The 72,089-nt window shown below is 38.0% G+C and overlaps 4 pseudogenes; 3 read left to right on the plus strand and 1 right to left on the minus strand.

Moving 5' to 3' along the window:
- Positions 1–5,162: 5,162 nt before the first annotated feature.
- LOC143400792 (olfactory receptor 7E24-like) lies at positions 5,163–6,074 on the plus strand (annotated as a pseudogene).
- A 5,140-nt stretch (positions 6,075–11,214) lies between these two features.
- On the minus strand, positions 11,215–11,950 carry LOC143400802 (tubulin alpha chain-like; annotated as a pseudogene).
- A 20,698-nt stretch (positions 11,951–32,648) lies between these two features.
- Positions 32,649–35,492, plus strand: LOC143642143 (olfactory receptor 7E24-like; annotated as a pseudogene).
- A 24,994-nt stretch (positions 35,493–60,486) lies between these two features.
- On the plus strand, positions 60,487–61,625 carry LOC143400820 (olfactory receptor 7E24-like; annotated as a pseudogene).
- Positions 61,626–72,089: the final 10,464 nt, after the last annotated feature.

Genomic DNA, 72,089 nt, shown 5'->3' on the forward strand with positions numbered 1-72,089 from the left:
TTGCAGTTATAAGGACTGTGAGTTTATATAATTGGTTGTAATGAGAACAGCAGAAATCTCATTCAGTTTTGCTTTCCTTCACACTGATTCTAATTCCCCTAGATTCTCTCCAGGAGGGGAGAAAATCCATCCTTTTAAACTGTTTTCTAAGGAATAAAGAAGGTTTATGAAGGTGTTGAGGGGGATGAGGATGAGTGTTAGGATGGTATCCCTACATAATGAGCCGTTACTGAGCAATTCCCAAGTTCAACAAGGTGCTTAGCTATGTGTTTTACATAGATACTTTCATCTGCCAAGTCTTCTACAAAGTTTAAATTCCACATTATTATAATTATAGACTAGAAAGGAGCACAGCTGTTTATGTAACTTGTATTAGGTGTTCCAGTTGAACACACTGAACCCATGTTTGATTGAACTGTCTGGTTACTGACTCAGGACATTGGGCAGGAGAAGCTGGACAGGTTGTCTCCTAAATAAACCAGTTATTTCCCTTCCCTGTCACCCCAGATGATACTTCTTTCTCACTAGCCACTACTCACTGAGGGTGTATGGCATATTATAGTATAGATTAGTATGTGGCACCTGGTGCCACAATTTAGGAAGAGTGGCTTAGACCATAGGAAAAGTCTACAGAAAGAGAAGACACACAACCATTCAGCACAGATCTCTTTCTGGTACTTCAGCCACCATCATCCTCCTGCATTCATGTAACCAGCCCACTCAGTCTCAAAAGGAGGTATTAGCCAGATGTAGTGGCACACACCTATAATCCCAGAGGCTTGGGAAGTTGAGGCAAGAAGATCACAGGTTCAAAACCAGTCTCAGCCTTAGCAAGACACTGTTTCAAAATAAAAAAATGAAGAAGTCTGGAGATGTGGCTTGGTGGTAGAATGCCCCTGGGTTCAATCCCAAATTCCAAGGGTGGGGTGGAGGGAAGGAGGCATGAAATCAGGTTGGGATTTCATTACTACTACTCAGGAAACTTATAAGTTAAAAATATACCTGAGATGTACTTGCAGTTAAGACCTCTGGACCTTTGCTTAAAATATTCAGGTGGTTGGGAAATAATAAAAAAAACATTAGCAGATCTTACTTAGAGCTTGGCAATTTAATTTACTGCTGTCAGTTCCTTTTATTATTTTTTGAACATAGAGCAGGTTGTGAGTATCTCTGAGATTCAGCATTGTCATCTGAATTGATTTCAACTTGAACCAGTTGTTGAGTATGGATTAAACAAAATATGGGTACTATGTGATTAATATGTAATCCTATATAAAATAAGGCAAGTACAATTAATACTTATTATTGGTTATGGTAAGTATTTTCTTTATATTATTCAACTAAAATATCTTATGGTTAAAAAACTGTTTCTAACTACATATTATATAACAGTTCCCACTTGGGTAAGTTGAGAGGTACAAGAATTTTGAAAGGATTGCCATTAACAATAAGCTTACAAGTTAAATGATGTCTCTCAGGTCTTTCTAGGTATCAGCTAAAGTGCCAGAAATGTGTTGACTACAGGGAGAGACTTAAAAGCACATATTGATGTCAAGTAGGCCATTTAGGGGCAATAGATGTTGCATTATTTACTACTTAGATGAATCTTAGGGATTTCTTTGGCAAGTATTTAAGAAAAATATATGGATTTTTAAATCAATATTGTCATGGAAACATTAACAATAACATCTACCTATCAAATGTCTGTAACTGCCTTTGGGGAAGAGTTGTGAAGGAGAATGAAATCATGCAAAGATGCAAAGACTCAGATTTCATCAGTGGTAATTCAAATCTCAATATGCTTTTAGTTATGAAGTAAAGATTGTTCAATGTTTATATTTTCAAATTGGTATTTTATTTATGATAATTATAGGTAATGTTATTGCACCATTTTTAAGTGCCTGGAAATATTCTTAGGCAGTGATTCTCTATCCTGGTTTAACCCATTTTTTTCTCATCATTCCCAGTTGTGGAACATGTAGAAAAGTTAAATATGGTATATGAAAAAAAGTGTAAGTATATAATATTAATAATATAATTTATTATAATATTATATTACATATATTACATTAATAATAATTTATACAATAATATATAATCCCTGAATTATTATTTTAACCTATTTTAATTCACCTATGTCAATTTCTTTGGAACATTAGCATAACTGAAACTTCGGTTTTCCAAAAACTGTATATACACATATTCTGATGAAGTTGATTTGGGCCTAATCCAAGGGTATCTAAATATTTTAAAATTTACATGGGTAAATACACAGATATATGAGATTCAAGAAACACTATTTAAGCAATTTCAAAATTTTAAAAATTTCTTATAACAACATTATAAGTTATGTATTTATTTTCCCCATTTTTTCATATGGGAAATCTGTCCCCGTGTGTTTATAAATCTGTCCCCAGACTTTTCTTGTTTGCCTTTTATCCCAATTAAATCCCAGTTATGCCTAACAAAGTAATGAGTCTGAGTTTCCCTCACACAGCTAAAGTAAATGTATTGATGTGAAAATGTATATATAAAAAGGTTGGCATTACTATAGTGACACAGCCACATCAATGTTTATAACAGCTCAATGCACAATAGCTAGTCTATGGAACCAACCTAGGTGTCCCTCAATAGATGAACTGAAAAAGAAAATTATATATATATATCTCACACATACACACACATATATACATACACACACACATACATACATACACTCAATGGAGTATTACTCAGCTTTAAATAAGAGTGAAATTATGGCATTTTACAGTAAATTGTTGGAGTTGGAAAATAACATGCTAAGTGAAATAAACCAATACCACAAAACCAAAGACCAAATGTTTTCTCTAATATGCAGATGCTAATTCTCAATAAGGTGGGGGCACTAGGGAAGAACAGTGTTACCTTAGATTAGGTAGAGGGAAGTGAAGGGAGGGGAGGTGATGTGAGGATAGGAAAGATAGTAGAATTAACATAAATTGTTACTGTATGTATATATGTGAGTGCATGACCAATGTGATTCTGCAACATGTAAACTCAGAAAAATGAAATTATGTCCCATCTATGTATATCAAAGTGCATAAATGCATTCTACTGTCATGTGTAACTAATTAAAATAAATTAAAAAAAATAAAAAAAGGTTGGGACTGAAACTTGGCTTTGGGGTATCCCCGGTGCTTAAGTTCTCAACTGTGAGAGGATTTATGATTAGAGAAACAGTGAACAGGTCACTGTAGATTATAATATGAACAGTGCAAAGAGCTGTTTTACTCACTAGATGTTTATGGGGTTGATTCCAGTGTTATGGTATAAAATTAAAAAGAAGCATCCAAAGTATTATAAATTCTTCATTATTTAATCAGTGTCAGGTGAAGGGTACACTAGTGCCACATAGCTGGTCTATGATGCCATTGACTGTGTGCAGTTGCCTAAAACATATTTTTTAAAAATTTGTTGTCTAAACCAATAATAATAGTAATATAATACGTTATTCTTTTGTCTTCCTTTTACTGAATAATTTAATTTTTTGAAAAAAATATATCTTTAACAATATTATTTTTATCTATGTCATTGTGTGTATTTCTTTTTTTAATCTTTATTTTTGGTTCTAATTAGTTATACATGTCAGTAGAATGCATTTTGACACATCACATATAAATGGAGTATAACTTCTCATTCTTCTGATTGCACATGATGTGGAATCACACTGGTTGTGTAGTCATATATGCACATAGGGTAATAAAGTCCAATTTATTCTCCTATCTTTCCTACCCCTGTATGCCCTCCCCTCCCTTCACTGCCCTCTGCCTTATTCAAAGTACTTCTATTCTTCCCTAGCACCCCACCCCCCCCCTTATTGTGACTTAGTGTTGCATATCAGAGAAAACATTTGGTCTTTGGTTCTTTGGGACTGGCTTATTTTGCTTAGCATTATATTGTTCACTTCCATCCATTTACCTGCAAATGCCATAATATCATTCTTCTTTAAGGCTCAGTAATATTCTATTGTGTATGTATACCACATTTTTTTATTCATTCATCTGTTGAAGGGCACCTAGGTTGGTTCCATAGTTTAGCTATTGTGAATTGAGCTGCTGTAAATATTGAAGGGGCTGCATTACCGTAATATGCTGATTTTAAGTTCTTTGGGTATAAACTGAGGAGTTGGATAGCTGGGTCAAATAATGTTTCCATTGCAAGTTTTCTGAGGAATCTCAATACTGCTTTCCAGATTGATTGCACCAATTTGCAGTCCCACCAGCAATGTATTAGTGTACCTTTTCCCCCATGTCCTTGCCAAAATTTATTATTGCTTGTACTCTTGATAATTGCTATTGAATGGTTCATAAAAGACAAACAGTATAAGACTGAGAACTTAGATCCACAAAGGAGGGAAATTAGAATACCTAGAAGGACAGAATCCTGGAAGAAAACTGGCCCATAAGTATGTGTTAAGATTATGAACTATCAATTTAGTGTTTCCATTATGCAGTTTTAACCCTTATGAAGTGGTTGATATATATTCTGCATTATAGGAATTTATAACATTGTTTTAGAATGTGAAAAGGTATATTAGACTGCTTTTTACTTTAATTAAAATGAACTTAATTTCTAAAAGTAGAAAACATATTTCTCACACTTTTTTCCCCCAGAGTTAATCTGTATGCTACTGTGACTGTGAACTTGTTTTATTCCTGGTGTTAGGGGTCTTCTAACATTGTTCACTTGAGTGTATTTAGGAGGGTAGGTTAGGTGTTGCCGACTCATGTAATCCTAGATCCTCAGGGGCCTGTGGCAAGTTAGAGACAAACCTGGGTAACTTAGCAAGACCCTGTATCAAAATGAAACAAAAAGGGGCTGGGGAGGTAGCTCAGAGGTAGATGGCTTGACTAGTGTGTGTGAGGCTGTGGGTGGAATAATAATAATAAAAAGTAGGTATATACAATAGGAAGTAAAGGATAGAAAAACAATAATGAGAGAATTCCAAGATATCACAATGTGAAATATTGTTTAATGTGTATTGACCTCAATGTGGATAACTACTTGTGAAGGCTTGAACTAAATGCATATATGGAGTGCTCAACACTTGCTAATTTGTTTCCTTTTCCCCATCTTCTTTTCTATGTTAAAGGTGTCCAAACATTATAGAAGCATGAAATGTAACAGACATCTTAGAATTCCATCTCCTGGGTCTCTCAGCTGATCCAGAATTGCAACCTGTCCTCTTTGGACTGTTCCTGACCATGTACCTGATCACAGTGTTTGGGAACCTACTCATAGTTCTGTCCATAGCTTTGACTCCAATCTCCACACCCCTATGTACTTCTTCCTCTCCAATCTGTCCTTGGCTGACATCTGTTTTACCTCTACCACTGTTCCGAAGATGATTGTAAACCTCCAAACTCACAGTAGAACCATCTCCTTTGAGGGCTGCCTGACACAGATGTCTCTTTTTCTCATTTTTGGATGCATGGATGATCTGCTTCTGACTGTGATGGCCTATGACTGTTTTGTGGCCATCTGTCACCCCCTGCATTATCCAACCATTATGAACCCTCGATTTTGTGGCTTTTTAGTTTTGGTGTCTTTTTTTGGTTAGCCTTTTGGAATCCCAGCTGCACAATTTGATTGTATTACAGTTTACTACCTTCAAGGATGTCAAAATTGCTAATTTTTTCTGTGACCCTTCTCAAGTCCTCAGTCTTTCCTGTTCTGGAACCTTCATCAATATCATAGTAATGTATTTTGTTGGTGCTCTATGTGGTGTTTTTCCCATCTCAGGAATCCTTTTCTCTTACTATAAAATAGTTTCCACTATTCTGAGAATCCCATCCCCAGGTGGGAAATATAAAGCCTTCTCTACCTGTGGGTCTCACCTATCAGTTGTTTGTTTATTTTATGGAACAGGCTTTGGAGTGTACCTTGGTTCAGCTGTGTCACATTCTTCTAGAAAATCTGCAGTGGCCTCAGTGATGTACACAGTTGTCACCCCCATGCTGAACCCCTTCATCTACAGCCTGCGGAACAGGGACATTAAAAGTACCCTAAAGAGGTTCCACAGTAAAATCATCTAACCTCAGGATCTTTGATGTCCATTTGATAGATAGTTTGGAAAAAGCAATAAAAGCTAGCACCTAGACCTGTAAATCCCAACCCTTTGGTTACATTATTTTCTAGATGATAACTTTAATTTCTCATGTTTCATTGTGGAATGGTAGTTGTTGGGGTTTTTGGATGAGATTAAACGGAATTTGAAAAATGTTTTTATTAGTGCATTATAGTTATACATTTGTGCCATTTCAATCTACGTACTTCTACCTTCCCTCCCTTTCCCTTCACCTGCTCCTTTTCCTCACTTTGGTACTCTTTTATTAATTTTTTTAAGTTGGTGGTTCACAAATATACATAAAGATATGTTTATGGCATGGTTTGGTCAGTTTTATTCCACTATTTCTCCCTTTTCTTATCTGTCCTCCCTTCCTCTCAATCCCCTATCTCACTCCACTGATCTGCTTTCTATTTTCAAGATCTTCTACCATCATTTGTTTTCCATATTTCCTTCTAGCTTCCACACATGAGAGAGAATATTTGGCCTTTGACTTTCTGAGTCTGGCTTATTTCACTTAGCATGATATCTCCAGTTCCATCCACTTAACTAGCAAATGCCACAATTTAATTCTTCTTTATTGCTGAGTAAAACTCCATTGTGAATATATACCACATTTTATTTATCAGTTTTTCTGTTACATACCTTTTCTGGTCCCATAACTTAAAAAGGGGAATAAAGTTTCAGTTTGGAAAGATGAAGAATTTCTGTGAATGGATCTTGGTGATAGTTTCCTATCAATATGAGTGCAATCAATACCATCAAACTGTGAATTAAACCATGGTTGAAATGATAAATTTTTATTATGTGCATTTTACCACAACAGAGAGTATAAATAAAAATAAGATGGCTCATAAATTTTAAAAAGTTATTTCTATGGATATTCTAAAGAAAAAGCAGAAGGAGAAGGGTATAGGTAAATATGATTCATCCTGAGACATATTTTTGAATTCACATCACTCCAGACTCCAGGGCATTTGAAAATTTTATTCATTATTAAGCTCATTTTTTCCCATTGTAATGAAATTCTTTATTTGAATAACACCATAATAACCTAGTGTTCATTAAATGCCAAGGTTCCATTAGGTGACAAACTTGGCCTGGAGATGAGTGTTATTCTCTCCACTTTGAGTAATGAGTATAAGCAGAGAGGTGGAGAGATTTATATACTTACTGCACATAGAAGCAGGTGATTGATATGGGACTAAAATGTTCATTTTCTCATTTCCATTGTAGTTCATTCTCTCTTTTAGTGGTACAAAATAGAAATATTATTCAAAACACCAGATAAAATTTCTTGGTCATTTTTTATGGTGTGACTATTAATGTATAGTAATAGTAGAACTTCAGAATAAGAGAATGTTTTTAATAATGACTGATTTTTCCTTTGGACAACAAATATACATGTCTAATAGTAAACATGAATATCCATCAATTGTTGGAAGTCAAACAAGTATAGTCCACCCTCATATCATATAAAAATTCTTTAGTGTGATATAGAGAAAGGCAGAACCTTTTAAGGATTGTTGTAATAATAAACTGACAGATTGAATGATGTTGCTCCCTCCAGTTAAAGTCTGTGTATGTGTTAAAGCGTCTGTTGTAAAGGATGTACTTCAAAGACAGACTCAAATCCATCTGCTGATGTAAACAAGACATTTCATGGCCATATGTATTGTGTTGTAAACTACTTAGGTGAGCTTACTCTTTTGTGTAAGGGACTATTTAGTGACCTTCCCATTAAAGCCCTAGGTTGGGTGAATATCCATGTATTGACACTTCCACTCAGTGTTTGTCCTCTGCGGTTCCCAGGATCACACCACTTTGAGAGATGACACTAAACCCTTAAGTACAATCACTTCAGAGAAAAGCCACATACTAGTCAACCTTTGGAAAAACAAAACCTTGTTGATGGTGTTCTCCACAGTTCCTCTAATCCAGGTATAAACTTGCAGTAGTACTCTGGAATAGATTGAAAAGTTAATTATTAAAGATAATAAAATTGCTATCACATTATATAAAGTGTTAAAGGGGAAGAGAGAAAAATTTGGCAAAAGAAGAGAAAAGACAGAAAAGAATAATATAAACCAAGGTAAGAAATGAGGAAAAAGATGAATGGGGGGCAAAATTTGAGGAAGTAGCTGGTAATGTAAGAGGAAAAGAGGGGCTAAGAGGAGTGGATGTATGGAATGATTCCACTCAATGCTTTAAAACATAGAAAAATACAATCAAATAGGTCAGGGACACAATATTGAATATGAGGGTAACAACTATCAAATCAAAATGAATAATATAGGTATGGTCCAAGTTGATGTTAGAGCTGTTTATAGTAAACTGTGCCAAGGAGAAGGTAATTCATATTGAGTTTTATTGTTCTGGATTTCATCAGGATTTGGTCCATTAGAAGATGTCCATTACTCTTTAGCTTTTTATCCCCCAAAGGTGCCAGGGCACAGAAGCCACTGCCGTGGTTGCTATGGACCCCTCATCAGCCAGTTCACAGTTTTTCTTGTCAGTCCAGGGGCCTGAGGGTGGATGCTCAGAGGGTGCTGAGCTGTCCCTGCTGGATCTTTCTACTGGCTGCAGGAGTATAGGATGCAGGAATCAAGGCTGTTGTTCTGAATGCAGTGGGACACCATGCACTGTTCCCCTCCTCAGGGCCCTCTTCAATTTAGCATAAAACCTGGTGGCTGTCTGCAACATCAGGACTTGTGGTTGTGGGCTCTCCATGGTAGTCTGTGGTGTAGAAATGTCCCTGCCCTGACCAATGCAGATCACCCAGGCTGTGGCCTGTGCCTGCAAATCTTGGTTGAAGTGCCTCTCTTCTGCCTGGGACTGAGTCAGCTGTCCTGTCAAGGACAACTACTAGGGGTTGTGCATCTCAGGCATCTACTCCCATCTCTTCCCAAGCTGCTTCAGAGGTTTTGTGAAACTCTGGGTTAGGTTAGCTGTTCCTGAAGTGACCAGCTCTCAGATCCCCACTCTGCTATGCACAGTGAGGGGGAGGGATTTGCAGCAACTTTTCATCTAGTAGCCATTCCTCTACAAATTCCTTCCAGACAGATGATTGAGATGTTCCACTGCAGAGGTTCTCCCTCTGGTTTTATTTGTTGCTATCTGAAGGTGAGGAGAAGCTATGTTGACTTAATTCTTTCTAGGAATGTTGATAAGCTATGAATTGCACAAAATGACTTCCATGCCCAGCATGGCTTTCAGCTCACAATTTGGGTTAAACTGCTGTCCTCCACTGCTTCTGCTGTGCTTTGATTTGGTCTTCTTTTCTTTCTACCTCTTATTAAGGAGGTGAGTTTATGTGCTGTTCCTCTTTCTTTCTCTCTCTGTTGCCCCTCTCCCTGGTATAGGTTTGTGATTAAGCAACTCTCTCCTTGTTTTCTTCTCCAATAACCAAACTTCAAGTCTCCCCAAACCTCAGACTGTCCAGTATTGACTCTTAGAGCACTGACTCTGTCATCCACTTTTCTGGTCAGCTGTTTTTCTCTGCCTCCTTTCTGGATTGTGGATGGGTCAGGGTTCATTATCTACCTCTGCTTTATAGTGAGATTTAATAGGTGGATAGAAATAAGCCTATATTAAATGAAAAATTTAAGATTTTTTTCTTATAATTTCATTATGTTTTACTCATTGACAGGTAAGTGTAGTGTGTACCGATATCACATTTGTAGATAGTAATGTTGTATGTTATTTTAGTCAGGTTTTTTGCTGCTGTGACTGAAAGACCTGACAGGTACAACTGTACAGGAGGAAAGTTATTCAAGGGCTCATGGTTTCAGAGGTCTCAGTTCACAGAAGCCTGGCACCATTCCTTGGGGTTCAAGGTGAGGCTGAACATCATGATAGAAGAGGGAGGGAAGTAGCTCACATGATGATCAGAAAGCAGAGAGAGAGAGAGATATCTCCATTTGCCAGATACAAATATACACCCCAAAGCCACAACCCCAATGCCCCACCTCCTCCAGCCACACTGCCTTACCACTTAATTAATCACATCAGGTGATTAACTCACTGATTGGGTTAAGGCTCTGGTAACCCAATCATTTTTTCTCTAAACCTTCTTGCATTGTCTCATACATGAGCTTTTGAGGGACATATTACATTCAAACCAGAACATAGGTTTTTTGGAATCTAAGTGTATTTATCAAAATTTAAAACCTATCAAGATTAATAATAGGAATCATATATTAAATGACTTTTAAAAGATAAATCATATTTGAACACTTTTATCCACAAAGAAGGAAAAATGGAAAACCCAAGAATGATGAAAAACCTGGGACAAATGGCACATGACAAACTACCAACTTTAACTTAGGGTTCAGATAGGGCAGTCCTAGCTCTTACAAAGAGTTCACAAGCATTCTAAATGCAGTTTTGAACCATTGTTGTGTAATAATGTGAGATATTTTTGACTCTTCTAATTTTATCTTAATGAGAATGGCTTTCCTTAAAGGGTATGGACATTTTTTATTCTGTATTTTCTTCTTCAAAGAATAGAATATATTACAGAGCCATCATGAACTTTGATCTCTCCTGCTTTTAGTCTACTAATGTTGCTCAGTTGATTGTCTCTAAAAGGGGTGTGTATAGGAGATAAATGTCACAGAAACCAGTAATGCAAGAGTTCTAAGAAGATTGGGCCTGTCACAACTGAGAAGTAATGCTGAAGTTGTATGGACTTCAGGTGTGAATACTTTTGAATGTGTGAATTAAAATATAAACAGAGTTGTAAGTGCTTGCTTGTTTATGTCTTTCACCCAACCCTGTTTACATATCCCAAAAGGTGTCCAAACAATATAGAAGAACAAAATCTTATGGATGTGACAGAATCTTTCCTCTGGGTTCACAGGTGATCTGGAAATGCAGCCTTTTCCCTTTGAATGATTCCTGTCCCTGTGTGTGGTTATGGTGCTCATCATTTGTCTGTTTCCTACCTCCACACAGCCACACACTTTTCCTCTCCAACCTGTCCTTGGTTGACATCTATTTCTCATCCTCCACAGTTCCAAAGATGACTGTAGACTTCAGCATTCACAGTGGGTTTGGCTCCATAGCGGGCTGCCTGAAACTAATCTTTCTCTTTTTGAATGAAAACACTATTTTTGATGATCCCGGGCTACAAAAAAAAAAAAAAAGAAATAAGACAAATATAAGACAACAGAGTGTAAAATTGCAACAGAAAGATGAATACTCTTACCCTCATCCTCTTTCTCAGCACTGTCTATTTCAACCTCCTCATGGTCCTTCTTTTGGACAGCCTTGTCCTCTTTACTCTAACCCCTTGCCCATGTACTAGTGAACTGAGGCCCACTTGGCCTACATCAGGTTAAAAGTGTGACCTGGGTGAGCCCAGGCCTCAGCAATGTCTGTGGTTGCTATACCTTTGCCAGATGTTCACCAGATACCACAGAGGGAGGCTGATGATTAATGCTAACCTTGAAGTCATTAGGGTACCAATTCACAAACTGGATGGTATGCTTGGTCTTGATATCAACAATGACAGCATTAACATCTTTGGGGACCACATCATCATGTTAAAAAAGGCAGCAATCTATGTATTTATCATGGCAAGGGTCACAGATAACCATCAGGTTGGCTGGTTCAAAGAAAGCAGTGGTGATCTCTGCTACAGTAAGCTCTTCATGGTAGGCTTTCTCAGCAGAAATGACAGGGGCATATGAGGTTAGAGGAAAGTGAGTGTGGGAATAGGTTTGACTGGCATTCTGTCATCTCAACATTCAGGACTCCATAAAATTTGAGGGAAGCAGTGATGGAAGACACAATCTGTGTAATAAGGCAGTTTCTGGATTTGGATGATGGCAATGATTGCATAATTATGTGAACACAATTAATTAAATCTATGACTTCATATTAAATATCCACCATGGTGGGTGGGTACTCAATATGGTTAAAATGGTGATTTTTTTTGTTATTTATACTTTAACTCAATAAAAATAGATAAAAAAGCAAATGTACCTTTACAAAATGTAGAGATGAAAGAAGTGAATAGTATATGAACTTCCTCCAAGGTGGAGGGAAAGTTCAAGTCCTTTTGTGGACATTTATTTCCTCTTGTTATTCTTCCTCCATTAATGTTAGAAAGTCCTCAGAGACTGGGACAACATGGATTAATTTGGCTAATTATGTGCTCTGTGCATTTAACATCCAAGGTCCTTTAATAATCAATAAAAAGCCAGTGGCTTTAGTGTTTTTCTTTGATGGTCCATCCAGAAAGCTGTGGGATGGAGCTGTGTTTCCTGCTGTGGTTGAATGCATCAAGAAGCTCCTAGTTGATACCCTATCCATATGATTGCTGTGAACAGGGCCTGAGTCTAATTGAGCCCCAGTCATGGTTAGATCTTGGGATCTGTACTTCTTGGTCATGACCCAGCAGAGAAGCAGCCTAACCCAGTAAGTGCAGAGGGGGCCAGTGGATGTGGGAAGGATTATTGGAATATTGTTTTTTCACCATGAGGATGAACATCAGATTTTGGAGAGCCAGATGGGAGGATACCATCTGAAAATTTCAGTTTAGGGGATTGTAAAGTTTACATTTTGGTTTAAGGTGGGAATATCAGAAATCTTATTCAAAATTTGCTCTCTACCCACATTGGTTCTATTTCCCATAGCAATCTCACCCACAACAGCACAAAATGGATTCTTCTAAAGTGTTTCCTAAGCACTGAAAAGGGACTATGATAGTGATGATAAAGATAATTAAATATAAGAGTTTGTGAGGGGAAAGGGGGAAAAAAAAACAAGGGAGATAATTGAATAACAGAAGATGGGGTAGAGAGGAAAGATGAGAGGTAAGGGGAGGGGGGATACAGGGAATAGGAAAGGTAGCAGAATACAACAGTGACTAATATGGCATTATGTAAAAATGTGGATGTGTAACAGATGTGATTCTGCAACTTGTATTTGGAGTAAAAATGGGAGTTCATAACCCATTTGAATCCAATGTATAAAAGATTATCATGTCATGAGCTTTGTAATGTTTTGAACAATCAATTAAAAAAAGGATGATGAGGAGGACAATAGAAGCCAGAGCATCATGAACTGATACTGAAGGCTTCCCCAGTTCCAGGTGCTGAACAATGTGTTCTGTCATTTGTTTCATTTCATGTGTACCATCTCACTTTAGTTATGTAGGCCACTTTATTACTGTTTTATACAAAATGAAAAGTGTCTGGCTTATTCCCACTTAACATGATGTTTTCCAGTTCTATCCATTTACCAGCAAATGCCATAATTTAATTTTTCTTTATGACTAAGTAAAACACCATTGTGTATATATACCAAATTTTCTTTATCCATTCATCTGTTGATGTGTACCTGGGCTGGTTCCATAATTTGGATATTGTGAATTGAGCTGCTATAAACATTGATGTTCTTGTATCACTATGAAATGCTGATTTTAGTTCATTAGGATAAATACCAAGGAGTAGGATAGCTGGGCCACATGGTGATTCCATTCTTAGATTTTGGCCAATCTCCACACTACTTTCCTGGGTAGTTGTACAAATTTGCAGTCCAACAACAATGTATGAGTGTACATTTTCTTTCACAAACAGAAGCTAGAGCAAAATAGAGAAAAAAGGAGGGATCCTGTGAAAGTAGAAGGGAGTTCACTGGAGTAGAGGAAGAGGATAGAGGAAGAGGGTGAAGGGACGGGAAAAGGAAGAACCATGGAATGAAACTGACCAAATTATGGTGTGCACATGTATGAGTACACCACAGTGAATTTCATCTTAATGTTTATCTATAAATCACCACTTAAAAACAATAACTAAATAGAAGGAAGACCCATAGAGTAGAGGAAGGGGAATGGGAGATGGGGAGGAAATGAGAAAGTAATGGAGTCTAAAATGAAGCAAATTATATTTCATGCATATATAGGTTTATCAAAATAAATCCTACTACTATGTATAACTACTGCATGAATAAAAATATTTAAAAAAGCAAATGGAAAATGTGCATTATATTTATGTTACTTGTACTTATTTATAGGTAGAAAATAAAGCCATGCTTACATTGGGCTGTCTGACCATGGACACAGGGCATCATGCAGGAGAATCCTGGCAGGCTGTCCCATCAACAAGCCAATCAATCAGCTTTCTCTTATCAGCAGAAAGAGAGCCTTGCCCACTGTGTTATTTCTTTTGGGATTCCTGGGGATCACAGGCCAGAGCAGTGGGGGGCCTGCACCATGCACTATGGAAGAACAGCCACAGGTCACAGTAGGGGAGACTCATGATCATTCAGCACAGATCTCTGTCTTGTACCCACTCTGGAACATCCTTACAGCTGACTACATGGTCGTCCATGCTTGTAAATAGCCATTCAATCTCAAAAGGTCACCTTATGTCAGGTCTTGATTTTATTCTTATTCACAGAATTGGGAAGACTTTAAAAATATAACTTGAATTGTACCTGTGGTTAAGACCTCTGCTAAAAACGTTCTGTCAGCTGGGAAATAATGAAACATTTAGTGGACCCAATTCAGAGTCTAAGCATTTATTTTTTAATCTTTCTACTGTACTTATCATTTCTGAGCTATAGGGGAAGTTGTTGGTATCTGAGACTCAGCCTTGTTATCTGAGTTGATTTCTAGTTGAGATAAATCCAATGAGGAAGGATTAAATAGATATAGGGCCTCTGTATGTGATAAATGTGTGATGCATATATAAATTTAGGGAAAAATAAATGTGTTATTACTAATGATAAGTTTATTCTTCATGGTATTCAACTAAAACATCAGTCACCTGACGTTGCTGTTTTCCTGTTTCTTTATGGGATATTTTATTTTCAGTCCTACAGATGTATATGCTCTGTATTTGGGAAGAAAAAATCTCTCTTTCTCATTTTCAATTATCCAGAGCCTATGCTTTGCTTGGCATGAGGAGACACAGCATCTAAATATTGCAAATCAAAGAAATTAGTCCCAAGGTCTTAGAACAAAACAAGATATATTGGACTGCCTCTTAATTTCTTTTTACTAAAATTGTTTTTTTTTATTAAAAATGTGTTTTTTTTGTAATAAAAAGGAAGCTTATTACCTTCACCCATTTTTCCTTAAAGAGTAGGCTGCATTTTACTTGTTCCCTCCACTGCTGCTGGACTTCTGATGGTGTGGAAGGAAGCGATGAATATTGCAGAAAGCAATAACCAAAGAGTACAGGAAGAATGGATTATTTGCTACTGAGAAGTATTGTTGAAGGTGAATATATATTAAGCATGAATACTGTTCTTGTGAAAACTTGAATTCAAATGTATACAGAGTGCTTGGTGCCCATTTATATATTTCTTTTTTAATCCTCTTTTCTTTTTCAAAAGGTGTCCAATCAATATAGATCCACAAAATCTTACACATGTTTCTGAATTTCAACTTGTGAACCTCTCAGAGGATCTGGACCTGCAGTCCATACTCTTTGGCCTGTTCCTGTCCATGTACCTGGTCGCAGTGCTTGGCAATCTGCTCATCATCCTGGCCATCATCTCTGACTCCCACCCCCACAGCCCCATGTACTTCTTCCTCTCCAACCTGTCCTGGACTGATATTGGTTTAACCTCCACCACAATCTCAAAAATAATTGTGAATATCCAAACTCACAGCAGAGCCATCTCCTATGTGGGCTGCCTGACACAGATGTCTTTTTTTCTCATTTTTGCATGTATGGATGACATGTTTCTGACTGTGATGGCCTATGACTGGTTTGTGGCCATCTGTCACCCCCTGCATTATCCAATCATTATGAACCCTCGACTCTGTGGCTTCTTGGTTCTGGGGTCTTTTTTGATTAGCCTTTTTGAATCACAGCTGCACAATTTCATTGCATTGCAGTCTACCACCTTCAAAGATGTTGAAATTTCTAATTTCTTCTGTGATCCCTCTCAAGTCCTCAGTCTTTCCTGTTGGGACTCCTTCACCAATAACCTAGTCATGTATCTTGTTGGAGCCATATACGGCTTTTTCCCCCTCTTAGGGATCCTTTTCTCATACTATAAAATTGTTTCCTCCATTCTGAAGATCCCATCCTCAGGTGGGAAGTACAAAGCCTTCTCCACCTGTGGGTCTCACACCTGGCAGTTGTTTTTTTTGTTTTATGGAATGGCAATTGGAGTGTACCTTGGTTCAGTTCTGTCTCATACTTCTAGAAAGGGTGCAGTGGCCTCAGTGATGTACACAGCTGTCACTCCTATGCTGAACCCCTTCATCTACAGCTTGAGAAACAGGGACATTAAAAGTGCCCTAAAGAAGCTCCTTAGTAGGATAGTCTAATCTCATTATCAGTGACATAAAATTCATTTTTAATTTGGAAAACCAGTGAAGTTTATCAGTGGTACCTGTAAATCTTATCTCTTTGGTTACATTATTTTGTAATTTAATAACTTTAATTTCCCATGTTTCCCAGTGGAATTGTAGTTATAAGGGTTGGGAGAAGAGATTAATGGGGAGTTTAGAGTTGAGTATAAAGGTTCAGTTAGGAAATGAGAAAAATTTTAGCCCTTTATGATGGTGATAGTTTTCTAACAACTTTAATTTTATTAATGATATTGAACTACAAAGTTAATAATGACTAAACTATACATTTTAATATATTTCAGCACAATAGAAAATGTAAATTAATATTGGACAGAACTTGAATTTATAAAAGGTGGTTAACATGAATATAAAAAGAAAAGAAAACAGCACAAAGAGAAGGGTATAGGCAAAAATTATGATTTAGTCTGAGGCACATTGTAGAAATCACATTACTCCAGACTGCAGTGACATTTGGAAAATTTATTCATCTTTCAACTCACCTTTTCCATAGTGATAGGATTTTTTATTTGAATAATACCATGAGACCCAATATTCATTAAGTTCCACACCACCTGTGGTGCTGTGTTGTGGAGATGCGTGCTATTCTCCCAATTTCCATTAAGCAGTATGGGCACAGAGAGGTGGAGAGACTTGCACACATTCTGCACATAATATTAGGCCAGTGATACAGGGCTAACATGTTCACTTCCTTCCTCTCATCGCCGGTTGCTGTCTGTTCTACTGAAGCCAATAGAAATAATGTTCATAACACCAGAGGAAAATTCTTGGTGATTTATGGTGGATTTTTATTAATCAATAGACTGCAGTGATTCTGCCATAATAGGTCATCAGAATAAGTGGATGTGATGGAAAATGACTGATTTTAAAAAGTTTGGACAGCAAATATACTGTTTTATAGTAAAATTTAATATACAAAATGTCAAAAGTCAAAGAAATATCCTCCTACATATTATATGGAAATTCCCTTGTGCGATATGAAGAGAGGGACAAGAAGTTTTAAATGATAGTTGTAATAATAAACCGATAAACTAAATGATATCCTTTCCTCCAATTAAATACTTTGCTCAGTTATAGCATTTATTGTACAAGTATGTACTTCAAAAACAGAATTAAATACACATGTTGATGTAAACCAGTACATATTAGGGGCAATAGATATGTTGTATAATACCTAGACAGATATTTCTTGGTAAGATTCTATAAAAACTGTTTATGGATACATAAATTAATTGACATGGAAACATTGTGAGGAAAATACACTTACAAAATTCCTTATACTATTTTCCTTTGGAGAAGAGGTGTGTAGGAAAATGAAATCATGCAGAGATACCAAGAACTGAAATTTCATTGGTAATTATCTAAATATCTACAAAATATTAGTTTTGATGCAAATACGAATTAACTTCCACATTTAATATAGGTATTTGGACTAAGCATGGTGGTGCTTGCCTATATATATATTACATACATGCACACCCTCACACACATAAAATGTACATATAAGGATATTTATATATATATATATATATATATATATATATATATATGAATATGGTCTTCTTGATATCAGTAATAAGTAATATTAATTGGCTGTTTCTCAATAACAGAAATATTTTAAGGTCATTATTTTTAACACAGGTATAAGCATGGACCAAAAGAACTTCACAGGCATCCCAGGGGCTCCAGAGGCTGAGACAGGAGGATCGAAAGTTCAAAGTCAACCTCAGCAAGTTAGGGAGGACCTAGGTTTCCATAAGTGCATTATCCTTATGTAACTTGTACTCATTTGTTAGGTAGCAAAGAGTGAAGCCTTGTTTGCATTGGGCTGTGTGAGTATGGACACAGGGCATCATGGAGGAGAATTCTGGCTTGGCTGTACCATCAACAAGCCAATCAAACGTTTCACTTCTCAATTATTCCAATAGGGAAACCATTTTCCCTGCACTCTTCCTTGTGGGATTCTTGGTGATCACTGGGCAGAATACTGGGTGGTATCTGCTGCATCCACTATGGAAGAACAACCACAGGTCACAGGAGAGATCACATTCAGTACAGGTCATGCTCTTACACCCACTCAGGGGTATTAATGCCCCTGATCACATGGTCCTCCATGCTTGTAAATCTCTCAATCTCAAAAGGAAACCTAAGGTCAGCTCTTGATCTCATTCTTACTCATGGGACTGAAAAGAGTTTAAAAATATTCCTGAGATGTACCCATGGTTAGGACCTCTGCTGAAAACTTTGTCATCTGTGAAATACTACAAATGTTGAGCGGGTCAGACTTCAATTATCCTTACTGTGACATGGGCAGGCTGTTTATGTCTGAGATTCAGCATTGTGATCTAAGTTGATTTCTAGCTGAGACAACTGCAGTGAGTCAGGTTGAAACAGAAAATAGGTGCTCTGTGTATGATTAATATGTGATGCATGTTTAAAATTAGGGCAAAATATAATTTAGATATTATTATTATTATTACTGATGATAAGAGGTATTCTTTATGCCCCTCAACTAAAATATCCATTGACCTGAAGGTATGTTTTTCTGTTTCTGATTGGCCATTTTATTTTTGACTCCTCAGATTATATGCTATGTATTTGGGAAAAAATATCTCTTTCATTTCTGATTTGCCACAGCTGGTGTTTTTTTGATATAGGAGGTACAGTTTCTTAGGTTTTATAAGTCTAAGGGATTTGTCCCAAGTTCTTAGTACAAAACAAGGTGTAGTGGACTGTTTCTAATTTCCTCTTATTACAATTACTTTTCTTTATAAGGAAGGCTGTTTTTTCCCCATTTTTTCCTTAAAGCATAGGCTGCATTGTACAATGATCATGAATGTATTCTCTCCACAGTTCTAGACTTCAACATTGTTCAGTTCAATCTCTCTAAAGTGAGTGGAAAGTGAGTGTAGAAAAGAGTGAATAACACAGAGAACAATAATGAAAGAATGTATGAAGATTGGGCTTTGGCTACTGAGAAATGTTGTTGAAAATGTCTGGGAATCAAGTGTAAACACTTTCCTTAGGAATACTTGAATTCAAATGTGGACAGAGTGCTTGGGGCCTTCTGTATTTCTTTCTCTCATCCTATTTTCTTTTGCAAAAGCTGTCCAATCAATTCAGAACCACAGATCTCACAAGTGTCTCCGAATTCCATCTCCTGGGACTCTCAGAGGACCCTGACTGGCAGCCCCTCTTCTTTGAACTGTTCCTGCACAGGTTGAGCAAGTTATACTATGTGGTGATAGTTTTCTAACAGTCATGTCACAGTGCTTGGGAACCTGCTCATCATCCTGGCCATCAGCTCTGACCCCCACCTCTACACCCCCATGTACTTCTTCCTCTCCAACCTGTCCTTGGCTGACATTGGTTTCATCTCTACCATGGTCCCAAAGATGCTCAAGAATATTCAAACTCACAGCAGAGCCATCTCCTATGTGGGCTGCCTGACACAGATGTCTCTTTTTATCATATTTGTATGTATGGATGATCTGCTTCTGACCATGATGTCCATCTGTTACCCCCTGCATTATCCAGTCATTATGAACACTTGCCTCTGTGACGTATTAGTTTTGGTCTCTTTTTTTTTTTTTTTTAGCTTTTTGGAATCCCAACTGCACAATTTGATTGCATTACAGGTTACCACCTTCAAGGATGTGGAAATTTACAATTTCTTTTGTGTTCCTTCTGAAGTACTCAGACTTTTCTGTTCTGACCCCTTCACCAATAACCTAGTTGTGTACTTTGGCAGTGCCATCTTTGGCCTTTTCCCATCTTAGGAATCTTTTACTCTTACTATAAAATAATTTCCTCCATTCTGAGAATACCATCCTCAGGTGGGACATACAAAGCCTTCTCCACCTGTGGGTCTCACCCGTCAGTTGTTTGCTTATTTTATGGAACAAGCATTGGAATGTACCTTGGTCCAGCTGTGTCACATTCATCTAGAAAGGTTTCAGAGGCCTCAGTGTTGTACACAGTTGTCACACCCATGCTGAACGCCTTCACTACAGCCTGAGGAACAGAGAAATTTAAAACACTGTGAGGAGGCTTCTTTGTAGAATTGTCTGTTCTTAATATCTGGGGCATCAACTTAATGTTTAGTTTGGAATAACAATAAAATTTGACATCAATACCTATAAATCTTGTCTCTTTGGTCACCTTATTTTTTGTAGTTTATTAACTTTAATTTCTAACATTCATGGTGAGATTGCTGTTGTCAGCACTGGAGAGAGGCAGTAATGGGGTATGAAGATTCAATTAGGAAAGATCAAAATTTATTAGAAATTTTTGTTGGTGATAGTTTTCTAACAACATGAATAATTAATGCCAATGAACTGTGAAGTTAACAAGGCTTAAAATGGTACATTTAAATTGCATATGATAGAAAATATAAATAAATATGTGGTTCTCAAATGTACAAAAAGGTGATTTCTAGAAAATAAAACTAGAAAAGGTAACACAAATAGATGAGGCTAGGCAAAAATTGTGATTTTATTTGAGGTACATTTTAGAAATCACATCACTCCAGGATGAAGTGTCATTTGAAAACTGTTCATCATTTTACATAGTGATGGGATTCTTTATTTGAATAATTCACTGGAGAACAAAATTATGTGATTTCTATGAATGAGTATACTCCAATGAAACCCATTTTTAAGTGTTTATAATTTTGTAATTAGAAAAAAATAGAAAGGAGACCAGTATAGTAGAGGAAGTGGATAAGGTGGAACAGAAGGGAAAGGAAAGAGAATGTACTGGGGAATGAGGTTGAGCAAGTTATACTATGTGGTGATAGTTTTCTAACAGTCATGTCACAATGAATCTGATTATTATTTACATTGTAATGTATCATTAAGACCATAAAATTAACAAAATTTATTTTTTTCTTTTTCCTTTTGGTACCAGGGATTGAACCCAGGGGTACTTGACCACTGAGCCACATCCCCAGGCCTATTTTGTATTTAATTTAGAGACAGGGTCTCACTTTTTGTTGAGGCTGGCTTTGAATTTGTGATCCTTTTGCCTTGGCTCCTTGAGCCTCTGGGATTACAGGCATATGCCACTGTGCCCCACAATAAATTTTCTTAAAACAATCATATAATGTAAATAATTGTTATACCCATTTTACACATGAGGAAATTCTCCAGGTGTGTTCATAATATTTCCTGTAATTTTCTCTTTTTTATCTGTTTTCTATCTAATCAGAGTGGCCAGATAAAATAATAAACTGGGTTTGTCTTCAGGGAGCTGAGGCAAGAGAGTTCTAGTCCATGTATCAGGAAGAATTGACAAAAAAATCTATTAAGTAGGTATACAGTTAGCACCGAAACTTGGGGTTTGGCATGTTCCCTGTTGCCAAAATCTTCAACAATAAAAAAAGAGGCTTTATGACCAGAAAAAAGGGAGAATCAAAATGGAGAAAAATACTAGAAGACATCTTATAAACAAATATTTTACTGATATTTAATAGGTTGATCAAAATGAAGGCTGTATTAAATAAAAATCTTCAAAAAATATTCTTCAAATCTCATGATGACTTAATTATTGACAGGCAAAGTGTACAATAATTCCACATTTATGGTCAATGATGTCTGATTATGTGGGTTGACCAAATTATATTATCAACATTTTACGTCTACTGTGACCAACAATTCTAATCATATATTAAGTGATTTTTAAGATAAATCTTATTTGTCTGAGCACTTGCATCCAGAAAGGAGGGAAATTAAAGAACCCAAGATTAATAAAAATATCTCTTGGTTTAACACAATGCTTTCCTGTCATAACTATGAGTCTTAACTTAAAATTTAGATATGACAGTCCTAAATAAAGAGGGTTTGTATCACTAGCACAGAATGAAATGAATTATATTGGGCAGCTTCTTAATTTCCCTTTATAAAAGTGATTTTTCTTGAAAGGTAAAGCATATTTATTATTTTCTATGTTTTTCTTCAAAGAGAACATGACCATTATCTCTAATGTTCTTGGCCTTCTCTGCATGCTCAGCTGAGTGTCTCTAAAGTAGGAGTTTATGGAAGATAACACAAATTATAATAATGCAAGGTTTTAAAAAGATTTGTTTAGTCACAACTGAGAAGTATTGTGAGGTGTATGTACCACAAGGTATGTGAATACCTTCCTTTGAATACCTGAATTCAAAATGTATACTGAGTGGTGGGTGTTTGTTTATTTGTTCTTTTATCCAACACTCTCTATTTTCCCAGAATATGGTCAAAGAATGCATTAACAGAGTATCTTACACATGTCACAAAATTCTTACTCCTGGGCACCTGTGGTGGTTGAGATGTTTAGTCATCCCTCCTTGGATTGTCCATGTTCCTGCTCCTTATGCTGCCAACACCTCTGCAACCTGTCCTGGGTCTGCCAAGATCTTAAAGATGACAGTGAATATCCAAATCCACAATAGAATAATCTCTTTTGTGGGTTGTATTATACAGATGGCTTTTTTTCTTGTTTTTGAAAGCATATATGATATGCTTCTGAGTAACATGGCCTATGAACTGTAGCCATCTGTCTCCCCTGCATTTCCCAGTCATCATGAACCCTCACTTCTGTGATTTCTTAGTTTGGTGTCTTACATGGTTAACCTTTTGGTTTCCCAGATGCACAGTTTGATTATAACTTTCCTAGTTTACGGATGTGGAAATTTCCAGGTTTTTCAGTGTTCCTTCTTAACTCCTTAATCACACCTGACCTGATACCCTCTCTAATAACATGGTCAGGTATTCTTTTTTGTACCATGTTTTTTTTTTTTGCATCTTAGGAAGTCTTTTATCTTTCTAAAAATTGTTTCCTTGATTCTGAGACTCTCATATCAGCTGATAAACAGAAATGCTTCTGTCCTGTAAGACTCTTTCATCAGTTTTTGGCTTATAATGTGGAACCATCATTGGAGTGTTCCTTGGTTCAGTTTTGTCAAAATCTCTGCGATATTGACTTAGTCATTTACATTTTGCTCATCCATATCCTGAATCCCTTCATCTTCAGATTGAGGAGCAAGTACATAAAATGTATCTCAAGGAGGCTTCACAGCAGAACTGTCTGAAGCTAAGCAATCAGATTAAATGTAGGGTGGAAAAGTCAACAAAACTAAAAAAATAAACCTGGAAATCTAGCCTGCCTTTCAGTCCCATTATTGCATAATGACTTCAATTTGTCATCCTTTTTGATGGGAGAATGTTGGGAGCCAATTTGTGGCTGGGAAGAATGGCAAGATTTTTATGTTGTGTAGAAATTTTCAGTTTGGCTATGGATGCTGGTGATGGATGCACCACAGTGTGAGTGTAATTAATGCTCCTGATCTGTGCCTTTGGCAATGGGGAAAATTGCCATTTTTAGTGGGAATGAAATTTCACCATCCTAAAAATGGAACAAGTCAAAGGAAAAAATTAATGAAAGAAATGATAATACCCAGGAGCTTCCTCTGGTGTGGGGGAAGAGCCCAAGAGCTTTTGTGGATACTGATTTTTCTCTTCCTCAACTGGCATTGATATGAGGAGACTTTTAGAGTTTGTGGTAACCTGGACCAATTTAGCTAATTAGGAGCTCTGTGCATTGGGCTTCCAAGGTCATATAACAGTCAACAATCTGTCTGTGCCTGCAGCCCTTCAGTTTGATGGCTCCAAGTCCAGTGGGCTCCATCCCTGTGCCTCCTCCTTCCATGGTTGGTCTGCTTCAGGAAGCTCCTATCTGAGATTGCATGGATAGAAATCCTGGGGCAGAGCCTGAGACTTCATTGAGTACCAGGCATCAGATGGGCTCTGGATCTTCACTCCTTGGCCATGACCCACCAGAGTCCCAGTGCAAATCAGTAAGTGCTGAGGGAGGTGAATGATGGAGTATGAACTGTATGAAGCATTGTTTCCTCATCACCAGGACAGACATGCATTTTGGGAGAAAAAGAATGGGTCAAATTTCAGTTACGAGGATTGTGAAGTTTATGATCTTGGTTGTGGAGGGGTCCTAGAAATCTCATTCAGAATCTTTCTTTCCTCCCACCCTGGTTCTACTTCCCATGGACAGCTCTCAGACCATAACAGAAAGTAGGTCCCACTGAACTCTTTCCTAAGCTCTCCACGACATTTATGAAGGTGATGATGAGGATGAGGATAGTGTCCATCACATCATGAGCCAATATTGATTGACTTTTACAAATTTTTAGCTTTATTAAATTTACTACTGAATTTCACTTTTTGGTTAATAATAATTAAGCACTGTTGTGTGCCAGTCATGGGTGTGGGCATTTTATACATGCTGGGTGTTTTTAAATGATAAAATCTTCTTAACTAATTAACCCCTCTGGCAGAATTGGAAAAAAAATAATATGCAGGATTTAAATACGTGTCTATCTGATCAAAATTTATTTTTTAAAATATTTTTATTGGCATATATTAATGACAGAGTAGTGGGTTTCATTGTGGTATATTCACACATGTATATAGCATAATTTGATCAATGTCAATCCTCCCTTCCTCCATTCAGTCCTCCCTCCTCCCTTCTCCTGACTTCTGCCTGTACTCTGTCTCTCTTATTATTGGTATATTTCTGAGCTCCAGACTCTGTCTTTGCATTCTATATAGATTGTATCAATTTATGATGGTGTATGAACTGTATGAAGCATTGTTTCCTATAGTTTTCCCAATGTCAAAAGTGTCACATCACTTTTATTTGTCAGGAAAGAAAGAAGCACAATATTTTTTATGTAATTTGTGGTAGGATTTTAGGTTGATAATCTGAAGTCCTGTTTGAATTGAGGTTTGATTAGAGACAGAGCATTTGAGCAGGTTAGGCAGGATGGCCTTGTCAGGCCTTGTCCTGCCAGGTGGCCTTGTCCCCTGTGAACATTCCCCTTCCCTGTCACTCCAGGATGAGACCCTCCTTCACTGTGCACTTCAGTTTGGAGGTTTTAGGTGGAGCACAGGACAGATCAGTGGGTGGCATCTGTTGCTACAATTATAGGAAGAATGTCTGAAATCACAGTGTGAATTCAGAGAAAGAGAAGACAGACACTCAATCAGTATAGATCCTCTCTCCCCACCCCAGGATATCTCTGCAACTGTACACACGTTCCTCATTTTTGACATCAACCTGATCTCAAAAGCAGTCTGAAGTTCAGGTCTTGATTTCATTACTACTCAGTAGTCTAGAAAGAATTTTAAAGTGCACCTGGGGTGGACCTGTACCTAAGACCTCTGTACCTCTGCTCTCTTTTGGATTGTTGGGAACAATGAGCAGAAGGAGTGCATGTCACCCAGAGGTGGAGAATTCAGTTTTGAGCCCTGAGGGCTAAGTTTCCATTGCTGTGATAAAGAACAGCGTACGGACTCACTTAGCCTAGGCCTTGTCTTCTGAGTTGAGTTTTAATTGAGGCAACTGCATCAAGAAAGGATTAAACAGATAAAGGATGCCCTGTATGTTGTTAATATTTGGTGAATATAATAAAAAATTCAGAGATTAAAAGCCATGGCTTACATGGCAGACAAGTTATCTACAATTGAGTGACACTCCTAGACCCAGGGACTTAAAATGGTTTGTTAAAAAGATTATAAAGTATACAAAATGGGAAAATATTGTCACCATGTTATAAATGAGAAAATTGTCAGATGTGCTTACATTATTTTGGGCATTTTCTCCTTTGCCTTGTTTCCAAACTATATCCTAGTGAAAGGTGATGAAATAAAGAACCTGAGTTTCCTTCAGGTTGTTGAAGTAAATGAACTGCAATCCATGTTTCAGGAAGAGTTGTCATGAATATGTATATCTGATCAAAACCCAGGGAATTAAGTTTGATAATGAAATCTAGAGTTTGGAGCTTTGCCTGGGGTCAAAGTCCTCCCTGAAAAGGATTCACTTTGTGATCAGAGAAACAGTGAAAGAGCATTGCCAGCTCACTAAAGAACAGAGAATCTAGAAAGAAAAGACCCACATATCTGTCCTTACCACAGATGTGGTGCTGCATTGATAGAGGGTGCAGGTGAATCAGTGTTGAGGAAAATGTTCAAAAAGATTCTCAACATTTCATTATACTTTGACCAGTGACCAGTGCAGTGTGCACTAATTCTGTGTTTGCTGTCAGGGATGTTATACATTTGTGTATTTTCTGAAAATGTTTATAAAAATTTGAAGTTCATCAAATCCAAGAATAGAAATTATAAATAAGTATTCATAAAATGCAAACTACATTTGAGTGGATATTTACTTCCAAAAAAGGAGGGAAATCAGAAATCCAAGACTAATGAGAAGTCGCTGAAAGGAAATTGGCCCATAACACAGTTTTGATTATGAGCTATTAACTTTAATTTAGTATCAGTATCTACAGTCTTAAGACTTGTAAATGTTTTCTAAATATTCTATGTATAGGAGTATCATGCCATGGGTTTAGATAAAAATAGATACATTTGAGTGCTTCTTAAATTACTTTTTAATGATTATTTCTTCTGAAAGTGAAAAGGCTATTGCTTATTGTTTATTTCTTTCTTAAAAGAAACAGAGAATAAATGATATTATTCTTTATCCAGGCTGTCTTTTACTGTGATTGGGAGCTTGTGTGTAATGTTATGGGTCTTTGTGTGTGTGTGTGTGTGTGTGTGTGGTACTGGAGATTGAAACCAGGACACTTGCCCACTGTGTCACATCAATAGCCATTTTTATTTTTTTAAAACAAGGTCTCACAAAGTTGCTTAAAGCCCTGCCAAAGTGCTGAGGCTTCCCTTGAATTTATCTTGGCCTCCTGAGGCACTGGAATTACAGGTCTGCACCAACACATCTGGCTTATGTTATTGGTCTTATAATATTGTTGAGTGTCTGTAAAGCAGATGTATGTAGAAGGAGCAGGAAAACAGAGAAACCAATAGTACAAGAGTTCCAATATGGTTGGGTTTATCACAATGAGAAATACTGCTGAAGGGTATAATCCAGAAGTGTGAATACTTAATATGTGAATATATGAGTTCAAAATACATACAAACTGTGGGTGCCTGTTTATATGTTTCTTTTTTCCCATTTATTTCAAAAGGTGTACAAATAATATAGAAGAAAAAAATCTAACAATCATATCAGAATTTCATCTTTGTGGTTTCTCAGAAGATCTGGACCTGAAGCCCATCCTCTTTGGACTGTTCCTGTCCATGTACCTGGTCACAGTGCTTGGGAACCTGCTTGTCATCCTGGCTGTCATCTCTGACTCCCACCTCCACACCCCCATGTACTTCTTCCTCTCCAACCTGTCCTTGGCTGACATTGGTGTCATCTCCACCACAGTCCCAAAGATGCTCACGAACATTCAGACTCACAGCAGAGTCATCTCCTATGTGGGCTGCCTGACACAGATGTCTCTTTTTGTCATATTTGCATGCATGGATAATCTGCTTCTGACTGTAATGGCCTATGACCGCTTCATGGCCATCTGTCACCCCCTGCATTATCCAGTCATTATGAACCTTCATCTGTGTGGATTCTTAGTTTTGGTGTCTTTGTTGTTTGCTCTTTTTGAATCCCAGCTTCATATTCTGATTGCATTAGAGTTTACCCGCTTCACAGAGGTGAAAATTTCTAATTTCTTCTGTGACCCTATTCAAGTCCTTAGTCTTTCCTGTTACGACAACTTCTCTGGTAACATGATCAAGTATTTTATTGGTGCCATCTATGGTTTTCTCCCAGTCTTAGGGATCCTTTTATCTTACTATGAAATTGTTTCCTCCATTTTGAAGATCCAATCTTTGAGTGGGAAGTACAAAGCCTTCTCTGCTTGTGGGTCTCACCTGTCAGTTGTTTGCTTATTTTATGGAACAGGCATTGGAGCATACCTTGGATCAGCAGTGTCATCCTCACCCAAGAAAGATGTGGTATCTTCAGTGATATACAGTGTGGTCACCCCCATGCTGAATCCCTTTATCTACAGCCTGAGGAACAAGGACCTTAAAAATGCCCTGAGGAGGCTCCTCAGTAGAATAGTCTAACCTCAGGAATTTTGACCTCCACTTGATAAGTAGTTAGGAAAATGCAATAAAATGAAGCAAATAAATCTGTAAATACTGCATTATTAGTAATATTTTTTGTAATTTATTGGATTTTGTATATCAAGATATTTAATAGCATATTGATGGCTGTCATTCTCTGGGAGAGATAAATGGGGACTTTTAATTGGAATTTTCAACATTGTAGTTGTGTGAACACTGAATGTGAATATCTGTTTGGAAACTGGAACCGTTTGAATCTGTTCTGTCTCCCAAAGACTCGTGTGTTGAAGGCTTGGTCAAAGCATGGCTGTGTTCAGATGCTGGGTGAGAAATGGTTGGTCCATGAGAGCTCGGACCTCATCTGTGGAATAATCCACAGATGAATTCAGAGCTCAGTGGACTTCAGAGAGGTGTGAGAAACTGTAGGAGGGGCCACGTATCTGGAGGGAGGGGGTTCTTGTGGGAGGGCCTTTAGGGCATGCAAATTTTCTTACCCAATTTCTGTTCCTTCCTTCCTTCCTTCCTTCCTTCCTTCCTTCCTCCCTCCCTCCCTCCCTCCCTTCCTCCCTTCCTTCCTTCCTTCCCTATGTCCCTCCTTTCCTTTCCTTTCTTCTCTCTCTCTCTCTCTCTCTCTCTCTCTCTCTCTCTCTCCCTCTCTCCCTCTCTCTCTCTTCCTCCCTCCCTCCCTTCCTCTGTCTCTTCTTCCTGGCTGATATGAGGTGAGCAGTTTTCCCCTGACATGCCCTTCTATAATGCTGTGCCTCACCTCCAGCTCCAAGCAATGGAGCCAGCTGACAATGGACTGAAATCTCTGAAGTTATGAGACAAAATAAGCTTTTCCTCCTTTATGTGATTTTTTCTTTGGCATTTTGTCACAGTAACAGAAACGTGATTAACACAGAGGTCATACAATTCTTGTGTATCCACATATTATATGAAATCTCACTTATATGCTATGAATCAGTGCACAAGGATTTTGCAATGTTTATTGTAATAATGAACTAAAAAAACTAGTAATGTTTGTCTCTCATGTAATGTTGCATAGCAGTTTAAAGCCTTCAAAGTAGATGTATGTACTCTTTTAGGGAAACTTTAAAATACATGTTGAAACAAATCAGCACATTGCAGGGCAATATGTATTTTGTTGTATATTCCCTAGGTGAGATTTAGGTACTCTTTAGGCATGTGCTTAAGAAAACTATTTATGTATACATAAATAAATACAGACATGGAGACAACGACAGGAAAATCCACCCTTAAAATTTCTGAGAGTAGTTGCTTTTAGGGCAGAGATGTGCAGGAGAATAGTATCAGGCAGAGATGCCAAGAACTGATATTTTATATGAAGTCATTAAAACTCCTACAAGATTTAGTTGTCGAGAACAGTGATTATAATTTTTTGATTATGAAGTGGATTTCTGTAGTTTTTTCTTTTACATTTTTATTGGTGCATTTTAATTGTTTGCAGTGTTGGCATCTATTGTTACATTTTTGTACATGCACACAATATAACAACAGAATTTGGTGATGTAACTCCCCAGCACTCCCCCAATCTTTTCCTCTCTTCCACCCCTTGGTTCATTTTCTCTGCTCTACTGACCTCTCTTTGCTTTTTCATGCAATAATGCCCCACTTTTGTTTCCTCTCTATCTTCCACAAATGAAAGAAAGTATGTGACCCTTGACCTTTTAAATTTGACTTACTTTGCTTAATATAATATTCTCACATTCCATCTACTTTCTGCAAATGATTATTTGCATCAAGAACCTGCTATCCAAAACTGCATCGATGTTCATCCTGAGTGGGGCCATGGTACTCCTGCTAGGGAGGTGTGTTGGGGCTGCTCTCCTGGGTAATGACCTTCCAGATACACAGGGCAAACCAGTAAGTTCTGTGGGAGATGACGATTGGAAGAGGGAATGTCCTAAGCATTACCTCCTCCTCACAGTGATGAACATGATGTTTGAGTAGCCACATGGGAGACTGGTTGTGGTGATGGTAACCAAAATCTCATGCAAAGCGTTTCTTTTCCTGCCTTGATGATTCTATTTCCCATAGAGTTTCCTCCACAAAGGGAGTAAATACACTCCATTTATACTTCTCCTAAGCATTATACGGGTGTATGAAGGTGATGAGGATGAAGAGATCAACCATAAAAAACATCACGAATTCCTAATAAGAGATTACTGAGTGCAAGGTGTTGAAGAGTGTTCCATGCAGATTATCTGAATTCATCTGCAATGTTTTCCTGGCACTTTATTTTATTTTACAAAAATGGGACACAGTTTTTTTGTGTAACTCATGCTAGGTTTTTAGGTTGAATTACTGCAGCCACATTCGAATTGTACTGTGGAGTTGAGACACAGGGCACATGAGCAAATGACTCAAAGAGGAAAAAATCAGTGAAAAAGTAGGTAAGAATAGCTGGGCACAGACCTCTCCCACAGGGTATCCCTGAAGCTGCCAACATCCTCTGCATTCTTACAATGAGCCCACTCAACATGAAAAGAAGACCCAGAGTCACACTTGGATTTTATTATGATTCAAGAAACTGATGAGTGGTCAGAGTGTACCTGAGATGTGTCTGCAGTTGAAGTCTCTGGAGCTCTGCTTATAATGTTACTAATATTAGGAAGACATTTAAAAATTCATGCATCAGACCCAGAGATTCACAATTTAGCATCAGTGCTGCTAGATCTACATATCATTTCTTGAACACAGGGCAGGTTGTTAGTGTCACTGAGAACCAGCAACTGAGATGGATTCTACTCATACAGTTGAATTGAATACAAATTAAACAGAAAATGTTTGCTCACCATTACCATGACTTGGAAGTATAAAATAGGGGCAAATACAAGCACCTTTGGAGTGTAGAAAAGATGTGCTGGTCTCCATGGTTGTGCAGTAGGCACCTGTATGCAGAATACTTCAGTTAAGCCAGAGGAACATAGTCATTACTCCAACATTGAGGAGGCTGCTAGCATTCTCAGGATCTGAGGCACCCAATGGTAACACAGGCTGGAAAATATAACATAATTAAATCCAGTCATGTAAATGCCCCTTCCCTGAGCATTTGCTTTTTGTTTGAATGACTTTCTTCTCATCATGCTTCAGAGAAGAGTGATGGTCACTGCGTTGGGGTGGGATGAATGGTGAATTTTTTCACCTGGGTACACAGCTAAATTCTAGAAGATGAAAAATTTCTGGATTTGAATGATAATGATCATGGTACAGCAATGCGAATGCAATTAATGTCACCAAAAATGTACTTAATGTGGTTCAAATGGTCATTTTTGTATTTATATTGTACCCCAATAAAATGGACATTAATCACAGATGTATCTTAAAAAGCAAAGAAATAAAAGAAAATAGAATATATAAACTTCTTCCTAATTAGAGTTAGGGCCAGAAACTTATATGAGCATTCATTTTCCTTTGCTTCCCCATTAATGATTGGAAATCCCTGGAGATAGGGATTTCATAGACTAATTAATCTAATTATAATTTCTGTGTATTGATCTTCCAAGGTCATATAATAGTCCTCACAGGAATTATGTTCCCTAAGTTCATTAATTAGTACATGCTTTTGGGAGGTGGAAAGTTTACACATGTTCTGCATGTGAGGCAGGTCAATATACAGCATGAAAACCTGGATTTGATAACTTCCATTGCAGGGCAATGTTTCTCTTTTTTGAATCACATGGAAATAGTATTTTCAATACAATATAAATTGCCTTGATTAGTTATCTTGGAAAGATTATTACTAGAAGGACCTCAGTGATATTTTTGTTGGTAAATCTTAAGAAAAAGTGAATTTCACATATGACAATGACTGTTTTTTTTTTTTAATTGGGATAGTGTATGCAGGTGATCAGTTATTACACTGAATATGCATTGATTGTGGAAAATTCAAAATATAACCTCTCTCCACTATTATATAGTAATTTTCACTTTTGTGAAATTGTGAAAGGCAGAAGAATTTTGAGAGCATTTGCATAATAATAAACTTACAAGGTAATTGATGTTCTCCTTTGGGTAATAGTGCACATCACATAAAGCCTTTGCGTAGATGTGTGTATTTCATGAGTGACTTTAATCCACATGTGGATGCAAACTAGCACATTTCAAGGGTTATAGGTGTTCTTGTAAGCCACTTAGATGAGCATTAGGTACTTTTCAGGTAAGTTTTAAGGAAAACTGTTTATGGACACATACATCGATACTGATGTGGAAACATCAACAGCGAATTTCACCCACCCGATTCATGACTGGAGCTGTGTTTGGGGACAGGTCTGCAGGAGAATGGTCTCTTACAGAGATACAAATAACTCAATTTTCATAGGTAATTATTCAGACTTCTATCAAATGTGGGTTTTGATGCAAATATTATCAGATGTTTTTATTTTAATATGGATAGTGTGTATTAATGGAGAGTAGCAAAGTTAATATCCATGCAGAATTTTCTAAATGCCAGAAAATATTCTAAAGTTGGAGTTCTTAACCCTGTTACTCACTCAAGAACTTCAAATGCACATTCTGATTAAAGTGATTTTTGTTAGAGACCAAGGTATCTGGATATATTAAATCTCCACAGGAGAGGTAAGAGAAAATGGAAAGAGGAAGTATTGAGGACTGAAGTAGAGGTGAGTATATCCATTGGCTGTGTCAAAATGATCCCAATTGTATGTATAACTTTGGTGCACTAATAGTAAAAATCTCCACAGGTGAACATATTAACTAATGAGCCCCCAAACGATTAACATTTAAATGATTTAAAAAATACTCTCTTACAACAGAAACAGGAGGTAATTATCACTGCCATTTTATAGATGATGCAAATATCCTGGCTGCTTACATTTTTTCTTTTATTTTTCTCTTTGGCATATTTTCCTAATTAAATCCTAAAAAATAACCTAGTTTCCTTCAAGTAGGTGAAGTAAGTAATTGCAATCCTTGTATCAGGGAATATTCATGTGAAAATCAAGTGGAAATAATGTTGGGACATAAACCTATGCTTGGGCCTTTCTTTGGTACTAAGGTCTTAATCTGTAAATTTGATAGGTTATGTTCTGAAATTCCATGAAGTATTCAAGGCCCGAATCAAGTCCAGTGTAGAAATATCAAAAAAGAATAAACAAGAACATTTTCATATATCATATATTTCATGAATTATCCCAAAATGAGCCTGTATAAAAATAAACTATTCAGAGAAGGTTCTTGTCTTTTATTATCTATAAATTATTGATAGTTTCAGTGTACAATAATGTCACATTTTATATCAATAAAAGAAATAATGTAAGCAGCCAGGATATTTGCATCATCAGTGGTACCATTGATTATGTGAACTTAAGCATGTTTATCAAAATGGGGTGCAGGGGGAGAGAATAAGGAAGTAATTGGAAATTAAACTGTCCAAATTTTATCATGCACAAATATGTCACAGTGAATCACACTATTAGTTTCAATTATTACAAAACCATAAAAAATTTGAAGTCCACAAAAGCTAAGAATACTTGTTTATTACTGCATAATTTTTAAAGTACACATTTAAAGAGGAGGGGAATCAGAAAAATAAAATCTCTAGAAGAAAAACTGCACATAAAATGTTTTCTGACTGAAAACAATGAATGTTGATTCAATTATAAGAGAACGCAGAACTTAATGTTTTTAATATTGTGACTCAAAAAATTTGTCCCCAAGGACTTAGAATGAAGCAAGATATATTGGGCAACTTCTTAATTTCCTTTCATTGGAATTATTTTTTAGAATGATTTTTTTTCTAAATATGAGGAGGCTTATTACCCTTTATATATTTTCTTTTCTGAAAGAGTAGGCTGCATTTTCTTGTGATTATGGACTTATTTTCTCTGATATTCCTGGTGTTCTAATATGGTTCATTTGAGTATTCATATATAGGTGCAAATGGAAGGACAGGTCTAACACAGAAATCAATAATGAAAGTGTTTAAAAAAATTGGATTTTCCATAAATGTTTTTTTCAAAGAGTATTGACTTCAAGTTTGAATACTTGTGAATACATGAATTCAAATGAATTCAAATGAATACAGAGTGCTGGGTTCCTGTTTATGCACTTCCTTTCCCCAACATCTCTCCCCACCCTTCCCAAGGTGTCCAACAAATACAGAACTACAAAATCTGAGGGGTGTCTCAGAATTCCATCTCCTGGGACTCTCAGAGGATCCAGACCTACAGCCCCTCCTCTCTGGACTGTTCCTGTCCATGTACCTGGTCACAGTGCTTGGGAAGCTGCTCATCATCCTGGCTGTCACCTTAGACTCCCACCTCCACACCCCCTGTACTTCTTCCTCTCCAACCTGTCCTTGGCTGACATTTGTTTCTCCTCCACCATAGTGCCAAAGATGACTGTGAACATCCTAACTCAGAGCTGAGTCATCTCCTATGTGAGCTGCCTGACACAGATGTCTCTTTTTATCATTTTTGCATGTATGGATGATTTTCTATTGACTGTGATGGCCTATGACCGCTTTGTGGCCATCTGTCACCCCCTGTGTTACTCAGTCATGATAAACCCTCGCCTCTGTGGCTTCTTAGTTTTGGTGTCATTTTTGGTTAGCCTTTTTGACTCCCAGCTACATAATTTGATTGTCTTACAATTCACATATTTCAGGGATTCAAAAACTTCTAATTTCTTTGGTGACCCTTCCCGACTCCTTAATCTTAGCTGTTCTGGTATTTTTTCTAATAACATTGTCAAGTATGTTATTGGTGCCTTTTATGGTTTACTCCCCAACTCAGGAATTCTTTTTTCTTAGTATAAAATTGTTTCCTCCATTCTGAGAATCCAGTCATCAGGGGGGAAGTACAAAGCCTTCTCTACTGGTGGGTCTCACCCGGCAGTTGTTTGTCTATTTTATGGAAAAGGCTTTGGAGTGTACCTTGGATCAGCTGTGTCACATTCTCCCAGAAATGGTGTGATGGCCTCTGTGATGTACACTGTGGTCACTCCCATGCTGAACCCCTTCATCTACAGCCTGAGGAACAGGGACATTAAGAGTGCCCTGAAGAGATTGCACAGGAGAACAGTCTAATCTCAGCACCTGTGGTGTCCAGTTGCAATATTTGTTGGAAAATACAGCAAAATTGTCAATTTATCCTTCGTAGTAATACTGTTTTTTGCAGCTTCATGTTTTTTTATTGGTTGTTCAAAACATTACAAAGCTCATGACATATCATCTTCCATACATTTGATTCAAGTGGGTTATGAACTCCCATTTTTTACCCCAAATACAAGTTGCAGAATCACCTCGGTTACACATCCACATTTTTACATAATACCATATTAATGACTGTTGTATTCTGCTACCTTTCCTATCCCCTACTATCCCCCCTCCCTTCCCTCTCATCCTCCCCCTCTACCCCATCTGCTGTTGTTTAATTCTCGCCCTTGTTTTTTTCCCTTTCCCCTCACAAACTCTTATATGTAATTTTGTGTAACAATGAGGGTCTCCTTCCATTTCCATACAGTTTCCCTTCTCTCTCCCTCTCTCCCACCCCACTTGTCTCTGTTTAATGTTAATCTTTTCTTCATGCACTTCTTCCCTGTTGTGATCTTAGTTTCTCTATTTATATCAAAGAAGACATTTGGCATTTGTTTTTTAAGGATTGGCTAGCTTCACTTAGCATTATCTGCTCTAATGCCATCCATTTCCATGCAAAATCCATGATTTTGTCATTTTTTAGTGCTATGTAATACTCCATTGTGCATAGATGCCACAGTTTTTTAATCCATTCATCTATTGAAGGGCATATAGGTTGATATCAAAGTCTAGCTATTGTGAATTGTGCTGCTATGATCATTGATGTGGCAGTATCCCTATAATATGCTCTTTTAAGGTCCTCAGGGAATAGACCGAGAAGGGCGATAGCTGGGTCAAATGATGGTTCCATTCCCAGCTTTCCTAGGAATCTCCATACTGCTTTCCATATTGGCCGCACCACTTTGCAGTCCCACCAGCAATGTACAAGTGTACCCTTTTCCCCACATCCTCGCCAGCACTTATTGTTACTTGACTTCATAATGGCTGCCAATCTTACTGGAGTGAGATGGTATCTTAGGGTGGTTTTTATTTGCATTTCTCTGACTGCTAGTGATGGTGAGCATTTTTTTCATATACATATTGATTGATTGTATGTCCTCCTCTGAGAAGTGTCTGTTCAGGTCCTTGGTCCATTTGTTGATAGGGTTGTTTGTTATCTTATTGTTTAATTTTTTGAGTTCTTTGTATATTCTGGATATTAGGGCTCTATCTGAAGTGTGAGGAGTAAAAATTTGTTCCCAGGATGTAGGTTCCCTGTTTACCTCTCTTATTGTTTCTCTTGCTGAGAAAAAATATTTTAGTTAAAGTAAGTCCCATTTGTTTATTCTTTATTTAACTCTTGGGCTATGAGCATCCTATTAAGAAATTTGGAGCCCGACTCCACAATATGTAGATTGGAGCCAACTTTTTCATCTATCAGGTGCAGAGTCTCTGATTTGATATCTAGCTCCTTGATCCATTTTGAATTAATTTTGTGCATGGCGAGAGAAAGGGGTTCAGCTTCATTTTGTTGCATATGGATTTCCAGTTTTCCCAGCACCATTTGTTGAAGATGCTATCCTTTCTCCATTACATGCTTTTAGCGCCTTTATCAAATATAAGAAAGTTGTAATTTTGTGGATTGGTCTCTGTGTCCTCTATTCTGTACCATTGGTCCACCTGCCTGTTTTGGTACAAGTACCATGCTGTTTTTGTTACTATTGCTGTTGAGAGCCACAGCCGAAGGGGCTCCAGCAAACTTTCAGACTGCCAGCTGATGATTGGCTCACAGCGGCCCCAGCAACACCTAGCTGATTGGTTCCTCTGTGGAGATGCTCATTGAGCTGTTTCCCTGCCCTTTCAGACTACCAGCTGATGATTGGCTCACAGCGGCCCCAGCAACATCTAGCAACATCTAGCTGATTGGCTCCTCTGCAGTGATGTTCATTGGGCTGTTTCCCTGCCCTTTCAGACCATGGAGCTGCTCATTGGGGGACTTTTTTTGGCTCCACCCATGCGACCCAGCCAATTGGCCTCAAGAGCAGGAGGATTGTGGGAGGAAGAGGCTGGGTTGGGATGTGTGGCTTGTGGGAAGCTGGTGGTGGCAGTTGGGCTCTGAGGGTTTTTTCCTGAGGAGCTGTTTTGTTTGGAGTGTGTGGTTCTAAAAATAAAGTTAGTTTCTTTTGACAAGTGGCTCCTGAATTGTGCCCAGCCAGACTGCGGCAATTGCTCTGTAATATAGTTTGAAATCTGGTATCGCTATACCACCTGATTCACACTTCCTGCTTAGAATTGCTTTTGCTATTCTGGGTCTTTTGTTTTTCCATATGAATTTCATGATAGCTTTATCTATTTCTACAAGAAATGCTGTTGGGATTTTGATTGGCATTGCATTAAACCTGTAGAGAACTTTGGGTAACATTGCCATTTTGATGATGTTGGTTCTGCCTATCCATGAACAGGGTACATTTTTCCATTTTCTAAGATCTTCTTCTATCTCTCTCTTTAGGGTTCTGTAGTTTTCATTGTATAAATCTTTCACCTCTTTTGTTAGGTTGATTCCCAAGTATTTTATTTTTTTTTTTGAGGATATTGTGAATGGGGTGGTTTTCCTCATTTCCATTTCAGAAGTTTTGTTGCTGATATACAGGAATGCCTTTGATTTATGCATGTTGATTTTATATCCTGCCACTTTGCTGAATTCATTTATTAGTTCTAGTAGTTTCTTTGTAGACCCTTTTGGGTCTTCTAGGTATAGGATCATATCGTCCACAAATAGTGATATTTTAAGTTCTTCTTTTCCTATTTTTATGCCTTTAATTTCTTTTGTCTGTCTAATTGCTCTGGCTAGTATTTCAAGGACTAAATTAAATAGAAGTGGTGAGAGAGGGCATCCCTGTCTTGTTCCAGATTTTAACGGGAATGCCTTCAGTTTTTCTCCATTTAGAATAATGCTAGCCTGAGGCTTAGTATAGATAGCTTTTACAATGCTGAGGTAAGTTCCTGTTATCCCCAGTTTTTCTAGTGTTTTGAACATAAAAGGATGCTGTACTTTGTCGAATACTTTTTCTGCATCTATTGAGATGATCATATGGTTCTTATCTTTAAGTCTATTGATGTGGTGAATAATATTTATTGATTTCTGTATATTGAACCAACCTTGCATCCCAGGGATGAATCCTACTTGATCATGGTGCACAATTTTTTTGATATGCTTTTGTATTCGATTCGCCAGGATTTTATTGAGGATTTTTGCATCTAGGTTCATTAGAGATATTGGTCTGTAGTTTTCTTTCTTTGAAGTGTCTTTGTCTGGTTTTGGGATCAGGGTGATGTTGACCTCATAGAATGAATTTGGAAGAGCTCCTTCTTTTTCTATTTCTTGAAATAGCTTGAAAAGTATTGGTATTAATTCTTCTTTGAAGGTTTTGTAAAATTCCACTGTATACCCATCTGGTTCAGGGCTTTTCTTGGTTGGTAGTCTTTTGATGGCTTCTTCTATTTCTTTCTTTGTTATTGGTCTGTTTAAATTGTGTGTATCTTCCTGACTCAATCTGGGCAGCTCATATGACTTAAGAAATTTATCGATGTCTTCACTGTCTTCTATTTTATTAGAATATAGGGTTTCAAAATACTTTCTAATTATCTTCTCTATTTCTGTAGTGTCTGTTGTGATATTGCCTTTTTCATCCCGTATGTTAGTAATTTGAGTTTTCTTTCTTCTTCTCTTTGTTAGCATGGCTAAGGGTCTGTCGATCTTATTTATTCTTTCAAAGAACCAACTTTTAGTTTTATCAATTTTTTCAATGGTTTTTTTTTGTTTCAATTTCATTGATTTCCACTCTGATTTTAATTATTTCTTGTCTTCTGCTATATTTGCTGTTGTTTTGCTCTTCGTTTTCTAGGGTTTTAAGATGTAGTGTGAGTTCGTTTATTTGTTGTTTTTTTCTTTTTTTGAGGAATGAACTCCAGGAAATGAATTTCCCTCTTAAAATTGCTTTCATTGTGTCCCATAGATTCCGGTATGTTGTGTCTAAATTGTCGTTTATCTCTAAGAATATTTTGATTTCCTTCTTTATGTCTTCTGTAACCCATTGATCATTCAGTAACATATTGTTTATTTTCCATGTGATGCAGGATTTTTCCTTCCATCTTTTATCATTGATTTCCAGTTTCATTCCATTACGATCAGATATGGTGCATGGTATTATCTCCACACCTTTATATTTACTAAGAGTTGCCCTATGGCATAATATATGATCTATCTTTGAGTAAGATCCATGTGCTGCTGAGAAGAACGTGTATCCACTTGATGATGGTTGATATATTCTATATATGTCAGTTAAGTCTAGGTTATTGATTGTATCATTGAGTTCTATAGTTTCTTTATTCAGCTTTTGTCTGGAGGATCTGTCTAATGGTGAGAGTGGTGTGTTGAAGTCACCCATAATTATTGTGTTGTGGTCAATTTGACTCTTGAACTTGAGGAGAGTTTGTTTTATGAACATTGCTGCACCATTATTTGGTGCATATAAATTGATAATTGTTATGTCTTGTTGGTGGATAGTTCCTTTTAACAGGATATAGTGTCCTTCTTTATCCCTTTTGATTAACTTAGGTTTGAAGTTGATTTTATTCGATATAAGTATGGCCACTCCTGCTTGCTTCCGAGGGCCATGTGAGTGGTATTATTTTTCCCAACCTTTCACCTTCAGCCTGTGTATGTCTTCCTATCATATGAGTCTCCTGAAGGCAGCATATTGTTGGGTTTGTTTTTTTGATCCAGTTTACTAGCCTGTGTCTCTTGATTGGTGAGTTTAGTCCATTAAAATTTAAGGTGACAATTGAAATATGATTTGTATTTCCAGTCATGTTTATTTATTTATTTATTTTAGTTTGGCTAGTTTTTACTTTTTGGTTGTTTTCCTCCGCCTTTACTGAGATACCTCCCGCTGTTGGTTTTGGGCACTATTTTTCCATTCCTCTTCTTGTAGAATTTTTCCCCAAATGCTTTGCAGTGCTGGTTTTCTGGCTGCGAATTCTTTTAGCTTTTGTTTATCGCGAAAGATTTTAATTTCATTGTCAAATCTGAAGCTTAATTTTGCTGGATACAGTATTCTTGGTTGGTGACCATTATTTTTCAGCGTTTGAAATACATTGTTCCAGGATCTTCTCGCTTTCAAAGTCTGTGATGAAAAATCAGCCGTTAACCTAATTGGTTAACCCCTGAATGTAATCTGCCTCCTTTCCCTCGTAGCTTTTAATATTCTCTCCTTGTTCTGTATGTTGACTATCTTCATAATTATATGTCTTGGAGTTGGTCTATTACAGTTTTGGATGTTTGGGGTCCTGTAGGCTTCCAGGATTTGGCAATCCATTCCATCTTTCATCTCTGGGAAGTTTTCTAGGATTATTTCATTTAATAGGTTGTCCATTCCTTTGGTTGGAATCTCTGTGCCTTCTTCTATCCCAATGACTCTCAAATTTGTTTTTTTGATGAGATCCCATATCTCTTGGATAGATTGCTCATGAGATTTAAGCATCTTTTCAGTGTTGACTATACTCTTTTCAAGTTGATAAACTTTGTCTTCATTATCTGATGTTCTGACTTCTATTTGATCTAGTCTATTTATAATATTCTTGTTAGCGTTTTTAATCTGGTTTATGGTTTCTTGCATTTCTAAAATTACTGTTTGTTTTTTTTTTAAGATCTCTATCACCTGGTAAAGCTCGTTCTTTGCAGTTTGAATTTGTTTGTTTAGTTCGTTTTTGAAATATACTTTCAATTCTTGGACTTGCTGTCTCATGTCTTCTCTAAAATTCCGTTCCATCTGAGTTAGGTATGCCTTGATTTCTTTCCCTGTCCATGTTTCTGATGCTTCTAGGTCCTCCTGTAGATTTAAGTTGTCCTGCATTATCTGTAATCCTTTTTTCCCTTGTTTTTTCATGTTGTTCACATTACTTTCCAGCTCTGTTTGACTGCTTTGTAACTGCTTTCTCCTATACATTTGTTTTGGCTTTGTTTATCTCTGTTGTCTCTCCTTTGTGGTGGGAGATTATGCCTATAGATGTTGGGCTTTATTGTACTTTAGAGCTGATTCATTCATTTTATAAAGGGCTTCCGGATTTTGTATGCATATAGTGGTTTGTTTTTTGTTCTTAGGACTTTAGGTTAGGTGCTATGCAGGTATAAGGGTTAGTATGTTTAGGCTACTTTAGAAGATTGCTCTACTGAAGGGGTGTACTAACCGTCAATTGGATCAGGGTGTTGGTAGTAGCTAGGTATTTAGGAGCACTATAGATGGCCTTGAAACATTCACCTATTTGCATTTAGACAGTTACACGAAATGGAGGACATAATGCTTGGGATGAAAGTTGGGGGGAAGGGGAAGGAAGGTGCTCTTGAAAAGAAAGGACAGGGAGATAGATAGCATAGAGGAGAATGGAAAGAACAATAAAACTTGGAAGGGGAGAGAAAGAGGGAAAAAGGGAGAGAAAAAATAAAATGAAATAAGAAATAAAATTAGGTCTTAGAGATCCATGTTTTTCTCTTCCTGTAGGCATACTGTGCCCTCTGGGCTGAGATTTGCCCTCAATGTGTCAAGAGCAATCCCTGTAAGGCGGCTCCTGGGAGTCTCTCAATCCTGTTGGTCCAGACCCGTTTCACTTCTACGACCCCTCCTCCCCTTCCTCCTGCCAGCCAGCCATGTCCTGCTCACTGGAGGCAGTTCCCCAAGGATTTGGTTACACTTTCAGACCCCCGAGTGCTCTATTTCCCTAATGACTGAGCACTCTCTCTGTCATTCATCTAAGCCCCAGTGCTGTGGAGCTGTGGTCTGGAAATCAATAGTTTAATTTTTCCGGACCCCTTTGGTGGGCACACCTTCGGAATCTGGTGGCTAAGACCATTGGTGTCGCTGCTGGTGGTAATGGGAGTTGGGGGTCAAGGATCCCCTCTGCTTCCCTCAGCCCCTACAATCATGACCACTCTGCTGGCGGTAGGAGGAGTTAGGGGTCTGGAGTGTCCTCTGTTTCCCTCCGCCCCTACCGTCATGCCCTCTCAGTTGGCGGTTGGGGGAGTTGGGGGTGGGGAGTCTTCTCTGCTTCCCTCTGCCCCTACAGTCACACCCACGTCACTGGCAGTAGGGGGAGTTGGGGGTCGAGAGTCCTTTGGCCCTTACGGTCATGCCCACGGAGAGATTTTGAAGTTTCCCTGGTTGTTTGTATCTGATGTGGGTGGGAGTCACACACCTGCTAAAGTAGATTCTGCTGGGAAGGAATCTCTTTGGCTGAACTTTGGTGACTTCCCCTCACTGCTATGGCAGGCCCCTGGCTCCTTGCCAGAGTGTCCGAAGGGAGGGGTGGAACTGGCTTGTCTCTGGTCTGACACAATCTCTGGTTTTAGTTCCCAGTTTGCTATTTCATAAAGGCTTGGTTAGATTCCCTTCATGTCCTCTGGGGGGGGGGCATTTGCCGTGTGGGCGGGGCCGTTAGCAGAACTGGGAGGGCGCGGGCCGTCTGCCAGGCCAGGCGGGGACCCTTCTCGCTGCCCCAGGCCGCCGGGGGCCGCCTGCAGAGCTGGGCAGGCGGCGCCCCCGGTGGACAAGAGCCGGGCGGGTGGGGTGGCCGTTTGCAGAGCAGGCGGGGCTGACAGGAGAGCTGGGATGGCGGTGGCTGTCTGCCGGCTGGGCAGGGACCCTTCTCCCAGAGCCGGGCCGCTGCGGCCACGTGGCTAAGAGCCAGGTGGGCGGGGTGGCCGTTCGCAGAGTGAGAGCGGGGCGCCAGGAGAGCCGGGATGGAGGGGACCATCTGCCGGGTCGGGCGGGGACCCTTCTCGCCACACCGCTCCAGGCCACCAGCCACTTGCAGAAGCGGCCGCAGGCCGCGGGATTGAACCTCTGCGCCCGTGTGGCTGGCCAAGATTCACTTGTCTGGGGAAAACTGTCACCTCTAATAAGCTTACTAATTCCCGGCAGGTCTCCTTTCAACAGAATTTTGTAGAAGTTCCTCAGTAGGTAGAATGTAGCTGTTTTAATGGGTCTTTCTGATCCCGTTAATGTGGAGATATTGAAAGTGCTGCTTCCTCACTGGCCGCCATGTTGGATCCCCGCAGCTTCATGGTTTTGCTATTTCATAGTGAATGATGGTGGCCAGTGTTAGGGAAAATAGGTTCATGTTGAATAAATTTTAAAAAATTCTGTGGGTGGATGATGATGATATTTTCACAATAACATTAATGTAATGAATACCTCTGAACTGTGCCCTTGACACTGGTGAAAGTTATTCATTTTAGTGTAAATTTGAATTTGCCATAATAGAAATGGAAATAAAAAGCAAATAAAACATAAAAAAAGAAATTAAGAAAATGAATAGGACACATGTACTTTGTGTCAGTAGTGGAAGAGCCAAATAACATTTTTGACATTTATTTTCTCCCCTTCTTACATCATTAATATGAAGTTCTTAGGTTTTGTTTTTACCTCGACAAATATGACTAAATATGAGCTCTGAGACATGAGCCTCCAGGGTCACATTCAGCCTCTGCTTCTACCCTTCCGATCGATGGTTCCTAGTTTAGTGGGCTCCATACCTGTGTCTCTTTCTTCCTTGATTATTTGCACCAAGAACCTGCTATCCAAAATTGCATGGGCATTCATCTTGAATGGGGCCATGGTACTCCCACAAGGGAGGTGTGTTGGGGCTGCTCTCCTGGGTAATGACCTACCAGATACACAGTGCAAGCAGTAACTTCTGTGGGAGGTAAAGATTGGAAGAGGGAATGTCCTATGCATTACCTCCTTTTTTTCCTCAGGATGAACATGATGTTTGGGTAGCCACAGGGGGACTGTTAGTGGTGATGGTAACCAAAATCTTATGTAAAGATTTTCTTTTTCTGCCACAATGACTCTATTTCTCATAGAGTTTTCTCCACCAAGGAGTAAATACACCTACTTACCCTTGTCCTAAGCATTACAAAGGTGTATGAAGGTGACTAGGATAAGGAAAGCAACCATAAATAACATCATGAATTGCTAATGGGAGATTCCTGAGTGCCAGGTGCTGACCAGGGTTCTACACGAATTATTTGACTTCATCTGCAAAATTTTCCAGGCACTTTATTTTATTTTACAAAAATGGGGCTCAGGTTTTTGGGTAACTCAATTTAGGTTTTTAGGTTGAATAACTGAAGCCATGTTAGAATTGCACTGTGGATTTGAGACGCAGGACACATGGGGAGGTTGTCCCCTTCACAACCAACCTGTGCTTTCACTTTCCTCTCACTCCAGGATGGGCCCCTTCTTCCCTGTGAACTTTAGTCCTAGCATATCCGGTAGATCACAGGACACCACAATGCCTGGCATCTGCTGCACCAATTAAGGAAGAATGGCTCAGAGAAGAGGAAAAAAATCAAAGAAAAACTAGGGAACAATAGCTGGACACACTGGGTATGCCCACAGGGTATCCTTGGAGCTGCCCACATCCTCTGCATTCTTACAATGAGCCCACTCAACGTGAAAAGGAGACCCAGAGTCATGCCTTGATTTTATTATGATTCAGGAAACTGGAGAGTGGTCGGAGTGTACCTGAGATGTGCCTGCAGTTGAGGCCTCTGGAGCTCTGCTTAGAATGTTGCTAATATTAGGAAACACCAGTCCTAGAGACTCACAATTTAATTTCACTGCTGTTTGCTCCAGTTATGATTTCCTGAACATAGAAATGGTTGTTAGTGTCACTGAGAACCAAGATTTTCATCTGAGGTGAATTCTATTTTATGCAGTTGCATTGAATACAAATTAAACAGAAAAGGTTTTTTTCCGTATTTCCATGCATTGAATGTGTAAAATAGGGGCAAATACATGTTGGATAGTCATTATTCATATGGCAAGATCATTCTCCATACCCTTCAATTAAAACATGTCCTGATCTTACATTACTCTTTTACTATTTCTTTATTGTTGCATTTTAATGTCATCCTTCTGTAGGTATGTGCTGTGTATTCAGATAGGAATGACTAAATCTTTTAATCTCTGCTTTCCCAAAGCCTATACCATGTTTGGCAGAGAGGAGATTAAAAAAAAGTTTGTTTACCCTTGACTAGACCTTTTCTCTGCTCACAGATCCTGGGCATAATCAGTATGGCTTCGGGGCACTGGATTCTTTCCTTTCTGTACTTACATCATTCTTAGGAATGTGTCATATATGAGATGGAATAGCTGTCTTTTGTGTCTGTGTCATGGACACAAGAGCCCTATTCTTTCACTTAACAGCAATTTTTTTTGGGGGGTGCTGGGGTTTGAACCCAGGGCCTTGTGCATGCGACGCAAGCATTCTACTAACTGAGCTGTATACCCAGCCCTTAACACTATCTTCAACATTCAAAAACAGTGGTAGAGACTTTCATGAGCCTAGGAAAAGTAAAGTAGTAGGAAGTGACAGAAAACCCTTAGAGACACGCTTTAGAGTCTCCCATCATTCCCACGCTGCAGTGTGCTTTGACAAATGCATTTCACAGTAGAATGTTATGGTTTGGGTGTGAGGCAACACAAGGAGGTTCACAGTGAATGATTAGATCACAGGAGCTGTAACCTAGTCAGCGTATTAGTCCACTGACCAGGATTAACTGGGTGGTAACAGAAGGCAGATAGAGGGTGGCTGGAGCAGGCAGGTCACTAGGGGCATGTCTTTGGGTTTCTATTTTGCTCCTGGTGAGTGGAGCTCTCTTTCTGCTTCCTGTTTGCCAGGTTTTGAGCTGTTTCCCTCCTTCATGCCCTCCTGCCATGGTGTTCTGCCTCACCTCGGGCCCAGAGTTATGGATTGCACTAAACCTGGCCTGAACCTCTGAAACCATGGGCCAAATGAACTTTTTCTCATTTAAGTTGTTCTCATCAGATCTTTTGATCACAGCAACAAAAAAGCTGACTGCAATAGTAGACTCACTCCTTAATGACTGAGTTCTTACTATTTTAAAAAAGCATAATGACCAAATATTTATTAGGTTTCATGCTAAACTTATCTGTCATATTTCATGTGGCAATGGATAGTATTCTTAATTCCATTAAGATGTATGAGCACAAAGAGATGGACAGATTGGCATTATTCTGCCTCTGGAGCCAGTCAATATACATGCCAAAGAATGTTCAAAAGATTGTTGCAGTAATAAAGTGACAAACTGAATGATGTTCATTCCTGGAATTAAGTGCCATGTTATGGTTAAAGGCATTTATTATAGAAGTGTGTCCTTCACAGACTAGATCCATCTACCTGCCAGTATTACTGCTGTGGATGACATAGTTGACACCTGCTGTTTGCTTTAATGCCAGACCTAGTTCATGGTTACTCATTGATTTTGATTAGCAATTGCTGACCCCACCATTCCTGTTGTTTTTGGTAATTAACATTGTAGATGTCATATTATATTATCAAAAATGGTGTTCTGGGGCATCCTTGGTGCTATAAATGAAATGATTTATGATCAGCCAAACAGTGAAGCACTATAACAGGTCAATATAAATGATCAAAACCCAAATAAAACAGTTCTTTCCTCCTTATTAGATATTTAAGGGGTGGATGACTGTTTCCTCTTTATGTTTCACAGAGGAATGGTGGTTGTCTGGGCTGTGGTGTGGGACTAATGGAGAGTTTTAGACAAGGGTAAATGTTTCAGTTTTGGAAAATTGAAAATTTCTGGACACGGTTGATGGTGATTTCTGTAGAACAAGGTGAATGTCATTAATGTGAGTGAAGTGTGCATTTGGTATGGTCACAATGTTATATTTTTTATTTACATCTTCCCCCAATGAAAATGAACATTTGAAGAAGATATGTCTTTTTTAAAAAAGTGAAAGAAGCTAGTAGCCCACACAAAAGCTTCCCCCTAATTAGAGTCAGGATCCAAAAAGTTTATGGACATTATTTTGCTTTGCTTCCTCCATGAATGTTCAGAGGTCCTTAGAGATGGGATAACGTGGACCTATTTGACTAATTAGGAGCTGTGTGCATTGAGCTTCCATGGTCCTTTAAGAGCAAGTCATCAGCGTGTGTCTCCAGCCTTTTCACTGATGGTTCCTGTCCAGTGGACTGCATAGGTCTGTCTCTGCCTGTGGTTGTTCCTATCAGAAGCTGCTGATACTGTATTCATATGAATGCTGTGGACATTTTGCCTGAAATCATACAATATACATGGTATTAGATCAGCTGTCTCCACACACAAAATTTTTGAGATTCAAGCAGGGTGTGTATTTTCCTTTGTTTTGCTGAGAAATATTGCATTATATCTATTCAGGACAATGTGTTTTAAAAAACATTTTGGTTATTTCTTATTTTGGACCAATAGGACTACAGGGCCTGTGGACATATGTAAATACCTATTCTACTTATTTTAATTTCTTACTAGTATTTACATACTAATGACAGAGGTTTTCATGTTTGCTAGTTTCTCTGAAAATTTCAATATCCATCTTAACATTCAGAGTTAATATTGTATGACTTTAATGACTACAAAATAGAAAACATTAGAAGACTTTATTTTCTTCTATGTTTGTACAGCTGTTGTACATTTTGTATCACGGATTATAAAACTTACAATACAGTGTTGTATGTTTCTCACTGAATAATCATAGGTTTTGAAAAAAAAATGTATTACAGTATATTCAAAAGGATTTACATTAAGCCAGGCAATCTAATATTCTCTTTTGTTTTACCCATGGTTTTGCATTCATTGGTGACCACTATCTGCACTAGTAACCACTATGGTATCCTACAGGTGATTTTCTGTTTTGTACAATCCCCTATATTTAGTTTTTATTAGTGAATTGTAATTACACACTATACTGGGTTCATTTTGACATAATTACACAAGCATGGAATATAATCTGCTCTGATTCAGTCCCTAGCACTTCATTTTCCCCCTTTCTTCCTCCCTCTTCCTGTTTTGTTTCCTCTATTGGTCTTCTATTTATTTACACTTTTTAATATATTAGTATTTTATAGATATACACAAAGGGAAAATTCACTGTGGAATATTCACATATGTTCATATGCTAATTTGGTCAATTGCATTCCACCTTTCCTCTCATTTTCCATCCCTCTTCCCTTCCCTGACCCTCAATTCCCTTCTATACTGTATTGATCTCTGTTTTCATGAGATTTCAACCCTTTCCCCCTAATTTTGATCTAACTTCCATGTATGAGAGTTTCTCCAGTGTTTTTCACACAAGGAGTGCTGGACTTTGTCAAATGCTTTTCTGCACCTTATTGAGATAATGACATATTTTTGTCCTTAACTCCATGTGTGTGGTGTATTATATTTATTAATTTGCATTTGTTGAAGAAACATTGGATCCCTGGAATGAAAACCACTTAATCATGCTATACTATCTTCTTTCCATTTTTTTGAATCAATATTTTGTTAAGAGTTTTTGCATTTATGTTTATCAGGTTTATTGATCTTAGGTTTTTCTTTCCGTGATATGTCTGTCTGGTTTTGGTATAAGGGTAATACTGCCTTTATAGAATAAATTGAAAAGTGTTCCTTCTTTTTCTATATCATGGAATAATTTGAGGAGGACTGGCATTATTTCTTCTTTAAAGGTCTGGTAGAACTTGGATTAATATCCCTCTGTTCTTGGTCTTTCCTTTCTTGGAAGTCTTTTAATTGTTGGTTAAAATTATCAGCTTGATAATGGTTTATTTAAGTATCATATATCCTCCTATTTTTGTTTTGGTCATATGTGTCTAGAAATTTTGTCAATGTCTCATGATTTTCCATGGTACTGGAGTATAAATTTCCAAATTGTTTCTAATGGTCCTCTATATTTCAAAAGTGTCTTTGATGATATTTTCTTTTTTTTTTTCACTCTAATTTTGTTGATTTGAGTCTTCTCTCTCTTTATTTCAGTTAGTTGGTTAAAAGTTTATCAATGATCTTTATGGTTTCAAAGAAACAACTCAGTTGCACTGATCCTTTATATTTTTTAATTTTCATTTTTATTAATTTCAATTCTGAATTTAATTATTTCCTATCTTTTACTGATTTTGGAATTAGTTTGTTCTTTTTCTAGGGTCTTGGAGTCATAATGTTAGATTATTTGTTTGATACTTTTCTATTTTTTTTAATGTAGGAACTCAGTGCTATCAACTTTCCTCTTAGAATTATCTTCATCCTGTCCCAGAGATTTTCATATATTGTGTCTCTATTCTCATTTGTTTCTAAGAATTATTTTATTTCTCCCTTGGTTTCTTTTATGGTCCATTTAAAGTTAAAAAGTGTGTTATTTAATCTCAAGGTGTTAAAATGGTTTTTAAATTTTACATTATCATTGATTTCTAACTCAATTCCATTACGATATGATAAAATTCAAGAAAGTGTGTCCTCTTTTTATAGTTACTAAGATTTGCATTGTTCCCTAAAATCCAATGTTTTAGAATGTTTCATGTGCCACTGAGAAGAATATGAATTCCGGTTTTGATAGATGAAATATTCTGTAGCTGTCTCGTAAATCCATTTTATTAGTAACAATATTCAGTTCGGATCAGTCTTTACTTATGTCTGGATGACCTATCTGACATTGAGAGAGAGGTGTTGGAATCACCCACTATTGCACTGTGGTCTGTTTAATTCTTCATTTTGAGAAAGTTTGTTTTATCCATGTGTGTACCCAGCATGAGGATTTATGTTCACTGTATGTCATTGTTGGATGAGTCCCTTTGTCACTATGAAGAGACCTTTCTCTTCTCTTTCAGTTAATTTGCTTGAACTCTACATTGATAGGAGAGTGACTCCTGCTTTCTCTCAGTTTCCATTTGCATGATATATCTGTTTTCATCCTTGCACCTTGTTTCTTTGGATCTCTTTTCCTGTAAAGCAAGTTTATAAGACAAGTTTCTTATGGTCTTAAATTTAACACAATCTACCAATCTCTGTCTTTTGATTGGACAGTTTAGAGCATTTATATCAACATTATATGAGAGATGATTTTTATTTCCTGCCATTTTGTCTTATAGCTAATTCTTAATTCAGACTTTATTCTCCTTAAGTTGACTATTCTTTCAGTGTGATTCATCCATATACTTGTCTTCATTTTACTTTTCATTTTTTTGGCACGAAATATATTTCATTGAGCATGCTTTGTAGTGCTGGTTTAGTGGTTATAAATTCTTTTAGCTTCTCCTTATCATGGAAGTTTACCTTTCAGCTTCAACTCCAGATGATAGTTTTGCTGGATATAGTAATCTTGGTTGGTGCCCATTTTCTTTCAGATGTTATAAATACCTTTTCAAGGCCTCTTGGCTTTTAGGGTCTTGGCTGAGAAATCATTTGATTTCTGAATTGGCTTATCTCTAAAGATGATGGGCCATTTTTTTCTTGGGGCCTTTAAAATTCTATCCTTCTTGTATATGTAATAGGCATTTTCACCATAATGTGTTTTTCATGATCTTCTTTGGTCTTTACTGTGTGGGGTTCCATTTGCATCTTGTATTTGGATTTCTGTCTCATTCCTATGGCTGGAAAAGTTTTGAATATTATTTCATTGATAAGGCAGTATATTTCTTTATTTTGTATTTTGGAGCCTTCATCCACACCAATAATTCTTAGATTTTTTTGTTATAATGTCATCCCAGATTTCTTGAATATTCTGGTCATAATATCTTAACACATTTTTCTTTATTGTTGAGTTTCTTTTCAAGATTTTACATTGTGTTCAAGGCCTGAGGATATCTTTAAAGTGGTCTACTCAATTGGTGATGCTTTCCATTGAACTCTTTGTTTGATTTATTGAGTCATTTCCACAATTTCTGTTTCATTCTGTTTCAGAATCTCTATCTCCTTATTGGAATGATCATTCAGTTTTTGTATTGTCTAAGTTAATTCCTACATCTTCTTTTATCTTATTGAACATTTTAAAAGTGAACTTTCTAAACTTTTATTCTCTAACATTTCCTCCACTGTGTTGTCAGTGGGAACAGGTCTTGATATGTTTTGGGTTGTTTGGGGTGCTTTCTTTGGTTGCTTTTTCATACTGCTAATATGTCTACATATCTGCTGGGCTGATTATTGCTTCTACTTTTATGGAAGGGATTATTTAGTAAACTTCCTTTTTATGAAGAGCCCTGGATTGGGAAAATATCCAGGTATTGATACTTTCACTCAATGTGAGTCCTTGCCACTTTGATAAAAGACATTAAACCCCATTTACTACAATTACTTCAGAACAAACCTCATACTAATCAGCTTTAGGAAAAACAAGAACTGGATAATATTCTCCATTCTTTCTCTAATCCAGGTATAAAATTGCACTTATGTTCATTTTATGGCTTCCAGGCTGCCCAGTGTTCTCCCTCTATGTTGAGAGCCACAGCTGAGTCCCAATGGCCCCTGGCATTTTGCCAGAAGTAATGGTTGAGAGGAGAGCCATTAAGATGATGCTGGATTGATTCAATTGTATATAGACCCCTGCTGTCCACCTTGGGTGCCCGCTACTTTGGAGTTCTCACAGGGATTTCCTGGGGAGTTCCCGTTGGTTGGTGAAGTTCAGGTGGAGGGAGTTCTGGTTGGTGTGTGATGTGCCTAGGAGGGCTGTGTGGGTGGCATTCGTGGGAGTTTGGAAAATAAAGTTTATTCATGCTTGAGTGGCTCGTGATTTTTGCCCAGCTAGACTGCTGCTTTGGTGACCCGTGAGGGGAATGCCTGAAGCTTGGGGGTAAGTGAAATTGCTCTCCCCTGAGGAAGAGCAAGAGAATGGGAGACCATTTCAAAAAAACAATGTGTTCTTGTTTTGATTTGTTTTGTTTTTGTTTCATGCTGCCTGTCCCTAGAACTTTCTCAGGCAAACTGGGGAAAATGGTTGGCTCAAGGTTTGAAATTATTTGCCCCTGAGATAGAGATAGAAATTGACCACGGATATACATTTCAAGAAAATAGGAAAATTGATACAATGCATTTTTGTTCCATTTTGGTTTCATTCTGTTTCGGTTTTATTGTGTGTTGTCTTTATAGTAGAAATATGGGATCAGAAATTAGTAAAAAACAAACTGAAAGAGTGTTAAGTAAATTGTTAGAGGTTCAGAATATGATAGAAAACATGTTAGATCAAGCAAAAGAGAAGGTCTCTCGAGCTAGTCAGACAGAGGAAGAAAATTTAAAGGAGGAAAGACTATCAGGGAAAAAGTTACAACAGGAGGCTGCTACTAACACCTTTCTCTCACCAGAGGGTGTAAATGTCCAACCAGCAGCTCCACCTATATGGTGGAGGGGCCCCAACATATGCTGGGGGGCCCCAACCCCCATAGTTGATAGATGGGATCCTGAGACAGGACCTCAAAGATTAGCATGCCCTGTACTTGAGCAGGCAGGAGGGCAGCAAATTCACCATGCTCTAGATTTCAAAACAGTGAAGCAGCTAAAAGAGGCTGTAACAACCTATGGCCCTCAAGCACCTTTCACTGCAAGCATAGTTTAATACATTACCAACTTGGACATGACGCCAGCATATTGGGCTAATATGTGTAAAGCTGTGCTAAATTGAGGACAATATTATTTTGGAAGGTTGCCAATGAGAAATTTTGCATGGAGACAGCTAGGCAATATGCAGCAGCCAGTTATCCTCATAGAAATCTAGATATGTTGTTAGGGAAATTACTTTATGAGGATCAGCAGCAACAAATTAGATATGATCTTGGTATGTACTCACAAATTGCTGCAGATGCAGTTAGGGCATGGAATACTTTACAAGGACATGGAGATTTACAAGGTCCATTATCTAAGGTAATACAAGGAGCTTATGAACCTTATGCTGAATTTGTAGATAGCTTATTCAGACAGCTACCAGAGTTTTTGGGGATACAGAGCAAGCAATGCCATTAATTAAACACTAGCCTATAAGCAAGCAAACAAAGGGTGCAGAGAGGTCATTAGACCATGGAAACATAAAGATTTAAACACATATATTAAAATATGTAGAGATATTAATAAACAAGGGCAAGTCTTGGCAGCTGCAGTAAAACAGGCTTTATATGCCAGGCCAAAAACATGCTAAAATTGTAAACAAACAGGGCATTTTAAAAGAAGTTGCCCCATAGGAGGAGTGTTTAACAAAACTAGGTATCAAAGGGGTAGAATACTGGCTATTTGTCCACAATGCCATAGAGGGAGACATTGGGCTAATGAATGCTGTTCTCAAACCACCACAGAAGGTACTCCATTATCAAGAAATGGACAAGGACCAGGTTTTTACCCACAATATCATGGAGAAAGGCATCGGGCTCCATTGCCAAAAAACGGACAGACGGCCCAATGCTCTGGTGCCCAGGACCACAAATATACAGAGCACTGGAGGAACCCAGCAACACCATGGAGGAACCCAGCAACACCATCAGGGTAGTGCCCAGGACACATTAGCCATCAGATCTCTCATCAGACAAACCAGAGGGAGTGCAGGGTTGGACATCTGTGCCTCTGCCAGAGCAGTACTAACTCCAGAGATGGGGGTTCAAATCATTTCCACAGGAGTAAAAGGACCTCTTCCCCAAGGAACAGTAGGCTTATTGTTAGGACACAGTTCTTCTACTCTAAAAGGACTTATGATAAGTCCTGGGGTAATTGATACCAATTATGAAGGTGAAATAAAAATTATAGCTAGTTCTCCAAGAGGCATATCAGTAATTTCACCAGAAGATAGAATAGCACAGTTATTAATAATACCAAGCCTGCATGATAAATTTTCAATTAGTACTATAGAAAGAGGTTCCAGGGGATTAGGCTCCACAGGTGTAGATTGGGCTATGCTGTCTTTAAATTTAGATTCTCGCCCAATGCTAAAACTAAATATTCAAGGACATAAATTTAATGGGCTACTGGACACAGGTGCAGACCTTAGAATCATCTCTCTTCAAGAATGGCTGAAACATTGGCTGTTATAACAAGCCACTCAAATGCTTCGAAGCCTAGAAGTGGTGACTAATCCTCATAGAAGTGCAATAGTATTAGATTTAAAGGATCCTGAAGGAGGTGAAGGACTTATACACCCATATGTATTGGATAATCTTCCTATAAATTTATGGGGATGAGATGTCCTAAATCAATTAGGTTTGACATTAACAAATAACATCAATCCAAATGTGCCCACTATTATGGCTAGACAAGGTTTTAGGAAAGGAAAAAGATTAGGAGAAAAAGGACAAAGTATAGTGGTGCCAATACAAATAGATCAAGAAATATATAGACATGGACTGAGTTTTCAGGAGGGGTCACTGAGACAATAAAAATTACTTGGAAATCAGAAAAACCAGTATGGGTTTCTCAGTGGCCCCTGACTAAAGAAAAGATACAAGCAGCCCATGACCTGGTCAAACAACAATTAGCGGAGGGACATATACAACCTTCTGTATCTCCCCATAATACTCCCATTTTTGTCATTAAAAAGAAATCTAGTAAATGGAGATTATTGCAAGATTTAAGAGTCATTAATAATGAGATGCTTATTATGGGTCCTTCTCACTTGGGGATTCCTCAATTGTCTGCTTTGCCAAAAACCTGGTATGTTTTAGCTATAGATATTAAAAATTGGTTTTTTTTTTCAATTCCAATTCATCCTGAGGATAGTCCACGTTTTGCATTTACTATCCCTGCACTGAATCATGAAGGTCCCGATCAGAGATATGAATGGAAAGTACTCCCTCAAGTGATGGCTAACAGCCCAACTATGTGTCAAATTTATGTTAACCAAGCAATCCAGCCACTTAGAAATCAAAATCCTGAACTACAAATATTTCACTATATGGATGGTGTATTATTAGCACACAAAGATAAAAACACATTGCTAGAATGTTATGTCACACTTACAAACTTATTAAAAAATTATATTCTAGAGATAGCAACAAAGTACAATTAAATTTTCCATTAATTATTTAGGAGTTCTATTATCTTCAACCATGGTCCATCCACTAAAAATTCAAATATGAGTAGATCAACTCAAATCACTTAACGACTTTCAAAAGTTATTAGGAGACATAAATTGGATAAGGCCTTATCTAGGCATACCAACAGGAGAGTTGGGACCTTTATTTGATATCCTAAAAGGTCCATCAGGTCCAAATTCACCCCACATGTTAACGCCTGAAGCAAGAAAGGCATTAAAAATCTTTGAAACATATGTGGAAATATGCATTTGGATAGAATTGATATAAGTTTGCCTTTATTATTTATTGTACTACCAACAAAAAATTCTGACAGGAGTATTTTGGCAAGAAGGTCCATTGTGGATACATCTATCTTATTCTCCTAACACTGTTTTTACTAGGTATCCTGAGGCTGTAGCACAATTGAAAATCAAAGGAATAAAAGCAGCAAAGGGAGTGTTTGGAATTTCTCCCAATAAAATTATTACTCCATATACTATGGATCAAATTGATGAGTTAGCTAATGAGTTAAAGACCTGGGCAATAATCATGTGTAAATCTAATGTTTCATTTGATAATCACTTACCATCTAACCCTTTGTGTTTTTTTTGGTCTTCACATCCTGTAGTTTTTCCAAAAATGACAAGAAAAACACCTATCATGAAGGCTCCAAATATATTGATTGATGGGTCAAATAATGGTACAGCAGCAGTAGTTACACCTGATCAAACTTTTATATGTTTAGTACTGAAATAATCTGCACAAAAGGTAGAGCTTAATGCAGTATTACAAGCTTTTGTGATGTTTAAAGATTCTGTATTTAATTTATTTTCTGATAGTCAGTATATAGTTAATGCTATAGTATCCCTTGAAGATGCTGGTAGGATTTCTCCTTCCTCTACTCTTTTCTCTTTGTTTTCCACTATACAAAGTCTAATCTGGGACAGAAAAGATCCATTCTTTATAGGAAATATCAGGGCACATACAGGATTGCCTGGAGCCCTTATTTTGGGCAATGATTTAGCAGATAAAACTACACATGACATACATATTTTCTCTACACTAGAAGAAGCTACAAATTTTCATAAAAGGTTCCATGTCAATGGTAATACTTTACAAAAGCATTTTAAAATAACTAAGGAACAAGCTAGACAAATAATAAAACAATGTCAAAATTGTGTGACATTTTTACCACAAGTTAATCTTGGAGTCAATCCTAAAGGACTGATACCTAACTATATTTAGCAGATGGATGTCACACACTTGCCAGAATTTGGAAAATTAAAATATTTGCATGTTACCGTTGATACTTCTTCTGGATTTTTGATGGGCTCTCTTCATGCCGGAGGAAAAAACTGAAGATATTATAGCTCATTGCTTACAAAATTTTGACACTGTGGGTGTTCCAAAACAGTTAAAAACAGATAATGCCCCTGGCTATACCTCTACCTCTTTTAAACAATTTTGCTCATAATTTGGCATTACTCACATAACAGGAATTCCATACAATCCACAGGGACAAGGCATAGTTGAAAGAGCTCATCAAACTATTAAAATGTACTTATTAAAGCAAAAAGAGGGAATTGGGAAGGGGTATATATCCCCCAAAGATAAACTTAAAATAATCCTTTTTACTCTAAACTTTTTAAATTTGGATTCATCAGGGCTTAGTGCTGCGGAAAGACATATGTATCCAAAAAATGTACATAAGCCTAAGGTAATTTGGAAGGATATTCTAACAGGACAAAGGAAAGGTACTGACCCAGTGATTGTGTGGAGTCAGGGTTCTGTTTGTATGTTTCCACAAGGAAAACAGCAGCCAATTTGGATTCCAGAGAGACTAACCAAAGTGATTTCTACAGACCAAAAAGAAGATGATTTGACTCAAATCCATAACATCTAATATCCAGAACTCCAGCTTGGCGACAGTGATTCTCCCATACCTGGAGGCTAATAAATAATGAACACATTAAAGCCTATTTCAAATGTAAAAAACTTGGGTCTTGCTTGTGGGAATATCTTCAGACCCATTATGCAAGTTACAGGAAAAATGATGGGATATCCAAAGAAGAGTCAAACCCAGGTGGTAACCAGGATGCCTTTTTCAATATCTATTTTATTATTGCCTTTTCCCACATAATGAAGTTCTATTTTAGTTTTTGAGCCCATACAGACCTAGGTTAATGTTTTTCTGATTAATTCTATTTTTTGACTGTGGAGTTTTTTAACATTGCAATGGAAATTTCACCTGTGAAAAGCTACAAGGCCTTTACTATTATGTTATGTGTTGTATGTAATGTGTTATGTGTGCACACTTCTTTTTTGTGTTGTATGTCTGTATGTACATATGTCCATATATCATATATGAGGAGCGCTCATGAAAAAATGGATCCAAATATATTTTTATTCACGTGATTTAAATGGTTTAATTTAAATTGGGTAAACAGCTATTGAGGATTGTTTAATATGTGAGCAAAATAGGAGGTTAACAGATCTGTTTGTTTACTTTCACCTTTCCTTTTCATTATATTTAATAATTCTGCTCAGGATAATGTAAATTGTTCAGAAAATTGTTTTCTTAGTGTGTGCTGGAATGTTACATAATATTTTAGCCATCACTGCCAGAATTCCTAACTTTTTTTTGGTTTTCTTTTTTTTAAATATTTTTTTTTAGTTTTTGGGGGACACAACATCTTTGTTTCTATGTGGTGCTGAGGATCTAACCCGGGCCACATGCATGCCAAGCGAGCGCGTTACCACTTGAGCCACATTCCCAGCCCCAGAATTCCTATCTTCATCCCAGTGCTGGTGAAGTCAAAGATAAAACCAAACTACAGCTTCTTCGATAGCTATCACAGTAAACTGTATAAACTGATGCATCAATGAATAATGTAACTCAACAAGGGATGCTCAATCAAGGAGTCGAATTACTTTGGGAGGAAATAGACATATTAATGGATTCCTCTGCTTTGAACTGCTTGCAGAACTTGCCTGGACTACGGATCAATTGTATGCATTGTGAACTATCTGTTGGTGCAGCAAATTGTGGTAGTGCTTGGGTATCTTTGCTGATAGTGTCATCGGTGGTGGTACAATTTTTCCAAAAGGAACCGTCATTTGACTTGGTGTCGTGGCATTTTGCATCCTCCTCCCTTCTGCTTGTGATGGTCCAAATTTTGGGGCCAACAGAGGTGAGACAAAGAACCTCACCCCTACACACAGCCACCAAGGCAAAATTTGGGGGCCAACAGAGGTGATGCAAAGAACCTCACCCCCCCACTGGCACTGAGGCCAAATTTGGGGGCCAACAGAGGTGAGGCAAAGAACACCACCCCCCCACTGGTGCAAAGGCCTATCTACAAGTATGGCTGTATGCTGGACTGGTATTCAATGATGGGTAAGATCCAATTGCAATGGTACCACCCTAAGACAGGAGGCTGATGCTTTGAAGTCAGCTCATCCAATGGCAGGTAAGGACCATATGTAGTATTGGACAACCTAAGACAGGCATGGTCCCTAAGCCACATTGCTTCTTGTTTAATTAAACAGAAGGGGGGGAGATGTTGAGAGCCACAGCCAAGTTGGAATGGCCCCTGGCATTTTGCCAGAAGGAATGGTTGAGAGGCGAGTCATTAAGATGATGCTGGATTGATTCAATTGTATATAGACCCCTGCTGTCTGCCTTGGGCACCCACTACTTTGGAGTTTTACCAGGGATTTCCTGGGGAGTTCACATTGGTTGGTGAAGTTCAAGTGGGGGGAGTTCCGGCTGGTGTGTGGTGTGCCTAGGAGAGCTGCATGGGTGGTGTTCGCGGGAGTTTGGAAAATAAAGTTTGTTCTTGCTTGAGTGGCTCCTGATTTGTGCCCAGCCAGACTATGGCATCTCTAGATCTTCTAAAACCTGCACAACAGAGCAAGTGGGCCTTCTGAGCATAGGAGAGAGAGCCTAGAGAGGGATCCTCAAAATCTCAATCTCAAAAAATTTTTTTGGGGGGAATACTGGTTATTGAACCCAAGGGTGCTTAACTACTAAGCCACATCCTCTGCCCTTTTATATATTTTATTAGAGACAGGGTCTCACTGAATTGCTTAGGGCCTAAGTGGCTGAGGCTGGGTTTGAACATGTGATCCTTCTGATTGAGCCTCCTTAATCACTAAGAATACAGGCAGGTACCACCACACGCGTCTCTCAAACTCAAATTTAAAAATGTCTTACAGCTTCTCCACCAAGTCAATAATTATTATTACTGTTTAACAGATAAGGAAGTTTCCAGAAATAATTATGTTACTGGTTATTCTTCTCTGTTTTCCATTGTCCAATTCAATAGTGAAACCTGACATATACTAACCATCTGTTTCCTTCACAAAACTGAAGTAAGAATTTCCATACAACTGGAGAATAGAATGTAGATTTTTAAAAAAGAATGAAGAATTGTTTTGTATAGTAGGTATTTCACTGATATTCTATGGGTTGATACAAAATATCAAAATTTATAGAAATATCAAATTTATATCAAAGAAAAATAAAATATATTAAAATTTAAATATAAGTATCAAAATGTAATCTATTCAAAGCTTTTTCTTAGGGCTTAAAATTTTAGAACTATTGACAGATACAAGTACATAATGCTGCATTTGTGGTAAGGGATACCATTGATTATGTGCACTTAACAATATTTACCAAAATTTAAAGTTCATAAAGAGAAGGATATTTATTAATTTATATAAATTTTCAAGAACAAACTTAAGGGGAGGGGAATAAAAATTCAAAAGAATAATGAGATTTCTTAAAGATAATTGCCCATCATATTTTCTAATTATGATTTCTTACCCATGATTTAGTTGTCAGAGAAATTAAAGTACCTGGTACACAGTATTTTAAATATTTCAAGGTGATCAAACCAAACAAGGCATATCAAACTGCTTCTGAATTTCCTTTTATTAATAAATAGTTTCATTAATAGTGTTTTTCTTAATAATGAAGGCCATTACTTATTCTTGATTTTTTTTTTCATAAAAGAGTATGCAATATTTTGTTGTGATCATGAACTTGTTTTTCCACTGCTCCTAGATTTCTAACATTGTTCAGATCAATGTCTCTCAAGCGGATATGGAAGAGGGGTAAATAATGCAGAAAGTGAAGGAAGAGTACAAAGACTGTGTGTTACACTCCTGAGAATCATTATTGATGCACAGTATTCAAGTGTGAATTATTTTGTGAATATTTCCATTAAAATATGTACAGATGGAGGGGTGCTTGGTACATGTTTCTTTATTCTCACATTCTTTGATATTTGAAAAGGTGTTCAAACAATATAGTAACACAAAATCTAACACGTGTCTCAGAATTCCAACTCATGAGCCTTTCAGAGGACCCAGACCTGCAGCCCACCCTGTTTGGACTGTTCCTGTCCATGTACCTGGTCACAGTGCTTGGGAACCTGCTTGTCATCCTGGCCATTAGCTCTGACTCCCACCTCCACACCCCCATGTACTTCTTCCTCTCCAACCTGTCTTTTGTGGACATCGGTTTCATCTTGATCACAGTTCCAAAGATTCTCGTGAACATCCAAACTCACAACAGAGTCATTTCCTACATTGGCTGCCTGTCACAAATGTCTCTTTTTGGCATTCTTGTATGTATGGATGACATGGTTCTGACTGTGATGGCCTATGACCAGTTTGTGGCCATCTGTCACTCCCTGCATTATACAATCATTATGAACCCTCATCTCTGTGGCTTCTTAACTTTGATGTCATTTTTGCTGAGTCTTTTGGACTCCCAGCTGCACAATTTGATGATCTTACAAATTACCAGCTTCAAGGATGTGAAAATTTAGTTTCTTCTGTGACCCTTCTGTACTTCTGAATCTTTCCTGTTCTGACAACTTATCTGATAACATTGTCAAGTATTTTCTTGCTGCCATCTATGGCCTTTTCCCTATGTCAGGGATATTTTTCTCTTACTATAAGATAATTGCCTCCATTCTGAGGATCCCATCCTTGGGTGGGAAGTACAAAGCTTTCTCCACCTGTGGGTCTCACCTGGCAGTTGTTTGCTTATTTTATGGAACAGTTGTTGGAGTGTACTTGAGTTCAGCTGTATAACATTCTCCCAGAAAGGGTGCAGGGGCCTCAGTGATGTATAGTGTTGTCACCCCTATGCTGAACCCCTTCATCTATAGCCTGAGGAACAGGGACATTAAAAATGCACTTAGGAGACTCCACAGACAAATTTTCCAATCTTAGCAACTGTGTTGTTCAGTTGCAATATCTTGGAAAATTCAGTAAAACTAAATGGTTTACCCTGTTAATGTGCCTCTTCATAACATAAAGAGTTTTAATTTATCACCATGTTTTATAGTATAGTGGTTTCAGCCTATGTTAGGGATCAAGACTTCACTGCATTAAGATGACAAATTTTGGAGATGGATGATAGTTAGTTTCACAAGAAAACAAATAACAATAAATGCCACTACACTACGCACTTGACAATGGTGAAATTTGTAACTTCTTTTTATTTACATACTGCATATTAAAAGTGTACTCAGAAGCCAATGAATTTTAAAAATTAAATTAAAAAGTTGCTGGGTACTGTGGTGCATGCCTGTAATCCCAGAGACTCAGGAGGCTGAGGCAGGAGGATCGAGAGTTCAAAGACAGTCTCAGCAATTTAGTGAGGCCTTAAGCAATTCAGTAAGATCCTGTCTGTAAATAAAATACCAAATGAGCTGGGATGTTGCTAAGTGAGTAAGGGCCCCTGTGTTCAATCCCTAGTAAAAAAAAAAATGGTATTAGTGTTCTATAGTTTTCATTGCAAAGGTCCTTCAATTCTTTTGAATTTACTGATTTGCAAGTAATTTATTGTTTTGAGGCTATTGTGAATGGGATAGTTTTTCTAATTTCTTTCTCAGAAGATTAGTCATTGAAATATAGAAATGTGATTGATTTATGAGAGTTCTTCTTGTATCATGTTACCTTGCTGAATTCATTTATGAGCTCTAGAAACTTTCTTTTTGAGTTTTTGGGTCTTCTAATTATAGGAAACATGCCATCAGTGAATAGATAATTTGAGCTCTTCTTTTCCTGTTTATATCCCTGTGGGGACAAGTGCATGGAGTACTGCATACATGGCATACATTAAGGGCATCAGAGTGGTAATTGTTTGCATTGATATTTTATCCCAATAAAATGAACATTGATCACAGATGTATCTTTAAAGAACACAGAAATGAAAGAAAATAAATAGAATATGTAAACTTTTTCCTAATTAGAGTTAGGGCCAGAAACTTATGTGGACATTCAATTTCATTTGTCTTCCCCATTAATGACGGGGAATCCTTAGAGATGGGGATTTCATGGGCCAATTAGTCTAATTACAAGCTCTGTGTATTCGTCTTCCAAGGTCCTATATTAGTGCACAATTAGCCTGTGCCTGCTGCCCTTTAGTGGATGGTTCTTGTCCAATGAGCTGCATGGCTGTGTCTCCTCCTGGGATTTTCTGCATCAGGAAGCTCCTGATGACATGATCTCTTCCTGTGGACACAGTTGCTCCTTCCCTGGGCTCCACATTGGTAGGGTCTTAGGGTCAGAACTTCTTGGTCATGACCCTGCAGGGAAGTAGCATGACCCAGTAAGTACAGAGGGGGCCTTGGATGTGGGAAGGACTGGGGAAGTAGTGTTACCTCAGCACAGGGACAAACACCACAGAATAACCAGATGGGAGGACACCACATGCATGTTCAACTTGGGGTTGTGGGGTTCAAGCTTATGTTTCGGGAGAGGGAGATGAGAAATCTTATTCAAACTGTGCTCTCCACCCACACTGGTTCTGATTCACACAGAAATCTGACCCACAACCACACAAATGGGTTCTTCAAAAGTGTTTCTTAACCTCTAACAAAGGACTTTGATGGTGGTGATAAGATGATGAGGAGGATGACAGAAGCCAGCGCACCATGCACTGAGGTGCAGGGCTTCCCAGGCTCAAGTGCTAACCAACTACCTTTTATTTTTTCCTTTTCATAAACACCATCCTATTTTAGTTATATGTGTCCACATTATTATTATTTTATAGAAAATGAAGCAGAGTATTATACTTTTGTAACTTGTACTCCTTTGTTAGGTGGGAAAGCGTGCAGCCATGTTTGCACTGGGCTGTCTGACCATGGACACAGGACATCACAGGAGAATCCTGGAAGGCTGTCCCATCAGTAGACCAACCAGCCACTCCTCATCCCTGTCACTTCAGAAAGAGAGCCTTGCCCATGGTGCTCTTCCTCTTGGGATTCCTGGGGATCACAGGGCAGACTAGTGGGTTCCTGGTGCATGCACAATGGAAGGACATCCACATGTCACAGGAGAGGTCACAGTAGGGGAGGCTGGTGGTCATTCAGATTAGATCACAATCTTGGGCCCCTCCAGAACCTCTGTGGATCTCCCTTCATGCTCCTCCATGCTTGAAAACAGCCCTCTTAATCTCAAAGCAAAACTAAGGTCAGGTTTGATTTCATTTCCCCCCAAATACTGGAAATATTTTTAAAATGTACCTCATATTTACCAGCAGAGAATATGTCTGGGCCCATACTGAACACTGTCAGGTGGGAAAGAATAAAATAATTAAATCAATCCTTTTCAGACTCTGTCAGCCCAGTCACTGTGTCTGTAAATCAGTCCCTGGTTTCACTGGTGTCTAGACCAGCCCTGTCATCTGAATTCATTTCCCATTGATGCAACTACAGTGAGTAAGGATAAATAGATACTTGGTTATTTTATGTGAATAATATGGGATATGGGAATAAAATGAGGGCATAATAAATCTGGATATTATTGGTACTGTTAATCCTGAGAGGTTAATCTTCATTCCACTCAACTAATATATCCAATGACCTGAAGTGATCATTTTCTTGTTTCTGGATGGGACACTTTATGTTTGCCCTTACAGATGCATGTGCTGTGCATTTGGGAGGAACGGCTTCGTTTCTTCTGTTTCTTACACCCTGGGGCCTGTTTTCTGCTTGGCACAGGGCGAAGCCTTGAGCAAGCCTGTTGAGAATTGAAGCACCCCACCCTTTTCCCTATATTGACCAAAATGAATTTGGATGAACAGACTGTGGCCACCTGTCTGTCCTTTCATTCCTTCCAGCAGTGTCCATGGGAATAGACAAGTTCAAACAGTGTCGTTTGTGTCCATGTTTTGGTCATAGGGACACTTTACTTTTATTTAGTTTCATCCACAGTAGGCAAGTATTCAGAAATCATGGCAGAGATTTTCAAGGATTTGAAGAAAAACAATAAGGTAGAAGCTGAAGGGGCACCAAACACTGCAGCTTTCCCCTGAGACCTACGGCAGGGTTTCACTTCATTCCGGCCTCCAGTACTCTTGACCATGGCTTTCCTCCATAATGTTTATACTTACGTAATTATGAAATTGTTTTTTACTAAAATAACAATTTCCAAATATACATTGAGTTCCCAATGTTGCTTTGATGCTGCACATGTTGTGGAGATGGTGTTATTTTCTGTGTTTCCATTAAGCAGTTAGCAGGGAGAGGAAAGATTTGCACACTGTGCACACACAGGCAGGGGATGCAGGTCTGAAATGTTGCCTGCTTGACTCCAGCCCAGGCCTTGGCTCTTCTGTCAGAGCCACAGTAAATAGTATTCCCTGAACAAGACCAAACTTCTTCAGGAGTCATCAAGGAAGAATATTCCTAGTTAGGGTGCAATTGCATTTCCATGATACATATTAGTATTGAGAAGATGTAGGTGATAGTGACTGTTCTTTTAGGTACCTAAATGTAGGTCATTAAGAGTAAATTTGGACACAGCTTTTGCACTGGAAATCAACCAACCATGTCCTGACAGCATATTATCCAGACACTGTTATTTAAGTGACAGGGAGACTACTTTGAAATGATTGTTATACTAATATACTACTGAGTTAAACAATGATGTCCTTTCTATCAATTTGCATCAGATAAAGATTTTGCAGAACGGAAACGTACTTCATTGAGAAATTAAGCTCAGGTTAATGTAAACTTGTACATTTCATGGCCAATGGGCATTGTTTTGCAAATTACTTAGATGATTTTTTTACCTATGTTTTAGGTAATTGTATGAAAGAAAAGTGTTTGGTACATAACTCTAACATGAAAACACAAGCAGATAATTACACCTCTGCATTTCATAGCAATAAATATGTTTGGGGAACAGGTTTGCAGGAAAATGAAATCAGGCAGAAATATTAATACTGAAATTTCTTAGGTAATGTTTCAGATATCTATCCAATGTGAGTCCTGGCACAATTATTATCAGATTCATATGTTTCAATATAGGAGATGGGTATTATGGAAAATAAGAGTAGGTAATATTCATGAAGATAGTTCTACATGGTAGGAAATATTTAGACATAGGATTTCAGATCTGGTGTAAGACAGAACCACTGAGAACTTCACATGTGGATATGCTGAGACAATTGATATTAGTCTGACATCTCTGCATATGGATATTCTAAAATATACCAAGGTAGATTTAATAATGGGAGAGAACTACGAGTTATGCCACTTGAAAGTTTTTCTTTTAATTTCCTTATGACAATCTTACAAGGTAGGTAATTACTACCTCCAATTTACAAATAAGGATGTTTCCAAGAAGTTGTTACATTGTTACTTATTATACTCTGTTTTGTACTATATCTAATTATTTCACATACAGAAATGATAAATAATGAACCCAAGTGTACTTCATGTAACCTAAATAGGAGAATTGAAATCAATGTGTCAGGAATGGCTGACTAGAGAACCCATGAAGAAGGACTAAGATCGGAAATAAAACTTGAGTTTTGGGGCTTTCCTGGTGCTAGATCATAAACAATGTACTTGATGGTTTGCGATCACAAAACTATGAAGCACTTTTGGCAGGCCAGATAGAGTACAGAATCAAGAAAAAGAAAAAAAAAGGGGTAGGGTCATTTATATAACAGATATTTGGCTTACATTATATGGGTTGATCATGGCCTTCTTCTCTGCTCCTGGACTTTTAACAGTGCTCAGCTCAATGCTTCTTAGGTGAGTATAGGAAGAGGGGTGAATGATGGAGAAGGTGATAATGGAAGAATATGTAGAGACTGGGTGCTTCACTACTGACAGCTATTGTTGAAGGTGTATGGACGTAAAGCATGAGCTCCTTCCTTGTTCATACTTTAATTCAAGTGTTTCCAGAATGAGGAGAGTCTGTTTTACTTATTTATTTTTAACACTTTTTATCAAAAAGTGTCCAAGCTACCTACAAGAACAAAATCTAACACGTGTCTCTGAATTCCATCTCATGAGCCTTTCAGAGGACCCAGACCTGCAGCCCCTTCTCTTTGGACTGTTCCTGTCCATGTACCTGGTCACAGTGCTTGGGAACCTGCTCATCATCCTGGCTGTCAGTTCTGACCCCACCTCCACACCCCCATGTACCTCTTCCTCTCAAATCTGTCCTTGGCTAACATTGGTTTCATCTCCACTACAGTCCCAAACATGATTGTAAACATTCAAACTCACAATGATGTCATCTCCTACGTGGGCTGTCTGACACAGATGTTCTTTTTTGCCATTTTTATTTATATGGATTATATGCTTCTGACTGTGATGGCCTATGACCAGTTTGTGGCCATCTGTCACCCCCTGCATTATACAGTCATTATGAACCCTCGCCTCTGTGGCTTCTCAATTTTGGTATTATTTTTGCTGAGTCTCTTGGACTCTCAGCTGCACAATTTGATGATTTTACAAATTACCAGCTTCAAGGATGTGGAAATTTCTAGTTTCTTCTGTAACCCTTCTCAACTTCTGAATTTTTCCTGTTCTGACACCTACTCTATTAATACTGGCAAGTATGTTCTTTTTGCCCTATATAGCTTTTTCCCCATCTCAGGGATCCTTTTCTCTTACTATAAAATAATTTCCTCCATTCTGAGGATCCCATCCTCAGGTGGGAAGTCCAAAGCCTTCTCCACCTGTGGCTCTCACCTGGCAGTTTTTTGCCTATTTTTAGGAACAGGTACTGCAGTGTACTTTGGATCAGCTGTATCACATTCTCCCAGAGAGAATGTGGTGTCCTCAGTGATGTACACTGTGGTCACCCCCATGCTAAACCCCTTTATCTACAGCCTGAGGAACAAGGATATAAAAGGTACCCTTTGGAAGCTTCACAGCAGGGCAATCTAATCCCAGCTTCCATGGTACTGGTTGCAATGTGTGTTGGAAAATGTAGCAAAGTTACATACTTGGTCCTGTTCAGATGTGCCTTATGCTAATTTCTCACCAAATTTTATAGTAGAATGGTTGGAACTCTTGTTGACAAGGGATGATTGGCACTTTTTTACATTGGAAAGAAAGTTTCACTTTTGTAAGATAAGGAATGGTGGAGATAGATAGATGATAGTGATGTTTTGGCAACTATACCTATATTTAATGCCACTGAGCTTTGCATTTGACAATGGTAATAATGGCAAGTTTTTTCCTTTTTTTATAATTTAAATTGCCCATAATAAATGTGGCTTTAAGAAGGTAGTATTTTTAAGAATAAATAGAGGAAATCAATAAAATAAATAATCTTCTTTTTTAAAATTTGTTTTAATTACTGACAAACTTCTTTTTTAAATTAATTTTTTAATTTGTTGTAATTAGTTATACATGACAGTAGAATGCATTTATGCACTTTGATAGATCATACATAGATGGGATATAATTTCTCATTATTCTGAGTGTATATTTTTGCAGAATCACATTGGTCATGCAGCCACATACATAATACAGTAATAATATCTGTTTCATCCTACTGTCTCTCTTATCCCCACATCCTCTCTCTTTCCCTCCCATCACTTCCCTCTACCTAATCTAAGGTAACACTATTCATCCCTAGTACCCCCCACCCCCTCACCTTATTGTGAATTAGCATCCACATATTAGAGGAAACATTCAGCCTTTGGTTTTATGGGATTGGCTTATTTCACGTAGCTTGATATTCTCCAACTCCATTTACTGGCAAATGCCATAATTTCACTCTTCTTTAAATCTTCTTTTTTACTAAAAATTACTGAAAAGCATTATTTGATGTTCATTTTCCAAACTTTTTATTCCACCATCATTGTTAGGACAATCTTAGAGTTTGTGAGAGGCTCACCTATTTTGCCAGTCTGTTCTATGCTTTGAGCCTCCAAGGTCACACCTGTGCCTCCAGCATTTCAGCTTGATGGCTCCAGTCAGGTGGGCCCCACACTGTGTTTCTTCTCACCCTGGTTGTGTCTATTAGGAAGTCCCTACCTGAGCATGCACAGCGTCAGCCCTAAAGATGAGGTAGGAGGCCCCTGAGTACCAGCCATGTGGAATCTACTCTCCTAAGTCACGACCACCTGAGCCAGTGTAAATAACTGCTGAGGGAGGTGAGGATGGAGGAAGGACCAACATGCAGTGTGGCTGGCCAGAGAGGAGAGCACTGCACAGTGTCAGTCATGGGGACTGAGAGTCAGGCATGTATGTGATATCAATGATTGTTAAGGTATGTAAACAAGTCAGATTGGCACCTGTTATTTTGCCAGAGAAATGTTAAAGTCTGTAAACAAGTCTGGATGGCGCCTGGCCAAATGCCAGAGGGAGTGGTTTGTGAAGTAACAAAATCGAGCCATTAAGTGTAAAGATTCCTTATTGGTTAACTGCTGTATCTATTTTATGCTAATTAGATAAGCTGTGTAAAATGTATAAATACTGCTCTTATTCTACAATAAACGGCTTCCACTCCTGCTGCATCAACGTACACAAGTTATTCGTCACCCCCCAGTTATTCTGCTGCAGCCGGACTGCGGCAAATGATGGTGAGCATGACTGAAACATCTTACAATTTATGATTTTAAAATCATTGCTGAGTACATTGCACACAAATGCGACATTTATGGTCAGTTCTACAATTGATATTGTGCTGACTCATTCATATTTAACCATATTTGAAGTTAACCAAATACAAGGATACTTATTTTATACTCCATATTTTTAAAAATTTTTATACCTTTATTTTATTTATTTATTTTTATGTGGTACTGAGGATTGAATCCAGGGCCTTGCACGTGTTAGGTGAGCACTCTACTGCTGAGCCACAACCCCAGCCCCAAAACATTTGCAATTGATTTTTTTTCTTTCTTTTCTTTTCTTTTTTTTTTTTGGTAGTGCTGGGGATTGAACCCATGGCCTAGTGTATGTGAGGCAAGCACTTTACCAACTGGGCTATATCCCCAGTCCTTATACTCCATATTTTTTAAAGAAAAAACCACAAATCCACACAGGAAGCAAATGAGAAGATCAAAGAATGATGAGACCCTTGCAGAAAAGGGGCACATGCTACTTTCTGGGTACGATCCACCACCCTTGATTTAGTTGTGAGGACTGGAAAGCAGTCATCACACAGAGTTACATATCTTATCAAAAGACTTTGTCCAAAAGCCTTAAAATAAAATGAGGTCATCAAACTGCTTCTTAATTTCCCTGAAAGGAAGGTCATTACATATTCCTTACTTTTTCCCAAAGAGTAAGCTATATTTAATAGTGATCATAAACTTCCTTCTTTCTTCTCTGCTCCTGGATTTCTAACACTGCTCAGTTCAATCTTTAAAGTCAGTATGGAAATAGGGGAGAATGATGGAGAAAGTAAATTCAAAGAGTTTGTAGAGACTGGGTTTTTTACTATTGAGAATTATTGTTGAGAGTGGATGGACCTAAAGCGTGAGCACCTTGCTTGTGCATACTTGAATTCAAACGTTTCCAGGATGAGGGGTGCCTGTTTTATGTGTTTCTTTTTAAACACCCTCTTTCCTTGTCAAACTTTTCCAAGCAGTATACAAGCACAAAATCTAACACGTGTCTCTGATTCCAACTTATGAGCCTCCCAGAGGACCCAGTCCTGCAGCCCCTCCTCTTTGGACTGTTCCTGTGCATGTACCAGGTCACAGTGCTTAGAACCCTGTTCATCATCCTGGCTGTCAGTCCTGACTCGCACCTCTGCACCCCCATGTACTTCTAAGCTGAAGCCATGTGTGAAATGCACTGTGGATTTGAGGCACATGGCATCTTGGCAGGCCAATGCTGCAGGATGACCCCTTCATAAGTACCCCTGTGTTTCACGTCTGTGTTCTTCCAGGATGGGACCCTTCTTCTTCTATGTTTGAGATTTCTGGTAGATCCCAGGACAGAGTAGTCAGTGGCATCAGTTGCACCAATTCAGGAAGAATGGCTGAAACAAGACAAAGATCTACTATCGAGTGCACACAAGTAATCCAGCACAGACCTCCCTGTGTCCCCCTATACAGGATACCTCTGCAGCTGCCAAATCCTCCTCCATTCTGGTAATTAGCCCTCTCAATCTGAAGAGGAGACAAAGCAGGTCTGGGTTTCATTACTACTCAGGAATCTGGGAAGTTTGAAGATGTAACAGAGATGTGCCTGCAGACAAGACCTGTGGATTCAGCTTAAAATATTCTGATGGTTGAAAAACAGTGAAAAATATTAATGTATCAGAGCCAGAGATTCACAATTTAATTTTTACTGTTGTTGGCTGTATTCATTTTTCCCCATAACTCAGGGCAGATATTTGTGTTTCTGAAACAGCAATGTCATCCAAGGTGATAATTAATTTATACAATGTCAGTGAATCCAGATTAAGCAGAAAATGTTTGTTCCCTGTTCAACTGATATGTGATAAAGGTGTAAAATGTGGGAAAATATTAGATAGTTATTAATAATGGAAAGGCTAATCTTCATACTATTCAACTGAAATATATATTTTTTTAGTGAATCTTTTTATCTGTTCTTTTTAGAGATTCATGTCAGCAGAGTAGTATTTAGACATTATATATAAATGGATTATAAGTTATTCTAATTAGGATCCTGTTCTTGTGGTTGTGCATGATGTTGAATTTCACTGTTGGTATATTCACATATGAACATAGAAAAGTTATGTTCCATTCATTGTGCTGTCTTTCCTATTAAATGAAATACCTTTTTGAGCTGAAATTACAGTTTTAAAATTTCCATACGTTACATTTTAATACTTCTCTTATGTAGGTATATGCTGCATATTTGGGGTTAAATGACCATCACCTTTCATTTGTGATTACTCAGACACTCTACCATGTTAGGCACAGAGGTGATTAAAAAAAAGAGTAAAAGGATGATAAATATTAAATAGACCCTTGCTCTGTGTGCAAATCCTGCTCTTTTCTTGCTCAGTGAGGTTCCAACACTCTGGTGTTCTCCTGTCAGTACCTGCCTCCTACTTAGGAACATCCCACAGAGCCAGAGACAAGATGGAACATTTCTTGTTTGTGTCTGTGTCAAGGATTCCTGAGCCCCATACTTCTCTTAACAGCATCTACAACCTTCAATTACCAAGAACAATGACAGTGATATCCATGAGCCTAGGAGAAGAAAGCAGGAATGAAGGGAAGTGACCAGAGACCCTTGGAGCTTGGTCTGAGACATGTTTCAGAGTTCCACATCATTTCAATGCTGCAGTGGTGCTTTGACAATCAGTCTGAGCAGTACTCCCACTGTTTCTTTAATTAATGAATTCTTAATTAATAAAAAAGCTTAATGACCAAATAAAGGTCACTAAAGCATATAAATGTTATAGCTCACATATTAATTTTTGTTCTTTATATTTTACCCTAAGAAAAAT

Source organism: Callospermophilus lateralis, chromosome 1 (assembly GCF_048772815.1).
Source record: "Callospermophilus lateralis isolate mCalLat2 chromosome 1, mCalLat2.hap1, whole genome shotgun sequence".
In the NCBI taxonomy this organism is placed as follows: domain Eukaryota; kingdom Metazoa; phylum Chordata; class Mammalia; order Rodentia; family Sciuridae; genus Callospermophilus; species Callospermophilus lateralis.